This window comes from Cryptomeria japonica, chromosome 5 (genome assembly GCF_030272615.1).
Source record: "Cryptomeria japonica chromosome 5, Sugi_1.0, whole genome shotgun sequence".
NCBI lineage: Eukaryota > Viridiplantae > Streptophyta > Pinopsida > Cupressales > Cupressaceae > Cryptomeria > Cryptomeria japonica.
Genome location: NC_081409.1, coordinates 415,186,571 through 415,258,659, shown reverse-complemented (window position 1 = coordinate 415,258,659; position 72,089 = coordinate 415,186,571). Strand labels below are relative to the sequence as shown.

Genomic DNA, 72,089 nt, shown 5'->3' with positions numbered 1-72,089 from the left:
TTGAAAATAATGCATATCCCCTTAACAAACTAATTTGATCACCCCAAATTTCCCCAGAAATAACATTCGTATGCAAACAATTCGCCTTTTTATCGACATAGGAACCTAAAACATCGATACAAGGGATAGGAGCCCAAACCTACGATGAAGAAACCTCGGGTAGAATAGGATCAGAAGGTATCTTACTTACCTTTTCTAGACTAGCTTCCTTGAGGTTCACATTTACCTTATTTCCCACCTACTGTGAAGAAACAAAAACCCTAGCCGTAGTCTCCTTATTTGCGAAGCCAACAACCCTAGCAAACGTTCACTGATTGCCCAGATCCAATGACCATTTCCTCGAAAAGCCCTTGAATTTCTTCTCAAAATTCCCATGATTCATACCATTATTAAAATGCCCTTGAGTGAATCTCCTTCCATTGTTATTCTGCCTCCATGCCATACTGCATCTGTTCCCAAAGAAGCCTTGAAAGTATTTTGAAGCTGGCTGAAAAACCTTGTTATTTCCGCTCTAGTTTACCTATATCACCATGTCCTTCCATCTGTCTTTCATGTAGACCCACTGCGGAACATGAGGCGGGTCTTCCCAACCCACATCCACCCATGAACCCAAATGTCCTCTATCAGCCATGTCCGATCACTATATTATCCGATCACGGTATTATGTTGTCAAAAGACCAATGTATGGACTGATTTTTTCAAGAATTAAGTCTCAGATTTTCTGAGGACTAAGGACTGATATTGAGTCACACATTTACAACTGCAAACAATGAAATGAAATGCTAGGAACCTGATTTGATGTTACCCCAACTGTAGCAATGACAATGCAAGCAAACTTTTACTAACAATGAACCTCAAGATGATTGGCAGGTGTCATCCTTTGCTGCTGTCACAAACAAGTCTGAGTATGACAAAGTTATCTGCTACTAACAATTTGAAAACTTCCTCCCAAATGCCGATCTCCAAACCAAATGACAACATCTTCACCTAGGGTGAAATAGATCAATTAAAAAGCATTCAATGATGAAATCGTGGTATTACAAGGAGGGCAGACCAGTCAGCTTCGGCTCCTTCAGAATAATTAAAAATTGACACCAAACCTCCAACTAATGACCTTAACATTATCGCCTTAAGCCTCACTACCCTTTAGAACCATTTGCAAGTATAAATCAATGCATCAAATGATGTAGTCTGATGAAGTATGAAGACACAGACCTGCAGAAGTTCGGATCACCAAAGTTATTGAAATGGTCACTGAACCGCCCTCCAATATGTCCCAAAGGGATCGCCCATTACTCCTATTAATTTAGGAATTATCCAAAGTGGAAAATGAAGCATTAAGAGAGTGGTGTGAACAAAATCGTGGAAGCCTAGGATCTGCAACTCATGTGTCGACAACAACAATATAATTCAATTTGCCCTCCACTAATTTTTTGACTTCAAAAGAATTTTTTAATATAATTATTATATTAATGTTATTGGAATTTTCCCACATTAAAAGAATGTGTTTTTTATATTCTAGTTGAAAAAGCTTTTTTTATATAAAAGTCATATATTTTTTAATTAGAATGGTGTAAAGTTTAATCTTTAATTATTTTTATTATTAATTTAATTTCTATAATCAAATGTGAAATAAATACTATAGAAAATTTTAATTACATAATTTTAATTGATGCTATTATATTTTTCCACATTAAAAGAATGCATTTTTAATATTATATTTGAAAAAAGAATTTTTTGTATAAATATTACTATAATTTTCTTTCTTTAAAAGAAAATTTTAATAATTTTTTTTTTGGTATCTCAGTGGTGTCTCTGCGACTTAGCCTATGACCTTATTACTGAGTTAGACCTGGTAAGGCGAAACTAATCCTCTGGGCCGCACATTGACCAACATGGGCCCCACCATGTGCGTGGATTGGTAAACCCTCTTGGGTACGAGACGAGGCTCGAACCTCCATCCATCGCCAAGCTATCCACTAACTCGACTGACCGGTCTACACCCAGGGGGCTAAAAGTCCTATTAATTTTTATTACAATAGTGTAAAATTTAATATTCAATTATTTTTAATGTTAATTTAATTCTATAATCAAATGTAAAATAAGATTGTAGATCATTTTGGGGATGACCCCACAATGCAATGGTTAGCTGCAAGCCTCCTACATGGGAGGCCTTGCGTTAGAGTCTACATTTTAAGTTATAAAAAATGACATATAATGCATTTATGTCTAAATGATGGTAATATATTGAGACCCAAAAAAATTCTCACATATATGATATATAATAATACATTTTATACATAATTTAAAAAAAAAGATTCTTATGACAAAGAATTGTACAAGAAGATAAATAATAATAGGAAGTTAATTCAAGGGCCTTACATGCTATTGTTTATCAATGATTAAAAAACATTCAAGTAAAATAAATGGTTCTTGAAAGAGAATGACAACACTATTCATAGTCATTTCATTTCTATTGTAACTATCGACAGTAATTATTATTGCAAGCTAGCAACATGTCAAATTAAATTAGTCCTTTATTTATTGACATAGGTTTTTGCATTAGTATGTGACTGTAGAATGCCTCTAAGCATAATGAATATTGATTTCATAGAAAAAAGTTATTAATTTGGTACAAAGATATAGACTTATATAACAAATATTTTTCATTTAAATAAAAATTAAAATATTTTTTTTGCAACTCTAGAAACCATTATTTATTCAATATAATAATTGGTAACTTAATGTTAAATAAATAAATAATATTATAAATAACCAAAAAAAACATGATAATTAAAATTCATATAAGACAAAATTTAAAGATAAAACAACTCTTCCTATTCAAGCTCCACTGTAAACGTCACATGAAACATTCCTCCAATGAATTGCTTATTTATATGATTTTTTTTATGAATTAAAACCTATAACATAGTATAAAAAAGTTCTTTATCAAAGGTATGTGTTTTTTTTTGGATCAATGAAAATAGTATGATTTTTATTAATCTGATATAATAAGTACATAATAGAGAAGTTGTATATTTTAATATGGCCTACTTGCCAATCATCTACTACTCACCCTATCCCCATCTATAACATTTACAAAACATCCATTGCCCTGACATGTCCTATCCCCTTGTAATAAATGGGCTTTAAACAACCCAACTATGATCATCTTCAAAATTACAAAATGCCATGTTAATGGCCAAAATTTTCACTATCTATGTAATGCTTGCCAAAATAACTTAGAGAAAAATAACTAACTAACAAGCAAATAGAGATAATTTTTTTTTTTTTTGCATCATCTACTAATGCAACACATATAACTAAAATACTCAATATATTTAAACAACCATCTACTATGTATGCACTTAATCAATTTAAACATAAACATAATAGAATAATATGAAAGCAAAAATTAATACAACTCAACAATTATAATTCCCTAGGGTATCTCAACACCATTACTTAAATTAACCATAAGAACACAACATCATAATCAGTACCATAATTCATAACAATATAGCATTTCCTACAATTACTCCTCACACTTATATAAGAGATCATCCATGCATATACTTAATTACCATACAAATTCCATCTAACCCCTTTAGGTTCATTTTTAGAGAACCAATCCAAATGTTCCTTAAATCCCATTTACTCAATTACTAACATATCATCATTATCCTAAACATTACATATCATATAGCTAATTTCTTTGCCTTAAGAATAAACTTTCTACATTATTATGATTCCATTTACACAATCAATTACAAGAGACAAGTACAATAAGGGGAATGACTTATTTTCCATCTAAGCATATAAATACTCTTCCATCTTAGACTAATTATAAGACAATATAATCATTCATAAATCTAATACATATTTTCATAAATATACAACATCCAAGACACAACATAGAATCCACAAGGATTGCAATAACATGTACTACTACAAGATTCATGATCATGTTCCTATTACATCCTTTTCATTACATAGGACTACAATGTTATTTTTATCAATATGTATGATACTCAATCTAAAAATGTAACTATCTCATGATGCCACATGAATCATAATACATCAATCTTCTTCAATAATTAATCAAATAGTCGAAGAGATAAAGATTCCACTTCCATGCACAAGAGCATCCAATGAAAAAAATCCCAATGGAAGAAGGCATCAACCCACCTGACCATGTAGAACCAAAGGAACCACTCCCCATTCTAGGAGATGACACAAGGTCCCACACACACTGTAGACCTAGGATAACATCTACCAACCAAAGAGATCACAATAAGACAACAACCACAACTGAAAACAATCATGTGAACAAATAATCCAATCACATCACATGGCTAAATCAAAATCATAAAACTCCCAGAGGCATATCAACAACCATGGCATAAGGAACAAAGACACATGTAGGGAAGAGTGTCATCGCATTCTATCTTCACAAAGAAGGGTATAATATATAAACATCGAGATCTCTACCCAACACTACGGGATCTCCACCTATTCCCTTGATAGACATGTGGAACCCTCTTAACCTATGAGAGAATGAAGGGAGTTAGGTTTACCATCTCCATGGTCTTCCCAATATCATCTTGAATCTCCACTCAAGGGCTATGAGGTGGGGCACGAATATCTATTTAATTATCTTTTTTATGTGAGTCCTAATTACCCAACCCAACTAATTAATTATTATGGTTATCACTTGTTTAAATCAAGAAACTTTCAATGTGTTCTTGGTGGTCTAGATTTCAAGCATCCTTACAAGGAACCTCTTGATATCCTAATCTCTCATGACCCCAACCATCACATGGAAGCCCACTCCCCCTAACCATGCTCCAAGACCTTACACTAACTCATTTGAGGTCAAAATCTGACAAAATTTTCTGACAGGCGTGAATTAATTTATTGTTTCGTCAAGTGCCTTTCAATTTAATGTGAGATTTTCACTTTTTTTTCTAAACTGGTGCTTGATGTTCGTCAAAATTTTGATGAACAATATCTTTGCTATTTTGATGATATTCTGACTGATATCAATGATGACGATGATGATATGACCAATCCTTACAATGTCGAATCTGGATTAGATGATATCGACAATGAGTTGGATGAAGAAGAAGATCAATGATATATTTAATACCTTAGAATAATGTGTTAATGAGATCAACACATCTCCAAGCCACAAATGGAAAGGGCATACAAATGCAAAACAACAAAATGGGGATTTTTTTCTTCCTTAAATTATGGAGTTGCCTTTCTAGGTAGTTTCATTGGCCTAACCAAAAAATAAAATTTGTATATTTTCACCATAAATATTAATTCTAGAGTGGCTTTTCATCTACAATTCCATTGTGGTCTCACTTTTGATGATATTATAGATAAGGGGGTCACCATCTAGAAATTCCTCGTTGCCAACATTTTGGTTGAGAACTATAATAAAGACAAAGATAACATAATAACTAAACCAATAAAGGATCCAATGGAGGGAACAGCGGAGGGAACAACATTTGCAGGGGGGAATTTGAATTCAAGAAATGGAGGGAATAGCAATGCTAGTTCCTCTGGATTTGACTCCACTGCAGCTCGAGGACAAACATTTGATGATGAGGATGGAAGACAGGATGGGGACCCATGAACACAGGACCCTCCTCCCGATCTTGAAAAATTAAAAAATTTGCAAGATTCAAGCCCCGAGGCGGTGCAGATCGATTCAGGAAACACCAAGGAGGGGCGAATACCTAAACCATGGAATAGTCTCTTCGCTAGACAAGCATCTGGTAAACCGACTGGTAAATCATCTCTCCCCTTTGTGAAGGATATATCAGACAATAGAATAGGTAAACTTATGATTGAGATTCCTGATTTGGTTATTGACCATAGTATCTCTTTAATGACTCTTTCTCTACTGGGGAAATTTGTTGGACCCCGACCGAATATCGAGGATGTTAGATCCTTTGTTAAAAGAAAATGGAGAATGAAAGGACAAGTTGAAGTTTCTGCCCTGCCTTGAGGTTTTTTTGTTTTCTCTTTTTCATGTGGGGAAGATCTGGAAGTGGTTCTAAGTGGTGGCCCCCGGATGTTTGGTAAATCCTCTCTTTCTGTTAGAAAATGGACCCCTAATATGGAACTAAATGACTCCTTTTTTGAATCTACTCTGGTATGGGTTAGGTTGCCTGGGTTACCATTGGAATACTGGGTGGAGGATGTTTTCTCAGGAATTACTAATTCCTTTGGGGAGCTTATTGTGATAGACCCAATGACTGCAGCTCGCAAGAGATTGGTGTATGCACGCATTTGCGTCAACATATCACAAAATATGGATCTCCCAAGTACTATTGATATAAACTCCAAACTTGGGTTACGGGAACAAGCCATTGAGCTTGAATCTCTCCCTTTTGTGTGTTTTTCTTGCAAAAAAGAAAGTCACTGGGCTAAGGCTTGCCCCAGCAACCCTAAAAGACCTATGATTAAAGAAAAAAATATTAATAAACCGGTTTGGAAAGAAAAAAATAACAACAAAGACTACAACAAGTTAGAAGAAAAAAGTGGAAATCTGGTAAACAAACCAGAATATCAGGAAATTGACTCCACTAACCCTCCTAAAGACCCCTCCCTGAAGGGGAACAAGAAGAAGGAAACCAAGGGGTTTGAGATCAAAATAGGCAATACCTTTGAAGCCCTTAAGTCACAAGAGAAGGAGAATGAAATCAGTACAGAGACACTTGAAGATGGTGAGATTGAGGATATCACTGACTTTCATCATGAGGAGCTATATGAACCCATATCAAAGAAAGAAGAACCCTGTTTAGGGGAAGAGTTTCAAGAACAGGAAATAGATATGGGAAGGAGTAATAAGTTTGGATTGCCATAAGAAAACTTAAATTCTTTATTCCAGAACATAGAAGTGAATATGACCACTTCATCCCAGAAAAGAGAAAAGCTATGGAGCAACATACAAGATGAATCTAGGGTAGAACAACAAGAAGAAAACACAATAGGAAATGGAAAGAAAATTAAGACCAAGAAGGCAGGAGGTCCTAATGGAGTAAAAACCAGAACTAGATCTAAGGCAGATTTTGGGGCCTCAAGATCCCCACCGGGATGCAAAACTATGAAATGGCATAGGGACCAAAAGAGTAAACAAAACATAGCTGATGGAAGGCAGAGAACTATCAAGGAGTCCTGCCCCTAGGCTTCCAAATGAAAGTAATATCATGGAACATCAGAGGCCTAAATGGTCTCAATAAACAAGATATATTAAGGAACCTAATTCGAGATCAAAATCTGAATATTATCCTGGTTCAGGAAACTAAAATGAGTAAAGAGAAAGTGGAGAAACTAAACTTTTTTAAAAATGGAGGGGTCTGTGGCAGTAGCTCGAATGGAGCCTCTGGAGGGGTTGCAATATTCTGGAATAAAAGCACAACCTCTGGAGATATGATAGATGTGGATGGCAATATTTTATCCCTAAAAGCTAGAAATATCTTTGATGATAAGGAATTTGTTATCACTAATATCTATGCTCCTAATTCAAAATCTGCTAGAAGTAAATTCTAGAATAAAGTTCAGCATAAAAGGAAAAATTTCTCTATGTATAGCTAGGTTGTAATGGGAGATTTAAATACTCCTCTGCAAGACATAGAAAAATTTGGAGGTAGTCAATCTCAACCAGATAGCAGATTTGACCTGATGGAATTTATTAATGACAATGCTCTCATTGACTTGGATCTCAATGGGGCTTCCTACACTTGGTCCAATCGAAGAGATGGTGATGATCTTATTCAGGTAAGACTTGATAGAGCCCTTCTCTCTAATGATTGGATTCTTTCTCATAGTTGTTCCCTTTCTGTTATTAATAGAATTGGGTCAGATCATTATCCCATTTCCTTTGTTGCTGAGAACTCTAAGAATAATCAGAGATTCCCTTTTCATTTCAAAAAGATGTGGATCTCCCACCCTAATCTTGAAAATTCCATTGCTAAATGGTGGAATCTTGATGTTAATGGAAATGCCATGTATAAAGTTGCCAAAAAACTTAAATATGTCAAAACCAATATTAAGACTTGGAACAAGAAGGTCTTTGGTGATATTTTTGATTCAAAGAAAAAATTAAAGGAGGAACTGGACCAGATACAAAATTCCATCCAGAAAGAAGGTTACAAAAAGTATTCCAAAGCCATGGAAGATAAGGTCCTTGGCAACATCCACAACATTATTTCTAGGGAAGAAATATATTGGAGACAGAGATCCAGGGCTATATGGATGAAGGCAGGGGATAGAAACACTAAATTTTTCCAACATGACTTCCCTAAAACATAAGGCAACAAATAGAATCACAAAACTAACTATTGAGAACAACATTCTACTTAATAAGGATGACATTAGGGATGAAGCTGTTAGATTCTTCAAGTAGCTCCTATCTAGTAATGAGGACCTTGATTAGACCCATCAACTCAATTTGGTTAATAATATTCCTAAGATCATAAACCCTATTCAGAATAAGGCCCTTACTGCCATCCTGTTTGTTGAAGAAATCAAAAAAGTTGTCTTCTCTTTCCAAGGGGATAAAGCTCCGGGCCCTGATGGCTTCCCTATGTTCTTCTTTCAAGAATTTTGGAATATTATGGGGGAGGATACGGTAAATGCGGTTAAAGAATTCTTCAGATCTAGAAGAATCCTTAAGGAATTGAATTCCACTTTTATAGCCTTAATCCCCAAAGTTGTTGGGGCGAACTCTATGGGCAAATTTAGGCCAATTAGCTTATGCAATTCTTTCTACAAAATCATATCCAAAGTCTTGACTACTAGAATTTTGGCAGTGCTTCCCTTCATCATATCTGAAGAGCAAAAAGGATTTGTTCCTGGTAGGCAGATTCTGGACTCAATCATTCTTGTTCATGAGAACATTCATTCCCTTAGTGCTGCAAAGAAAGAAGGTTTCTTGATAAAGCTGGATTTGGCAAAGGCTTATGATAGAGTTGAGTGGGATGTTCTATTTAAGATCATGGGGGCTTTTGGTTTTGATGATAAGATTATCAAAATTATCAGAGAACTAATCACTACTCCTATGTTCTCTATTTTGGTTAATGGATCTCCAACAAAATTTTTTAAAACTTCTAGAGGGCTAAGACAAGGAGATCCCATATCTCCTATCCTTTTTACCATTTTGGCTGAAAGTATGAGCAAATTGATTCATAAGTTGAAACAAAGAAAAACTATCAAAGGTCTTCAACCTTCCTCTGCCAATGTTTTTTGCACCCATCAATAGTTTGTTGATGACACTATCCTCATGGGATATTCTCCAATCAAGGAGGTTGATGCCTTCAAAACTACTCTCAACTCCTATGCTTTGGCAACAGGTTAGCAAGTTAATTGGGACAAATCGGCTATGTACTTCCTCAATACTCCAATCATAAGACAACAGAAAATTGCCAATATTATTGGATGCAAAGTGGAATTGTTGCCTTCAACCTATCTGGGTCTTCCTTTAGGGCTGGCACCCCCAAATTCCTTCTGGAATATGATCATTGATAAAATTAATAAGAAACTTGCAGGATGGAAAGGCTCAATGTTATCTCAGGCTGGGAAAATGCAGCTCCTCCAAGCTACCCTTCAAAATCTTCCTGTTTATGCCCTCAGTCTGTTTGGTATTCTGGCTAAAATTGTTGAAGCAATGGAAAGAATTCAGAAGAGATTCTTATGGTCAAGAGTGGAAGAAAAGAAGAGAATACCTTTGATTGCTTGGGACAAGGTGTGTAGACCAAATAACAAAGGAGGGTTGGGGATTAAAATTATAAAAACTTGTAACAAAGCTCTTCTTGCCAAGCAGTTATGGAGAGCCTATGATACTAAGAAAGACTAGAACCAAATTTGGTTTGACAAATACATTAAGAATCAGACTATCCAGGGAATCCTCAATTCTGAAGATATCCCGGTTGGATCCTTCATCTGGAATAGTATTACCAAATCCATAAAAGTTGCAAAAGCTGGAGCTGGATGGGTCCTTGGAAAAGGTGATAGAATAAGGTTTTGGGAAGACCCCTGGATGAAGAATGAAGCCCTAAATGATCAAAACAATAGTTAAATTATTGAAGAATGTAAAAGGAGGTTTGGGCTGATGGTATGTGACTATTGGAAGGAGAATAAGTGGGTTAAACTTGAGGACATCCATTCTGGATTTTCCTCTCTCCAGAAAGAGTTGCTATCCTTTTCCCCTAATAAAAACCATGATGATGTCTTCCTCTCGAAAAGTGATCCTAAAGGTGAATTCACAGTTGCTTCTACCTAGAAAAACACTTTCTCTCAAACCAGCAATCCCATCTGGAGCAAAGTCTGGAATAGCATCCTGATCCCTAAAGTCAACATTTTCTTTTGGCTTGCTTCTCATAATAGCACCCTTACTCTTGATAATTTAATCCGAAGGGGCTTCAAATTCTCAAATAGATGTGAGCTCTATTAGAAGGAGGGGGAATCAGTTGATCACCTATTTTTTCATTGTTCCTTCACAAGGGAAATTTGGTGCAAAATGTGGGAAAAATGGAAAATTAACTGGGTCATGAACAAGAGCATTAAGGATATCATCTGGCAATGGAATTTTCCTACCAAATGTCAAATCATCAAGAACCTGTGGTCTTTGACCCTCCCCATGATATGTTGGGGTATTTGGAAAGAAAGGAATAATAGGATATTTAGGGAAGATAAGTGTAATACTTAGGTAGTCTTTGAAAAAATATGCAAGGCTATAAAGGAGAACATCAACATCCCTCACAAGAATAATCAACAATGGGCTATTATTGATATGAATGAAATGGAAAAAAACATCCTTACTGAATGGAACCTAATTCATAAGGTCTACAGATCGGACAACAAGAAGAAGAGAGATAACATTGTTTGGAGGTTTCCTGATTATGACTGGATAAAGGTTCATTTTGATGGGGCTGCTAAAGGGAACCCTGGAAAGGCTGGTGGAGGTGGAGTTATCAGAAATGCTCAAGGAATTTGTATTGTTGCTTTTGCTTCCCCTTTTGGAACCCAAAATAACCATGTGGCTAAAGCTATGGCCATGCTAAAGAGCCTCAAGTTAGCTCAGGAATTCAAATTTAAAAGAATCTGGCTCGAAGGGGACTCTTTAAATATAATACAAGCCCTTAAAGGTATTAGTTTTGTTTCCTGGAATATTGCCAATATTATTAAAAATGCTAAAGATATTCTAAATAACTATGATAGCATTATTATAACCCATACATTTAGAGAGGGCAACAAGGTAGCAGATATCCTTGCCAATGAAGGGGTCAAATTGGAGAAGGGCATCAAATACATAGGGGAAAATCACATCAAGCAGGAAATTAAGGAACAATTATACTTTGATCACCTTAATGGATCAAGCTAATATCATGATTGATTTCTGGGGAACGAGTACCAATGATAGATTTTGGAGGCGGATGAATTGCCAGATGATGAGTGTTTCTCGGCATCATAACCAAGATCATATGTGTGCGAAAGGTAATTGTAATAATAGCCAGGTTCGTATGAACATGAGTAGCAATCTCAAAATTGTGAAAGACTCTTTACAAGGGGAAACCAAAAATTCAGAGCTTTACCCGTGGGCTGAGAATTGTAGCAGAGGATATCATTACCCGGAAAGAAGAATGGGAGGCAACCTTAACAGGAATGAACCTTCAGGCTGTGAGCATTGGAAGAGTGAAAGAAAGGTGTGGAGAAGGCTCCACAGACACAGTTTCACTGATTATATGGAGAAGCTCCATGGTAGTAGAAACTCTGTGTCTGATGGTTTTGCTAAAAGCTGGAGCAATAACAGGGCTACCTTGTTTGGGGAAATCTGGCAAATCAATGAAAATTTGATCTCGGAGGTCACGGGACTCAAGATGGAGGGGACAAAATTCTACAGGGATAGAAAGTATGCCACTGAGGCCTTCAAAAATTTCCCGAAGATGGAGGATGAGAAGGGCAACCTGACGAAGAAGGACAACATATCATACTATACCCCCCAATAGGTAAAACCTTTCTAGTAAAAAGTTCTTAGGGCTTTAATGGAATATTTAACTATGGATGGCAGGTTTACGAAAATTTACAACTATCATTTCACCATCCTGAACCACTTCCACCATGGGGCTAAAATATCTTTGCCCTTCTATTTAGCCTCCTCTCTAAACGAGAGCCTGGTCGACCATGTTAAAAAGCCCAGCTCCTACCCTCTAGCGCACTAGGGACTCATTATGTTGATTTATGAATATATTAAGGATAAGACTAGGGCTACCAAGGATGATCCTTTAATCATCAATGCTCAAATATCTAAGAAATGCATAGACTCTGATTCGACTGGGGAGCCCAGCACCCCTACCCATAAAAAAAGGAAGGTTGAAACCATGCAGGATGAAAAGGATGTGCTTTTTGATGAAGAAGAGGGAAAGAATCAGGAAACTAATTCTGAAATGGAGCTTAACAAGGAGGAGAATTATGGGGAAGGAGAGGAAGGGGGAAATTCTGAGAATCGTCAACCCAATCCTGAAGGATCAAAAAGTGAGAAAGAGGCTATGAAGCCTAAGGAAGGTGAAAACCCTAATGTGGAGGATACTGAACAAAGCAAGGACTTTGCAGATACCATCCTGGACACCACCTACAATTGCACCCTTGAATTCTTCAATTTTCAGAAGTGGGTGGTTGAAAACATCACCAACATGTAGGGTAAACAAAGGGAGCTAGAGGTTAAGATCAACAAGCTGATCAAGATGTCTAACTCTGGGAAATAACATGAAGAGATGGAGAACAGTGAAGTGGAGGAGGAAATGGAAATGGAAGACTGGCTGGAGAGAGATTTAATAAAAGGTGACCTGAAACATTTGGAGGACGTCATTAAAATCATGAAGGAACAGGTGGAGGAGAATAAGGACAACGTCAATGCCCGGATGGCCTGAAATGAGAAAGCCTTTAAAAGCCTTATGAACCATAGCCTCCAGGTTCTTAAAGTCTCCTCCCAGAATATGAATGCGCTGGTGAGTCATCTGGAAAAGAAAAACCAGGAGAAGAACATGATTATTATTGAAGATGCTCCTACTTCCAGCCTAAGCCACCAGACCCCTAGGTGCAGAACTAGGCAGACTACGATAGAGAAGGACATGAAGATGAAAGAAAGTTAGATTGCTTAGGAAAATACCGACTTGAGGGAAGCGGCCAAGGCAATGATGCTCTTGGTGCAGAATGCAGAAGAAACCATGAAGAATTTCTAAATTTCTTTATATGCTGGGCTTGGGGTCAATTTCTTGCTGGCCTCTTGTTATCCTTTTCTCTGTTGCTGGTTTTTTTGCTGGTCTTTTGCAGACATTGTGTTTTGTTTCTTTCCTAAATATCTTTCATATGTAATGGGTTTCAAGTCCCTTAAAACCTGTTTTTATTTAATCAAAAACTAAACCAATAAAAAAACACATGGGCTAAAATAAAATGTTATCAAATGATGGGGTAACTAACTCCAAATTCATTTAGAGCCCGAACATGTACCTAAATAAAAATATACCAATGTTTCAAAATGTCCAACAACTAACACATGTTGTTATACCACAAGGATATTCAATAATCCAAAATCATCCAAAACATATGTACACTTCCTTTGGGGAGCTTAGCAAAGTAGTATTTCAAAAATCAGTTGAAGCTAACCTTATTAAATTCCCACATACCATAGTTTTCAATGACAATGCACCCAAACTTGCATTATTATTAGATTATTATTTTTAGGCCTTCATGAGGTGTTCAAATAAAGTGTTTTGTAGACGTTTTGTGCTTCAAGTTTACATAATAATTAAAAGGAAGGAAAATAATTGGTTCCAAATTGTATTTTAAATTTGAAATATAAAATTTTATTTTGAAAGTATAAAAATGAACTTTTACTCTATTTGGCTCATTTTTATTTGAATCTCGCGCACGTAGGAGCGAAGAGTTGGGGCTATGATATTAGAAGGAATAATCCTATTCTATAAGAAATCCAAGTAGAACCCTCATTGGCATAATGACTAAAAGGATCAATTGAAATACCAAGCCGCCCATAAAGCATCCAACCAGCGAAAAATTGAAAAATAGAGGGAGAGAGAGGACAAACAAGTGCAAGTGCTAGCAAATCCACTATATGTGTTGCATTCTATATTTTGGTCAGCTCCCATTAATCACTAAATCTACTATAAAATCCTTCCAATTTACTAAACAAGGTTGAAATGGTACTGTGTTTTTTTACATTGAGTGGGTAAGGCTTTTTGGGGCAGAAAATTTGTATCAGCTCTTGTTGAGTCCATAGGCATACATCTTCTTCATGAGATTGCCTAACTTGTATGGTCTCGGGCATACAACTCTCTCTTTCATAGTTTACCCAAAAATTTTATGGTTCTTACATTTTTTTAAAATTTATTTATTTTGATGTCAATTTTTGTCATCAGATTGTAAAACCACTCTTTGCATTCCTTCCAACTTCAGCATTTTGTTACAAGGGAAAACATCAAATGATGTACTACAGAGCATAATGCTCAGATAATATTAAAATAGTTTGTCACAACACTATGACATCATTCTTATGAAATACACCATGACTAAATATCATATGGGTGTTATACCATCCTTAAAATTCCTTCAACTTCTCTTAACATGGTCTCCATGGATTGTAACAAACCCCTCGCTCACAAGGTTTCTAGTTGTATTGCAAATATAATTGACATTGAATTCCTTGGATCCCTGTTTGTGCATTTCCTCTAGTAACTCTGTTATACGTGTTTATGGTCCCCTTGTCTGCATCTTTTCCATGATAAGAATCCTAACTAATGAAACAAGATTGGCTCATCTTATTCTTTCACTGGCTAAAACTCCCATAGTGATGAGATCCATGTCAATAGTCCTAGTTGAATGATCGGTGGCAGATTGTTGAAGTGCAACTTTAGTTAGGAGGAATGCTTCTACCACATCACACCTTTCAACCCACTCAGAGAATCGAATGCAGGCTAGTGCTTCACTAATTCTTATCAGCCTTTCAATTTGACGAGGTGTCGCTATGATAACCTTTTTGGTATTGCCAAGGAGGTTGCCCTTCCTACGCATTTCAACATAACCACAAATTAGATCCTCTGCAGCCTCATTAGATATTTTAGGATGTATATGTTATCTTGCATAGGTGATATATGAAGTGAGGGTTGGGAGGTCCAATGCATCCATTTTTTGATCCTCAGGCTCATCATAATGCAATGCAACAAGATGCCTTGCATGACATCGATCTGTTTGTTCATCAAATTTATCAAGCACTAGGTAGATCAGATCAAACCTAGAAAGCAATTTTGGAGGAGGTTGGATATTATAAAAAACTGAATGTCTAGGGTTGTAGCGTGAGCTGCTAGGATTGGCACAAGCTAAAACCAATGTCCTTGCATTAAGAGATGCTATGATCCCAACCTTTGCAATTGACATTGTTTGTTGTTCCATAACCTTATGTAACATGCTATGAGCATTATCTGACATCTTGTCAAACTCATCTATGCAACAAATACACCTATCACTCAATACTAGTGCTCCACTTTCTAGACCTGTTTCACCAGTTTTAGGGTCCTTTGATATATAAGTAGTCAAACCAACAACAAAACTTCCATGACCAATTGTATAAATTCCTCAAGGAGCTAACTTATGCACATACTGAAGTATTGTGCTTTGTTACGTTAAGTAGGTAAGGCTTTTTGGGGCAGAAAATTTGTATCATCTCTCATGGAGGCCATGGGCATACATATCCTTCATGAGATCACCTAACTTGTATGGGCTCAGGCATACAACTCTCTCTTTCATAGAGTTTACCCAAAAACTTTTATGGTTCTTACATTTTTTATTTTTTTTATGTCAATTTTTGTCATCAAATTGTACAACTATGCTTTGCATTCCTTCCAACTTTAGCATTTTGTTACAAGAGAAAGTACCCAATGATGTACTGCAGAGCATAAACAAGTATAGTCAAATTAGTTATTAAAGAAAGATTCACACAATGAGATAGTGTTGAAAATATATTTATGTAGGGTGCCTTATAGCAGTCCTCTCTATTCAACGCTATCTTGTAGGGTGCCTTAAGGTTCTGACTAAATAAGGTTATGATTTTACAAATTTGTAATTTCCCCTAGGGCAAATGACTAAATAAGGTTCTGATTTTAGATGTTGATCAAATTTTGGAAGCAAATACCTTTAACCTCTATTGATCTGCAACTGCAAAACATAATCGAAAGATATTAATAATTATATTAAGGGTTTCTCATATAAACAAGTATAGTCGAATTAGTTATTAAAGAAAGATTCATACAATGAGATAGTGGTGAAAATATATTTATGTAGGGTGCCTTATAGAATTTCTCCCTATTCAACGCTATCTTGTAGGGTGCCTTATAGCAATTCTCCCTATTCAACTCTTAAGTCCTCGTTGGAAAGATACTCAATAGATTTTGGTCAAAAGATAAATTCATCCAAATCCAAAGTTTACATCCTTAACTCTAATTGTCTTGTAAAAGCTAATATTACTAGGGTCCTACACTTCCAATGATAGAACTACCTCAAAATCACTTTGGAATTCCTTTCTTGATGGTTCAAAATAAACCTTCAAACCATCAGAAAGACATTCAAAGCTTACAAAGTAGGATCTCTATTTGGAAAGGAAAATGGTTATCAATGGCATCTAGAATACAAATGATAAAATCAGCTCTTGACACCATTCCCAATTGTTACATGGTTGTTTTCAAAGCTCCTAAATCAATAGTCTCAAATTTAGAGAGTTGTCAACAATTTCATTTGGAAAGTAAATCTAGATTAAAAAAAAATCCATCTAATCTCATTAACAAACATGAGTTTAGATAAGTCTAAAGGTGGATTGGGTATTCACAACATCTCAGTGATAAATTTAGCTCTAGGTACAAAATTGGTTTAGCACATGTACAATAAGCCTCATGCCAAATCATGTAAATTTATGCAAAGGAAATACATTTATTCTTCTAATCCAAGAAATAAGTTTACAGTTTCTAATCCTTAATTTTATTATTATTATTTTTTATTAAATTATTAAATTATATTTCAAAGTAGGGACATTAGAGTACGCCCTTCCCAAATTTGCTTGTCCTCAAGCAATGTTGATTTTAAGTTTCTCAAACAAAGGTGAGAAGCATGACACATCTATGACCTTCATATCCCCTTTGGTTCAGTCTTGTTATTCTCATATTCTAGATTAATTGAAAATATAGATCCAAACACATAGCATACACTTGAAAATACAAAGCATACACATGGATATATGAAGACACAAAGCATACACAGAGTATACACATGAATATATGCATTGTTATACCCTTCTTATTGGTTATAATGCATTTATTATTGTATTGCTTGGAAATAAAATATTGATCCATAATTAATCGATAATGTATGTATTGTACTACTTGGAATAAAAATATTGTTCTATAATTTATGTATTGTATTGCTTGGAAATAAAATATTACAAATATGCAAGTATATGTGGTATTGAAAAACCACCAGAGTTCTGCCACCCAAAAAAAAAACCCCAAAACCACCCTTAAAACCACCATCCCAGCAAAAACCAAACCCTACTGTAGACCTGCATACACCTACTACATGTAGAATCGGCCTACCAAAACTACTAGCAAAAATCCCCACGTACATACAAAATTGGGGAGAAAACAGACATATAATAAAAATATACAAACAAACAACACAAACTCCATTGGTAATGGCAGGATTAACCCATAAGCGTCCTATACATAGAATTTTGAGAGTCACTTCATTGCTTGGGAAGTTTAGGGTCTCGGCTACAACTCTCGATCCACCTCTTCTCATGCCACTTCATGAAGAACCCCTAAAACCTCATTACATTGCTTCAACCTTTTGAAAGTTTTGAATGCCTTCCACCTACGAAAAGCAAGAGCTTTGCATCTTGCCTTCAAATCATCATCAACCCATCGAATGAGTGGTAGCGACGCCATCGGACCAGCCACCCCTATCTCAGGAAGAATTACCACCATTGGGACCACACGAGCACACACACTATCCAAGTTTAACAGATACCTTGAGTCAATTACAACTCTCAAAGCATTTTTCACCTTGTCCACCTTAGCCTCAAATTGGAAACCCCAAGCCGCAATCAATGAATATGCCTCCATGTTCATCCTGTAGCGATGACTTACATGGACAATTTCCTCTTCCAACAACATCTTCACAACCTCGTACAAATGATCATCCTTAAACAAAAGAAAACATTTTAGCCTCCTGCCCATGAATCATCAAACAAATGGGACTAATTTCTTGTCAGTATGGAAGGAGAAATTGGCTTCCATGCTGCATAAGGCACCCAAGACAACTCTACATATAGTATGATACCAATAAAATGGTACCCCAACAACAGTCCACCCAATCCACTCAAGCTTTAAACACGTCACACTCAATTATGATAGCCATCCACCGTCGACATTTATCACAATCTCTACCATCATTCCTCTGAATGTTATAGTTCATCCACACAATTCGTCCACATAAGTCGGCATTAAAACAATCTAAATATTATCCATTCAGTGCATACGACAAGGCAATATCTCTTCTTATGAACATTCTCGATCACCAGAAGGCAATAATGCAAGACATTTTGTTCAAATGTATTCAAGACAATTCGCAACATTTAATTATTTTTGGGCTGATCCACATATGTGCACTGTCCCATTAAAGGTTCTGATGCCATTTCACAAACCCGCTTTATTCCTCCTTTCGAAATGGCAACCTTTTCACTAATTCCAAAGTGGTAGTTGATGCCCTTTGTGAAATAGCATCGAGTTCGCTATTTCACAATCCTCACTTTTTTCTTTCTCGAAATGGTGATGTTTTCACCAAATCACCATTTCTCAAATCGTTATTTTAGCTTTGCGAAACAACGACAGGTTTTCTATTTCACATCCTTCATATTTAGACTACGTGAAATAGTGAAACATTCACCATTTCACATGCTTTGTTTTTTGACACTTGCGAAATTGACATCTGACGATGTTGTTGTATGTGCGACAATATTTTCATCGAATTGGCATGCTCCACATCGCTGCAATTGTGATGAACCACTTAAATATCTGATGAAGTTTTTGTATGTGCGATGATTTTTTGGTTGTAATTACCAATGTTTTGTGCTGATTGTTCGTCGTGACTAACAAAATTTTCATCGATATTGCGACAAAAACCACTTGTATTTTTTCGCAACATCATTTGACAACACTTGGTCGAGAGTTTGACGAAAATGGGAACATTAGACAAGCAAAAAAAATTGTTGGGTATTTTGTCCATAATTCGATGATAGTTCATTGAAATTTCAACAAACATGCGTCAGAAATTGGTGCCAAATATAGTAGTGTTAGGGTATACACAACAATAATATCAACAAGGAGGCTCAATAAAACATCATAAAATATCTACATGCACAAATGCAATAAAACGCTTGTAATGCCCCTCTAGCCCGGCTACAGAACAATGTGTTAGAGTAATCGGGTTTTTACTTGATTAATTAAATGATATTTGTTTAATTAATTAAGTTCCCCTTTATCTCTTTTACACTTAAGCTAACATTAGGTGCATAATAATTAATTCTTTTATTAATTATTATGTGCAAGCCTAGGGTTTTCCCTTTTAGATTTTTTTGACCTATTAGAGGTTGAATATTCTTTTCTTTTGTATCATTATTCTATTACACATTTTTGTGAATACGGAGCTCTCATATTCTTGAGCATTTCCTGTGTTTATGTTTTTCTCTATTGCTTCCTTGCTTCTCCTTGTAATAGGTTTATTTAGCTTGCAGAGATCATTTGGGCTCCTGTGGTGTTGTATTTATCAACTCTCACATGGTATCAGAGCTTCAGATTTGCAGCTACCTATTCTTGTTTTGAGTTTTTTTTGTGCACCTAGGGATAGACCTTTTTTTGAGAACTTTGGGCCTAAACAGACCTCACCATCATACTTAGAAGGCCCAAAAACCCCTATGGTCATATAGATCTTGATCACTTTAGACACTTAAGCCTCTAGGGGTATTTTTTTGTTCTGTACCAGGTCATATGACACTGGCACGCAGTTCAAGAAATTTTTAAAAAAATTCAATTTTTTGCCTTTTTATGGCATGCAGGCCAAAATTTGTTTTTCAAAAAATATTTGGCAAAGTTTTTTAAAAAAAATAAAAATTGGGGGGTTTAGCCCATGGTACACAGGGCACCGTGGGCCCCCTGGCTTGCAGCAGGCCCTACTAGCCGTCATCCCTGATAGAGTGGGCCCCGCCAGCCACCGGCCTCCAAACCCCCGTCGGCCACTTCCTGACCCTGCCAGCCTCCGACTGCTACTGGCCTCCACCCCGGCCACCACCGTTGCACCACCCGCTCCGCCACCAAAGCGCCGCCCTGGGGCCACCTCCGCCTGACCCTGCCATCAGACAGCCTCTATCTTGCCTTTGTAGGGGGGGTTGGTTTTTTCTTCATATCTTGAGCATACGGAGTCAGTTTTTCAAAAATGAATAGGCGTTGGAAAGATCTTAGCATGCTCTATTTAGATATGTGATCTTGTTTCTCAAATATTTCATCAAGTACATGAGATTTCAGTTTGAAGTTGTTTTTGCTTATGCACTGCTTCATTCTCACCAGTATGTACTAGGGTTTGGGTTTATCTCTTGTGGGGGGGTGTTTTTTTCTTGCTTTCTATCATTTATATCAGAAATATAGAACACCAAAACTCTCAAAACAAACAAACTCTTCTGCATCTTCTGTCTATTCAAAAATATCACATAATAATAAAAAACACAAATAGGTATAGCTGCAAAGTTTCATGGCAGACTCTTCAGTTGAGTTGTTGACCTCACACAACTATCACACTTGGAAGCCTTGCATCATGAGGCTTCTTAGGGCAGGAGGGTTATGGTCTTGTTTGGATGAGGTTCAACCTCTGTTGTAGCATCCTTTTGAGCTTCTTCAACATAGAAACAAGATGGATGAGGCCATGGGTTTGCTCTCCTTACATGTTTCCGACAGTCTTATATTTCACCTTGATTCTTTTCTCACTCCTTGAGATATGTGGTTGAAGTTTGAGACTCTCTTTAGGAGAGTTAATGAGATCCAAGCATTACAAATTGAGGCAAAGTTAGTTTCCTTGTTACCTGATTCCTTTCCCACCATTGAGTATTTTTTGAACAAATTCAAGACTACCAGATTTGTGCTCTAGGGGTGTGGAAAGACCAAGACAGACCTAGAGTGCATTTACTTGATCCTTTTGAAGCTTCAGGGTCCTTTTCAGTTCTTTGCCTCTACTTTCTACTCCACCATGGATGGCTTGGGTGCTTGTTTTACCATGCCTACCTTTGATGTGTTTTGTGAGCGTTTGTCTGATGAGCAGTCTCACCTTTCTCAGCTAGACATGCTCTCAGGTTCTAAGAATAAAGCATTGGTTGCTTAGTCATCTAAGGAGAAGCAAAAGTAGAAATCAAAGCCAAAGAAGAATTCTGTAGGCAGTGAGCATTCCTCCAAGCCACCTCCTAAGTCTGATTCTAAACCACCATTTAATCCAAAACAAGAGAAATCCTCATAGTCTAGTGAGTCTTCCTCCAAGACGAAGAAGAAATCAGGAGATACTTGTAGTTTTTGTGGCAAGGAAGGACATCTAGTCTCTAGGTGTTGGAAATGATTAGAGGCTTTAGAGGAAGTCATGCAACAACATCACATCTCCTCACCTCAAGCGTCTTCTCCTTCCATAGGGAAAGGTCATTCTCTCACTGCTTGAGCTTCAACCTATGGGTCCACTTGGATTTTAGATTCTGGTGCTTCTCACCATATGACTCACACTCAACAGTTGGTTACTTCTCTTTCCTCTTGTGGTACTTCATAGATTGCAGTGGGTGACTTTGTTCAGCTTTCAGTCTTGGGTTCAGGTTTTGTCTCTTTGGATGGGGGTACTTTGCAGGATGTTCTGGTTGTTCTTGACATATCGACAAACCTCCTGTCCATTTATCAGATTTGTCATTCTAGCTCTGGTAAGATAGTTGAGTTATCACCACATGATGTGGTTATTTGGGACCTCCATGACTTTGATTTGGTTATGGCCACTGGGAGTGTTGATATTGCATCTCATCTTTACAGATTTGATGGATTTGAGCCCTCTATGGGTACATGTTCATCTCTTATAGCACATGTAGATTCAGTGAGTAAGCTTTGGCATGAGATCTTGGACCATGTCAATTAGAGATATCTTCAATAAATGAGTACACTAGCACTTGTTCTTGGGATCCCATAGATTTCCTGCACTGATGGTGTTTGTCATGGTTGTGTGCTTGGCAAGCATCACAGGGATCCCTTTCTGAAGGGAAGAGCCCCTCGTGCTTTGGCACCTTTCGAGTTGATTCACAGTGACCTCATGACATTCCCTACTTCTTCTTTTTCTGGGGCCAAGTAAGTACTCACATTTATTGATGACTTCTCCAGACACACATAGGTGCTTTCTTAAGTACAAGTCTGATGTCTTTGATTCATTTCAAATCTTGAAGACATTTGTAGAGAAGCAGTTTGGTTGTTCTATTCGAAGAATACATACAGATAATGGGGGGGAGTATGTGAATCAGGCTTTCAAATATTTTTGTATTGAGCATGGTTTACAACATCAGTTTACTATTCCCTACACCCCTCAGTAGAGTGGTGTTGCTGAGAGAAAGAACAAGACTTTACAAGAGATGGTGAATTGTATGATTCAGTCCAGGTCCATGGATTTGTCTTTTTGGGCTGAGGTAGTCAATTGTGCCAAATAGATTCAAAATTGGATGCCTCACAAGGCGGTTCGACATATGACTCCTAAGGTGGCTTGGTTTCATGACAAGCCTGATGTTTCCTTTTTCCAAGTATTTGGAAGTGAGCCATGGGCATTTATTCCTAATTCTCAGAGGAGAGAAATGGAGTAGAAGAGATGACCCCTCATTTTTGTTGGCTGCTATGAGTATGTTAAGGCGTATAGGTTGTTTGATCCTGATTCTAGAGAGGTCTTGTTTCGATGAGATGTTCAGTTTGATGAGTGCCTTCCCATAGTGGATACCCTGTCTCCAGTGTCTACCCCTCTTCCTACTCCTCCCAGTGCATCTCTTCAGGATCATTTTGAGGATGATTATGATGATACTGTTGATGATCCACCATCTCCACCTCCACCTGCTCCACCTCAGATGCCTAAGTGGGATCGCTTTACTATTGAGGTAGCAGGATCTATGGCTGGTGATCCTTTAGATGCTCCTCACACCTGTTCTCATATTGTGGGTTCTAGTCTTTTGAGTCATGCCATTTCAGATGATCCTCATAAGTTTTCAGAGGCAACAGGACACCCTGAGTGGGATTGTGCTATGGAGGAGGAGTATTCTTCTTTGATGAGGAATAATACTTGGGATCTATGTCCTCTTCCTAAGGGCGGAAAGATGGTTTGGTGCCGATGGTTGTGTCACACCAAGTATGTTGCTGATGGTTCAATTGATAAGTACAAAGCATGTCTTGTTGCGAAGGGTTTCTTGCAGGTTGAGGGTATTGATTACTCTGAGACATTTGCCCCTGTCACCAAGATGAACTCTATTCTCTTTGTACTATCCCTTGCAGCTTCTAGGGGATGGCCCATTTTTCATATGGATGTGAAGAGTGCTTTCTTACATGGAGACCTACAGGAGGAAATCTATATGGAGTAGCCTCAGGGATTTGTGTAGGATAGTTCTTTGGTTTGCAAACTTTGGCATTCATTTTATGGTTTCAAATAGGCCCCTCGGTCTTGGTATGAGAAGATGGACTCTTTCTTGCTCTCCACTGGTTTAACACGCTGTCATTCTGATCACACAGTGTACATTCAACATCTTAAGGGTGAGATCCTAATTCTTGTGCTATATGTTGATGATCTCCTCATCACAGGTAGCTCATCCTCTATGATTCAGCTATTCAACAAGCCTTGATGGACCAGTTTGAGATGACAGATTTCGGTCTTCTACACTATTTTCTTGGTCTTCAGGTGATTCAGTCTTCTGATGGGATCTCCATTTACTAGTAGAATTATGCTCTTGACATTCTTCAGCACTTTGGCATGCTTGATTGCAAGCCTTCCCCCACTCCTTTTCAGTTAGGGGTTGGTTTGATTACTACTTGCCCCACTCCTAAAGTAGATTCTACACTTTACAAGCAGTTGGTTGGCAGTTTGTTGTACCTGACACACACTCATCCTAACCTTTCCTTTGTGGTTGGCCTTGTCTCTCGATTCTCCCATGATCCTCATGAGAGTCATTGGCAAGCTGCTAAACATATTTTGCGGTACATTCGGGGCTCTATTTCTCATGGCATTCACTACACATCAGGGGAACCTCACATTGTTGGCTACACTAACTCAGATTGGGTTGGTGATGTCATTGATCAGAAGTCTACTTTTGTCTTTGTTTTCTATCTTGGCTCTGGTCCTATCACATGGTCTTCTAAGAAGCAGACTACTCAGGCATTATCATCTACAGAGGTTGAGTACCAAGTTGTTGTGCTCACAAGTTAGGAGATCTTATGGCTTCGATAGTTGATGACTGAGTTTGATTTTCCTCCTAATAGTCCCACTATTCTTTGGTGTGACAATCAGCGTGCTATTCACATTTCTCTCAACCCGGTGGAGCATCAGTGGACGAAACACATTGAGCTTCACATGCATTTCATTCGCCAATTGATTCAGGATGGTTCTCTTATTTTGGATTACATTCCCACTGCCGAGCAGGTTGCAGACATCTTCACGAAACCTTTTGCATCACCGCGCTATCTTTAGTTGCTCTCTATGCTTGGGGTGAAGGAAGTTATCCTTGGGGGGTCTTTATGAGGCCTTCCTTCATATTTCTTTCAGGATGTTCTTTTATCTCTTTTTGGAGAGGAGTTTTTTCCCACTGGGTTTTCTCCTTTTTCTCCATTTCATAGAAATTTCCTTGTATTTGGGTACCTGATCAAGCCTTGTTGTTGGGACCCATCTTTCCTGCTTTCAATAGATGTTCTAAGTTTTAGCTTCTTTCTAAGTCTAGCTTAAGGGGGGGTGTTAGAGTAATCGAGTCTTTACTTGATTAATTAAACGATATTTGTTTAATTAATTAAGTTCCCCTTTATCTCTTTTACACTTAAGCTAACAATAGGTGCATAATAATTAATTCTTTTATTAATTATTATGTGCAAGCCTAGGGTTTTCCCTTTTAGGTTTTTTTGACCTATTAGAGGTTGAATTCTTTTCTTTTGTATCATAATTCTATTACACATTTTTGTGAATACAGAGCTCTCATATTCTTGAGCATATCATGTGTTTATGTTTTTCTTTGTTGCTTCCTTGCTTCTCCTTGTAACAAGTTTATTCAGCTTGCAGAGATCGTTTGGGCTCCTGTGGTGTTGTATTTATCAACTCTCACACAATGAGGTATTGTGTATTATATCTTTCCAATAATGTTATCAATAGATATATTTGATATTAAATGTTAATCGACAAAGTTTTAAATTAGTTATTATTATTACTTACGAGTAATTAATAATTAATGTTTATGTTTGTAATTATAAAGATATTAAGGAGGATAGGCTAATGCATGATTATTTGGCTAATAAATTATGATTAAGTGGTAAATGAATTAATTAATAATAATGCTTTGTAATTGAAGTAAATAAGGCCTTATTATTAATTAATTGAGTTATATTTTAATATGTTGGTGGAATTTAATTATTAATTCGTTATAGGCTTGTTAGCGTTGAGATTTATTTAATTAATTATTATTACTTATGTGGAATAAATAATTGATTTATATATATAAGTATTAAGGTATTAATGTAGTAAAAATACTTTGTTAATTTATAAATTAATATTTTTTTTATTAATAATTTAATTAATATTAAAGATTGGTTTATATAAATATTAATAAAAGCTTCTTCTTGGTAGTTAAACGAGTTGTATATTCATGTTGAAATAAATTAAAATTGTTTATTAAATTTATTAGAATTTTTAATTAAAAAAAATTAATAAAGTTTCTAAATGGGACACTTTTTTATCTTTTGTGCATATGTGAGTTCTGGGGGAAATTTCCATTTCCCAAGAGGATTTTTTTGGAAAACCTTTTATATTTAGGAAAATTTCCAAAATGAGGGGTTGTTTCTTTGTTGTTTCCTTTTTCTGAATTTTGGGGAGACAGTTCTGGAAAAGAGAATTTTTGTAGATGTTTCTCGAAGGGGAATTGGGTAGAGGTTTTGGAGTTGCTTTTGGGGAAATCCATGTGTGTTGCCGGAGCTGGAACTAAAGGCTTGACTTGCAAATTTTCTTCCAAGAGTGCGATTATAGGTAGGGACTAAAATCCCTAGGGGTGAGGTACTATTTTGTTTTGAAATTTTTATGAGTGTTTTCAAAAATATTGTCTATTATTTAATTTGGGTAAATTTAGATTTATCATTAAGAATTTTACTTCTTTTGGTTATTTCCTGTGAAAAGTTATGGAAGAAATTATTTTGGAGTTTTTTAAAAATGGGATTCCTGTTATTTATATTGGATGTGGTTGAATTCAGATTCGTTATAAAAGAAATTAAGAGTAATTTAGCAATTTGGGTTTAAAAAAAAAAAGACATTCAAATTAAAGTTTCTGCATTTTATTCCATCCCTGTGAATGAGAGATTCAATTTGGTGTCCTCGGGTTGTTTGGAAATGTATTAGATTATTGTGTTAATTGTAATAACTATTTGTATCATTTTAAAATTTCCAGATTTAGTTATAGGATTAGATGTTGTTAATAAATTTATTTTACTACTTGTTTGTGCATTAAGCCTCTTTAAAAAAATTATGTTGTTATAAATTTTGATGGGGTTTTGGCTAAAATTTATAAAATAAAAATTTGATTGATTTAAATATTTTTAAGTTTCTTGTTTAAAAAAAATATATTTAAAATAAATTTTATTTTTTTGGAGGCATGGGGAGTCGTGGCTCTACCCACGACCTCATTGTGGAGTACCACAGTGTGTGGTGTCCACAACTATGGTAGCCACAACCCATGGGAAACCACAACTGTGGTAGCCACAACCCGTGGGAAACCCACAACCATGGTACCACAGACCATGGGGCCACGACTGTGGTATCCATAGTACCGTGGAAACCCACGACTGTGGGATCCACAGTTTGTGGAGGTCCATGACTGTGGGGTTTTATCCATAGTTCGTGGTGTAAACGTTGTAGGGTGTATTTAATTTTGGTTATGGTGTTTTTCTTTAGTTAAGATTTTACTTTGTTTATATATATATGTATGTATATTTATTAATATAGTTTTGAGTTCGAGTTATTGATGTGCTTGGATTAACATAGTGGTGTTTTGGTTAATGAGATTATTTGGATTTTAATAAAAAGAACTTAAAGTAATACATTGTTGAAAGTGTAATATAAATTAAGTAATCATTTCTTGATGTAGTAACTTGATGTGATTGGAAATTCAAGGATGATCAAAATCTTTGGATTTACAACATAGTTTGGGAAAAACTAGGGAAATAATGTTAAAAAAGAGTGTGCATATTTTATGCTTTAATATGTTTTAACAAATGAGTTTATGGCATTAAGAAATAAACTTGTTTAATGCTTTGATTTGACCTTTGCTTTCAATACGTGTCTTTATCATTTTGTAATGGTCCAGTAGTAGTGAGTTGATCGGTTGTTGACCAATTAACTCTAGGTAGTCTATACCATGTTAAGATTGGTAATGGTCAAAGTTTTAGTAGTTTGTTGGATACCCCATGTGATGTGTATATTGGTGATGCATAATTATTAATTTTAGATTATGGTGCTTCGTTGAATAATTAGAATTTATTTCTGAATTCCAATCGAGACCAACATGGAAATGTTTTCTATTTTTAGGTGAATCTTGTACTTGTTTTCTAATTTGGTTGAGGTAGTTAGTTAAGTACATAAACCTTTTAACTATAGCCATGTTACCTTTAGTTTAGCATTAAGTAATTTATTTTTCATAAGAGGTCATTAGTGGAAAGGAGCTATGAGGAAGAGTCCTAGTTCTATATGTTAGAGGTTACCCTTTTTAAGTAATAGCTAGCTCAATTATGCTCTTGTATGAATATGTCATATTGAAGTCAAGCTTCCTTTATGTGGAGCTTTTTGCTGTAGAGACTATATCAATGATGAGATCCCTCTCCACCTCTAGTACATGCTTTTGGTGTGATGGCAAAAATCTACATGGTATTAGAGCACAGGTCATCGGTTCGATTTCCTCAATCCCTAGACCCTTCATCCGTGTAAGCTTGGCTTATCGATGTGGTTTGCAGTGGGTATGAATCCTATGTGATACATGGTTGTATTTGTCTCTATTGTGTGGGGGGGTATTGGCATAGCGACTATATCGATGATGAGATCGCCCTCCACCACTAGTACATGTTTTTGGTGTGACGACAAAAAACTACAAAGCTAGGTATGAGAGTTCTAGTGATGCATTTTCTTGTTTTAATCTAGTTCTAACATAAGTTGTAGATTATGACTATCACCTTATATATTATTATTCCTTTGAGGTATCATATGGAGTTATTTTAGTCTTGGAGTTGGTGTTGGGAGCCTTGGTGTAGTTGTAAGAAAATTTGTGCTACAACCTTTATATCAGGTTATTTAGGACTTCGTCTCTATTTCACCTAAGTGGGTGGAAGCCAACGAGATAACTGTATGGGGCAGGAGACCCTAGAAAGGGGTGCGTGCATGCTTTTAAAAAAATTCAAACTACAAAGTCTCTACGCATTCACGTAGGCAAGACCATCTATGATGAGCCCCCGAGACTATAGGTCTAGCCCTTGGGTTAGGCTTTTCCAGATTTGTCTGATCTTGTCATTCTTCCTAGGTTGGATGTTTACCCTTGTAATTTCATTGGTGAATGTTTGATCCAGTTTAAGTCTTTGTATGGTTTAACCTGTTGAACTTTTATCTAACAATTGATAGATCTAATGTGCATTTCTAGCGGTGTAAGCTTGTGTGCAGAAACATGGGGCAGGTCGAGTCATGTTTTGTATTGAGAAGAGAAATCTCTAGTATGAAGTGATAGGTTTTTTATTTGAGTGATGCTTAAACCAAAATTATTTATGTTACAATGTGTATAATCATAATCTTTTAGTAATATTGTAATATGTGATTGTTTTAAATAAAACTCGTTGCTACTTTTAGTGATGTTTTCTTGAGTATAAGTGGGCTTTACATGTTCATGTAAAATGGTAGATGATATTAGGTGAGCATAAAGTTGTATCATGTGTATCTTGTGATTGATTCATTAATGGAAAAAAGGGAATTGGCTCTATGGTTATGCATTTAGTGTTGTATGGATGTCTATTATGGTTTAAGGAATGGATTAACAATGTGGTAATTAATATTGGTAATAGATTGTGATGCTAGGAATGAGAAAGTTATTGGGATTAGGAACATTTGTCACTGGTGCTTTAAAATGAATCTAAAGGGGTTAATTGGTAGTTTCATTGATGAAGATCGCATTTATCATATATATATTAAAAATGATCTTGCATATGTGCATGGAAAGAATAATTGATACTAGAAGTAGTGTGCATTGGATTATTTATAATTATGATGTTGTTTCTTATGGTTAGTAGTGAAAGAAATGATGTCGAGATACCCTAGGGAAGATAGGTGTTATGTTGTGTTCTATTTCCACTTGCGTATCATGTTTGGTGATATTGTTCATGATGGGAAATGGTAAATCATGTTAATGGATGTTAGATGCATACGAGTAGTTAGTTGATTATATTGTATTAGTAGATGTTTTAAAAAAAATTCTCTATTTGCATGTTAGTTGGTTAATTTCTCTAGGTTATTTTGGCAGGCATTACATTTGGTATCAAAGCCCAAGTTGCAACACTGGGATCTTTGGTCAAGTATTTTATCTTTATTCTTGTATGGTGTGTTGTCATAGTAAGTCATTAACTAAATATTTTACTTAATGCTATCTTCCTTTTCCCTAATTAAAGTGTCCAACTTTGTATGTATCAATTCCTTGTGTATAAATCTATAATGTTAGTAATTGGTGATTTAGTTTGAACTACATGAAGGATTCTAGCATATACTTGAATGTGTTTTCCTTAGGACTAGTTAGAAGAAGTGTGGTTGTGCATGGGAATTTGCATGTATCTTCTTTGGATTAAGCTTTACATCTAGGTCAAGGAATTAGATGATATATATGTTGTGTGGGTATTACTTTTCATTTCCTCCTTACCCTACCTTGGTAAGCAATAAAAGTATGAAGCTTTATGATGTATTTTGTACCAATTAACAATATTTTCTTATTATATGAATGCAATCTTGTGTGGATAAAATATGCTTGTATAGAACTCATCTTGTTGTATGTTCCTAAGTTTTCTAGTTATGTTTATTAAATCCAAGAAATCTCATGGATGATTATATTTGTGCTCCCTATCAAAATGTAAATATATAGCATAAGGTAGTGGTTGTATTGTTCGATAAAGATTGTGTACTTAGAGAATTTAATTATCCTTATATGGCCTTACTTGATTTGGTATATTCACATTATTCGATAGAATGATAGATCACTCTCTTTTCCTCTTCTCTCTGTCTAGATGTTTTATTAATGGATATGCAACTTGGGAATATAAGTAAACTGGTATAGGTGATGAGAATTGTTTGATTAGCATGAGTCTTGTGTTAGGAAACAAGTTATTGTATTGCATTCATTGGATGGAATGTCATTTTACTTGATGATATTTTAAAATGGTGTATGTGAAACTTGAATCATTCTTTCATGTTCTTATTAACTTGGGTAATGGCTAGCTTAAACCTTGAAAAGAACCTATATGCTTTTGATGAAATTTGAATGTCGTAGTTGATAAGTAATTATGAAAGGAAATGGTGTTACCATTTCCTCGTAAATGGAATTTGAAAAGAATTTGCTCACCTGAGAGATCTAGTACAGTGAATAAATGTATGACAAGTTATTATTTGATGGAGTTTCCTTGAATGTTGCTGAAATCTTTATAATGATGGTGGATTAGTGTTATGCACTCTAAAGGGAATTTTAAGGAAATTGGGGGTACTTGTATCTAGGAATAATTTCTATATAGTTATACATGTGGAATAGTAATGAAGATCTTTCTTTGAGTAGATGCCAGTGTTATTGAAAAGTACTCCCTGTAAATGTGAATAAACCAGTACCAATTCTTATGTTGTGTGTTATGAGAAACCAGTACTTTCTTTATGTGCCATGGGTTGATGAAGTAATCAGCCATGGAGGATATGTTTGTTTAAGGGTATGGGAATACCATACTATTTATGTTTTGTTGCATGTTTGTTACCCTACTGAGTGCCAACCCATAGGTTGTTGATAAGTCAGTATGTGAAGGGGTAGTAACGGGAGTCACCATTCCTCAAATAGTATGGAACGACGTACGAATAATGGCAGTGTGAAGCAACCTTAGATTCTCTAATTTGAGGAATATATATATATATATATAACAAAACTATATTTAAAAAGGTGTACTCATTGCTTCCCCTTTTGATGAACCAACTTATATGGTTCATATGTGCTAGCCTAATCCCCACAGTTCTTGAGCATGTTGATGGTATGTCTTGGAGGATCATTTACCTTGTCCTCATGAAAGGTATGTTATTTCCACATGAGTTTCCAATTGGGGGCCCGGGTCAAGAGTGAAAAGTACTGTTAGGATAACCCACTAGGACTATGTGATGACATGTGTCGCCACTTGGGGGTCGGGGTCTAGGGTGAGAGGGACTACCATGATAACCCAAGTGGGACCATGCGTTTCATGTATATGTGTACTTTAGGTCCAACATGAGGATGGAGATTTATTACCCATGTTGAGACAGAATCTGTACCTACACATGTTCCGACATGATGTAATAGGTATGATGCCACACCCCACTGATGTTCTGACACAACAGTAGGTGATAATGTCGTGCTATTGATGGTAGAAAGCCAAGCTCGAGAGAACGATGGCACATACATAGATACATGAAGGTGCATATGTATCTTATGTACTCCTACTTGATGCAAAGTGATAGGGAGACACTTGCATGTGTAGAGGGGAACCCATGGTTGCTTGACTATTATTGCATCGGTAGCATATGGGTGGGACCTACCCATGTATACCTCTAGCTTATGGTGAGTATCCTGAGAGGTACGTCGCTATGTGAGGTGTTACCTGCATGTGCATTTTTCCGCAAGGTACACTACCATGCAGGATACATCCATTGCGTGATTTCTTTGCTTGGAGTATTGCCATGTCATGTGGAGACATGATGTGGGATGTAGTAGACATCACCATGCAGCCTACCACTTTTGTTTAGGGTAGGGCCATGCCACATGATGATGTGATGCAGGGTAACACTGACGTGCACACCACCATGCCATGTGGATAGTATGACTATGTCGCACCACATGATGAGCTATTTCGATAGCTTGACGATTGTTACCCCCTTCCTCATTTGGTGGTTAGCTTCTAGTCACATAGTGATGTTATGTGCAATTTATGATATTTTTATTTATTTATATATGTGCACTAATAATTTATTTTATTTTTGACTGTGAAGGTTTAGCCACAATAAAATGATCTTTTTCATATTTGACTTAGTGTTGCAATTCCATGGATATTTCTTATCCTACTGTTGAGATTGATGATTTAATTTTCTTTATTCATCTGAATCTTTGTGGCTAAACTATTTTATCTTTATTATTTTTGAATGTTGGTCTAGTGTTGTGATGTGATTCCTCTCCAAGGACGTATGAGGCAATCTTGGTTGAGTGTATATAAGAAAGTAGACACAAGGAACCTTTGAGTATGGGGGTATGTGAAGCAGCTAGGATCCACTACCCTCCTATGTGTGGTGACTATCTCTTGGAGGCTAACCACCTTACACAAACAAGGGAGGGTCATGAGGGTCTTGTATGGAAGGTCACACCTCTAGGTGTGTACCCTAGCACCATCAAGCCCTTGAGTGAAATGTTGTGATATGGAGATGTTGGATATATATGATTATGTAATTTTATTTTGAGATCATGCATAGGGATATTGATTGTGCATATTATCTATGATTGAGCATCAAACATACTCATGTAACCTTATGATGTGTACTTCCCAGTGATGTGGATGAGTATGTATGTGTAAATTATTGAGTAGATTGTGTTTTTTCACTATGTTATTATGAGTGAAAATTAGAAAAGTTTTACTATGCCTGAAATGTATTAAATTACTCTGTTACATGTTTTTTCATGAATTATTGCATTTATAAAAGGATTTGGCAATGATGTTTCATTATTTGAAAAAAAAAGATATATATATGTACAATTTGATATTTATTAATAAGATTTTAGGACTAATGTGTGCTTGTTGTCATCTTAGCCTTTGTGTTTTTGAGGAGTAAGTCGAGTTTTAGGGGGGGAGGATGTAATGCCCCTCTAGGTCGGCTATAGAACAATGAGGTATTGTGTATTATATCTTTCCAATAATGTTATCAATAGATATATTTGATATTAAATGTTAATCGACAGAGTTTTAAATTAATTATTATTATTACTTACGAGTAATTAATAATTGATGTTTATGTGTGTAATTATAAATATATTAAGGAGGATAGGTTAATGCATGATCATTTGGTTAATAAAGTATTATTAAGTGGTAAACGAATTAATTAATAATAATACTTTGTAATTGAAGTAAATAAGACCTTATTATTAATTAATTGAGTTATATTTTAATATTTTGGTGGAATTTAATTATTAATTCTTTATAGGCTTGTTAGCGTTGAGATTTATTTAATTATTTATTATTACTTATGTGTAATAAATAATTGATTTATATATATAAGTATTAAGGTATTAATGTAGTAAAAATACTTTGTTAATTTATAAATTAATATTTTTTTAATTAATAATTTAATTAATATTAAAGCTTGGTTTATATAAATATTAATAAAAGCTTTAGCTTGATAGTTAAAGGAGTTGTATTTCACATTGAAATAAATTGAAATTGTTTATTAAATTTATTAAAAATTTTAATTAAAAAAATAATAATAAAGTTTCTAAATGGGATGCTTTTGGATCTTCTATGCGTGCATGAGTTCTGGGGGAAATTTTCATTTCCCAAGAGGACTTTTTTAAGAAAACCTTTTATATTTTGGAAAATTTTCAAAATGAGGGGTTGTTTCTTTGTTGTTTCCTTTTTCTTGATTTTGGGGAGACAGTTCTGGAAAAAAAGAATTTTTGTAGAGGTTTTGAAGTTGCTTTTGGGGAAATCCATGTGAGTTGCCAAAGCTGGAACTAGAGGCTTGGCTTGCAAATTTTCTTCCAGGAGTGTGATTATAGGTAGGGACCGAAATCCCTAGGGGTGAGGTACTATTTTGTTTTGAAAATTTTATGAGTGTTTTCAAAAATATTGTTTGTTATTTAATTTGGGTAAATTTAGATTTATGACTAAGAATTTTTCTTCTTCTGGTTATTTCCTCTTAAAAGTTATGGAAGAAATTATTTTGGGTTTTTTTAAAAATGGGATTCCTGTTATTTATATTGGATGTGGTTAATTCAAATTTGTTATAAAAGAAATTAAGAGTCATTTGGCAATTTGGGTTTTTCTAGAAAAAGACATTCAAATTAAAGTTTCTGCATTTTATTCCATCCCTATGAATGGGAGATTCAATTCAGTGTCCTCGGGTTGTTTGGAAATGTATTAGATTATTGTGTTATTTGTTATAATTCTTTGTATCATTTTAAAATTTCTAGATTTAGTTAGAGGATTAGAGGTTAATAAATTTATTTTACTACTTGGTTGTGCATTAAGCCTCTGTAAAAAAAAATTGTTGTTATAAATTTTGATGGGGTTTTGGCTAAAATTTATTTAAAAAAAAATTGATTGATTTAGATGTTTTTATGTTTATTGTTTAAAAAAAATTAATTTTTTTTTTATGTTTTTGGAGGCGTGGGGAGTCGTGGCTGTTAGTGTAGGTTTTTTTAGTTTCTTTATGTTAGGGGATATTTATTTTTCCTACACAAATATTTTATTAAACTTACTTAGGTTATCAGGAGTGGTTAATATGAGGACATGTGGCGAAATACTTCAGCTACATGTGCAACTCTCCACCTCACATGGGTAGTTGAGTTACACACCCTCTTTTGGCTTGTTGTTCCACCTCTCATAACCTCTATTTTGTCATTTCCTAAGTGGGTTATGGGGTAGTTGGGTTTCTCACCCTCTTTTGGCCCTGTATGCCACCTCTTATAACTCCTTTTTTTGTTTTTATGTAAGGAGGTTATGCCAAATGTTTTGGCATTTACCAAGTAGGTAAAAACCTCTCACGTTTTATGGGGTAGTAGGTAAAATCTCCCACTTTTTATGGAGGTGGGAGTTAATGCACCTCATGGTTGTATATGCTATTATTTCTCTATATAATAAGCATTATACTCTCACCTTCCCAAGTTCAGTGATTGCTCGGTGAGAGTCTTCTCCACAATTCTCTTTGTCTCTATTTTTCTCTCATGTCATAATTTATGTTCATTCAGTTATTTTGATCTTCGATCACCTGTTGCTTGGAGTTGCATGTGATCTATGACCGACATCAGATCTTGGCTCGATTCTCATTTCTCGTAGAATCTAACATGATATCAGAGTCATGTTGTCTGGTATAGCTCATTATTTTTCTGGTTTATTTGAGAGATTTGAGACTATTAGATAGCTAATATTTTCCTTAAAAACCAAGTATGCTCTTCTCCTGCATTCTCTTGTGACCTGGAGAATCAGAACAATTTAAAGGAAAATAACTTCTAGTTAAATCTGGTTTTTATATATGTGTTCCTTTGAGATATGGGTGAATGCAACATTTTGGTAATATTGGAGACTTCTTTAACATTTCCAGAGTGTACAGAAGGCTTGAGAAAGTCAAAAGTGACTTTTATTTCACCAAAATCAGAGTTTGGAGGACACAGTAAAAAAATTAAAGTGAAATTTTTTTACTGGAGCTATTTTCATTTCGGCTCTAGTGTTCTAACTTTCATTAATTTTCAGGAAAAACAATTTTTGGGTTTTGTTCCCAGAATCGAAAAACTTTTAGTTTTTTTATGGTGTTCCCAAAAATTTAATATTTTTTGCAGAATTCGAGTTTGAACAAGGCCTAAGTTGTTTTTCTAGCAGGCAAATTCAACAACCTTTCTTAAAAGGTGCATAACTTTTGCCTCGAGTATCGAATTTTTGCAAAAAAATACTTGACGAAAAGATGGAAATGAGCAATTTCTATTCTTGTATTTATCATTGAATATTCTTCCTTTTTACATCAGATATTGTAGGTTGTATCAACTACTTCTTTTTCTCTTCAACAGGTCATATCTTTCACCTCACAACTTTATTTTTAAAAAAATGAATAGTTGTTGAAAAGGTATTGAGATGCATTGAGTAGCTATAAGGCTTATTTTTTCAGATTTTGTATCAAAATTATTTGTATTGAAAATTTTTATTTTTAGCCATTGGAGCCTTAAAAGCATTGTAATATGATAAAAATCCTAGTAATGCACTAATTATAAAGTACCAACCTTGTAATATTTTTTATTTATTTTTGTTTGGGGGGGGGGGTTTGATTTTTGAGACTAGTTGAAAGGGGGTGTCTCTTTATGTCTTTTGTGTAATCATGAATTAAGATAAAGTTCTTGTTGGGACCTATAAAATTCTAAGGGTTTAGGGTTTTTGCTTTTCCGTGTAGACATTTGAAAAATTAAGCCTCTGTAGCGCATTGTTGTAATTCATATTGAACTTGAACCCTTGAATCAAAATGGTTCAAGGTTCAAGGTTCAAGGTTCAATCATTTCTCTTGCTTGTGTCATGGCTTTGTACTATTTTATTAGGCAAGTGAGAATGCATTATGTCTGTTTTGAACCATTTGCTAATCGGTTCAAGGTTCATGGTTCATTGTGTCCCTTTCTTTTGCTAAAGGTCTTTGCTTGTTATTTTTCCACTTAAGCGGAAGGGTCTGTGTGTCGTCAAGAGGAGGCCCCTTTTAAGTCTAGGCCTGGGCGAGTTCAAATAAATTTGATCAATTTTTGCCTAAGTCTTAGGTCTTTTCCCATGTCTTTGTCGGGCTTCCTAAAGATCGAGCAGGTTCCTGTTGATCTCACGGTTGTCGCTATACTGCAGTCCGAAAGTGCTCGATGGTTAACAGTCGCGACATGACAACTAAGTGGTGGGACCCACTGGAAAAGGGCTAAGGTGAACTTTTATCCCACATTGGCCACAAGGTGGAGCTTTTTAGTATTTATATGCAAGGCCGCATATATCCTAAGTGTCAAAGCTTCTGCCTTTTGGCAAGTGGCCAATCAAGCAAGTGGTGGGCCGCCCGCATGCGCATGCATCTTAGAGCGGCCTTATTTTGCAGTAAAAGGGTGAGTTAAATAGTGAGCAGGTTGAATGCAGATCCATGACAATCACTATACCACATGATGAAAGTGCTCGGCTATTAATGGCCGTGACTTGGCGACTGATGAGCTGGCAAGATAGGTGGCGCTGAGGTAAGCACTGAGCAAGTCATGAGGTTCTGCATGGTGACATGCAGTTGATGAGGTGGAAGGTCTAGTGGTGATGCGATAGAATAGATGGCAGATGGATGTAGCCACTCAGAGGGATTAAGGGTCGAGCAGATCAAGAAAGATCAATGGTGATCGAGATGGATCCAAGAATTGTCGCTATGTTGCGACATAAAAGTGCTCGCCAGATATCACCTACGACTTGGCGACAAACCACTAGCGGTGAACCATGGCCGACAGCTAATGCAAGTGATTAAGGCAGGCGGTTCATTCTGATGGTTAGTGGAGGCCGTGATAAGGTGTCAGAGTGGAGAGCCCAAAATGAATACCCTCACGACAGGTGGTACCCAGTTGTGAACTCCAGAGCCAATCAAATGATGCCATGTAGCAGGCAAGTGGCATATCATCAAGGTGTATATCAAGTAGATGATGGCTTCGATAGATCTCAAAATAGACTCATCGAAGGCATCAGTGTCATCGACAAGTGAAGGTGCCGATGAAACTTGGTTTTTGATAAGACAAGAAAATAGTTCACTAAGTGCTCGGATCCATCGATCAAGGGCACATCGAAGGGATTTCAACTGATTTCATCAAAATGTGATGGCATCGATTAAAATGGAGTTTCGACGAGACACAAAAATGGATAGCCAAAGAGGAAGTTTGGCCGAAAGGCTAAAGCTGAACAAACCAAAAGAGATGGTGGTTCTGGTGGTGATGACTGGGCAGTCCAGGTGGATCAGGTGGTGAATCAGGGGTTGACAAGTGGCAGGCCTGACTGGACAGGTGGATTCTAGGAAGATCTCAAAGTGAATCCAAAGATGCTATGCGGTGACACCGTGGCATAAGTGAGAGCCATTCAGAGGAGGTAAGGTCCGAGTAGGTTAAGTAGGATCAACAGTCGGGAGAGATGATCTAATGGTTGTTTCCATATCGAAGGATGGAGGTGCTTGCCAAATATCCCATGTGACTTGGTGACAAAGCACTTGCGCTAAAAGGAAAGTGGCCCAAGCGTTAAGGATCGAGAAGCTTGAGGGAAGATCTACGGCCATCACTATACCACCATGTGAAAGTGCCTGATGGTTATCACATGCAACATAGCAATTGACCAGGTGGCAAGTCCAAGGTGGTGGGTAGATGGATCCAAAGGCAAATTAGAATGTGCCACGTGTTAGGCCCACCAGAAGAGAAAGTGATAGAGGGAGCTGCTCAGGCGAGGTAAAGGACGGGCAAGTAAGGACAGATCGATGGTGATCTGAGGAAGATCAATGGCTTTCACCAAGTTGCAACATGAAGTTTCTCTGTGGCTAAAGGCCATGACTTGGCGACCAAGCAGTGTGGCCCAGTAGAGAAGAACAAGCAAGCCGAGGAAGAAACAAAGAGCCTCATTCTGGTGGTAAGCTTAGGTGGTGCTGAGGTGGCAGGGGAAGGGCCCTAGAATGAACCAGATGATGCCACATGGCAAAGATGCATGGTAGATATCTGCATGGCAAATTTCAAATATTTAAATATGATTTCTAACTGTGGTGGACAGTCAAAAAATTAAACGACCGACCTGCAGAAAGATTGATGGCTGAGGGATTTAATTTTTGCCTAATATATAAGTGTTATATATCATTGGAAATATCTCGATTCAAGGAATATGATTCTGCAGTCAAGTGTAACCCACAACAAGTATTTTTAGGGTAGTTACCTTTGGATCTCAGATTCAATTTTTCAGTCAGAGAGATTGGATGTTCTGTAGGACATGTTGTGTGGGTAGTTATTGCTGAAGGATAGGGTGGTTGATGTTGTCAAAGGATGAGATCTAATTTTGTCCTCCCTTTCCTTCTTATTCAAGGCTCTTCTCATTTTGTAGAGGTTTCAGATTATTGTGAGCAGGGCTCCATAATCTTGGTTTCCATTCCTCTAAGTCTTTTTTCTAGAAGTTTTGTATAGCAGTGTCCTCTTTTCAAGTAATAGAGTATCTTCTTGTTGTAGATGTTTTCTATTGCAGGTCACATATATGTAGGGAATATATACAGTTTATTGGATTGTCTCTAGGCTTTCTCTAGTTTTCAATAAATCCAGTCTTCAAGGGAGTTTGGGTTTGTCCTCTCAAAGTGGGAGTGCAATGGGTGTTCTTAGGTACTCTTCAAGGAAGAGTTTAAATTCTATGAATAATCATTTTGGACTCAGGATAATGTGTGGATATGTATGATCCTCTATTTGAGTTTACAATGTGTATTAATGTCAAGCATTAATACAGGGATATCTTTCTCAATAAATTGGATTTGCAATAGAGGTTTTCATTTGTAGATTTATGTATGACTCCATGCCCTTGGATAAGGCATTGATCTTGCAGATTTTGGGAATCCTTAGAGATTTTAAAATCAAATATCCATTTACTTTTCATGTTTGTAGTTTTAGTTTGTTCCACCTATCTCATGCTCCAATCTAGTTGAGATGTCAATGTAGATCTAGCCCATCTGCAGTAACCTCCTTGTTGTTGAGCCTTTTGAGATTCATCTGCTTTTATTGATGTCATATGTATGTAACTGGTTGCATTTTATGCATCAAAAGGGTGTCCCCCCTAGGACTAGTAGAACCTAAAGTGTAGGAGGATCATTAGGATCCTATGTTATGTTGTCCAAGCCCTGAAGCTTTTCATTGATTGAGATTGGCCATTTCATAGATAGATTGCAGGTGAACTTGGGTGTCTTTTTTGAGACCAACAGTTCCATTAATGGGTGGGTTGGTCATGTCTCTTGATAATTATTTTCATCCTTCTATTGTCAAGATAACTTCAGAGAACTATTTGTCTTGGAAACAAGGGACACAGAATCACTACATTGAGCAAGATCTACTACCCTATCTCCATGGACTCGTTCCTGAGCCAAGTGACTATGAACAAAAGAATGCTTGTTTTAACAACAATGACATGGTCTATGGACTAATATGTCTTACTATTTTTGTGGATACTCTACATCACATAGAAGATACTGAGTGCCCTTTCACTTCTTGGACCATCATCCAACAGTTGTATGGATCCATTGGATCTTCATCTAAAAGTGATGTTTCCTTGGATAACCATGCTCTTGTGGATGATTTTGAGAATTCTATTGCCCCATCTTGTATGAACATATTCTCCTATGATGGTCAATTTGTTGATAACCCATCTACACTTATTGCTTCTCAGGCTTGAGTGTTGCTTCTTCAAAATATTCTTGTGATTCTTTGTAGCATGACATTCACAATCTTTTAGATAATGCTTGGTGGGATGACTTCTTGATAGGAATTTCAGACTTATTTATAGAGTCTCGTATTGGAGATCTGGGAGATACTATTTATTGCATACATCTTCTCTTTAATGAGGATGATTCTTCTTTAGTTTTTGTGGAGGAACCTTTGGATCCTCTTGTTCACTCTCCACATGATCATTAATCATAGTTTGACATTAGCGTGGATACTTTTGTACAAAATCTAGAGGACACATATTTAACTTTAGAGGAGGTATATTTGTCTTTGGATTGTGTTCTACATCAGTCTCTAGAAGATTCTAGATTATCATTCTCATCAGTGTGGCGTAGAACACCTGGTTTGATCATGACAACTTTCAACATCAACATGGAGACCACTAGGAAGAGTTCAAAGACATCATATGTTTTGCATCTTATTCCTACATATTCCTTGCAAGAATGGGAAGATATCATGCATACACATTTGGTTTTGTTTCCTCCTAAAGGGGGTGGTGCAGGGCTCACCTAGGACTTAGGCTTATATTATTTTCTCAATTTTGGCTTGTGCTGACCTTAGGCAAGTTAGGTACTTAATAAGGACTCCAGGAGGGTCCAAGAGTGAGTGTGATAAGTCAAGTGTAGGCCTAGTTGAGTTAGTTTTTGCCTAGGATTGCATTTTGTGCATAAGTAGTGGTTTGAGTAGGAAATTGACCTTCTTGATGGTCAAAAGTGGTAAAAATTGGTATGAGAATGAGTGAGGTTTATATAGTCTTAGGAAAGCTTAAAAATGCATGAGTAAAGACTTAGAATATGTTTCATAGGTTGGAAAAGCAAAAAGTGCAAAATTGTAAAAATTGTCATGACAACTTGTCCTAAAATGCTTAGCGATGGAGTTAGGGATAGCACAATGCCCTAGAATTCCTCCACGTGAGGGGAAGAATATAAGAACCTCCTCTTGCATAGTTATCAAGGTTGGAGTTTTGTTTTTGTATGATCAACAATATGAAACTAGTCATTTTCGGACTGTTTGTCACTATTTTGGCTTATTTTGCTCATAATGTGAATACAAATGGATTGAATCCATTGATCTAGTAATGGATTGAGTTTCTTTGGTGTGTTTAAGATTAATTTTATTCATTTCAAGCTTTTTAGTTAGTGTGTGTTGGTGATTTCATTGCTTTGTTTTCAATCAGCCAGTTTTGGCTTGTAAAAAAGCAATTTTATGTAAAATGGTTGCCCCATAAAATCCCTTCGTGCTACCATCATGGCCTATTGGGAAATGGAAGGAAACCACTTGTAAAATGTACACATTTAGGTATAATTTTTGGAAGTGATGTTTGACATGGCTTCCACCTTGTTCTAGGCGAGTCCAGGAGCAACCCTGCTAGAGAAGACAAGGCAAAATTTCAATGCAAAGTTCAGAGGTGTACTCAAACCTATTGCAAAATCAATTGGAGAGGTTCATAATGTCCATAAAGAATTTCCATTTCAAGGAGAATCCTTGACAAGACCTGTAGATGTCCATTTTACAAACTTGACCAGTCACTGCCGGTTAGGAGGCCTTGAAACCCTTCAAAACCCTCATTTTTGGGTTAGGACATTGTACGGTGAGTTGGGAAACCAAAACCACTTAAATCACTTGGGGATAGGTGAGTGTTTGAATAAAAAACAACCTTTTTGTAGGGTCTTTTGGACCATTTTCTTCCAAGCCCTAGAAAACCAGATTTTGGAGGCCTAATAGGGGCTCATTCCTTGTAGCCCTTTTCTAGGCAAAATGGTGAAATCGGTAAGAAAGATAATGGATGCAAACCACAAATGGACCCAAATGATAATAATTTCATGTTAGAAGCCACCTCCATGCCTCTACAACAACTCACAACAATAGGAGGTAAAATTGACAAGTTGAAGCCAAGATAGCAAGAATGAGCATGTGGGAAACTCTTTGAAGTGGTAGGGTTCCTAGTTAAACACTTGATGAAAACACCTTGAGACTGACAAGAAGAAATCCCTAGAAGAGATTGAGAAGGACTTGGAGGTCTTAGAGAATAGCTAGACCTGGAGAGGTTGGTGGAATTGAGCAACACCAACAAGGTGAAGTGTGAGCAAGCTAGGTGAACCCCATCAAATTGGTATCAAAGACTATAAGATTTGGGCTAGGTGAGTAGATGTCCTTAGTGGAAGCTATAGGAGACAATAGAATGGTGACCAATGCAGAGTTGGCAAAGAAAGTGGATGATCAGGAGCAAGAAAATAAACTCTTGAAGGAGAAGTTGATTGAATTGGAAAGTAAGCTTGGTGAGATTGAAACCAAGGCAGATGAAGTGTTGGTAAAGGTTGAAGGAGCAGAAGGGAAGGGTAAAGAAGCGTCAAAGATAGACAAAGTACATGAACCTAATCCATTCTTAGAACAAGAACCTTTCCTAAAGGCATTGAAGGCCTTAAGTGGTAAATCACTAGAAGGATTGCCATTGTTTACTAGTAAGATGGAAGCAAAAGTGGTCTTAGAATGGATAGAAGGCATGGAGAACCATTTTGAATGCGAAGGCATAACTGAAGCCCAAAGAGTCAAAGTGGCCAAATCTAGGATGAGAGGAGCTGCTCTCACATGGTGGAAATTTGTGCAAGATGAGAGGAAGAAAATGGGCAAAGCACCCATCTCTTCTTGGAAAGGGATGTTAGTCAAAATCAAAGAAGTCTATCTCCCTAATGACTATGAAGTGTAAATTCATAGGAAAAGACAAAACTTAAGACAAAAAGACCATAGAGGAGTTCCATAAACTTAGCCTTAGATCTCATGTGGTGGAAGAAGAGAGTCTCAAAGTTCCTAGGTACCTAAATGGTCTACGGTGGAACATCCAAGAAGAAATTAGTCTAATGAGCCCAAAGATAGTTCATCAAACCTATCAACTTGCCCTTAAAGTGGAAGAAAAACTGAAAAGAAAACACGATTCAAGTAGTAATAGGGGCAGAGGTAGAGGAAAAGACAATAGAGGCCATAGGGGAGGCTTTGGAGGAAGAAGCTCAGAGCAAAGAACACAAGGTGAGTCTAAACTCACTGAGCAGCAAGATAGTGGCACTAGTAAAGGAGGATTCAATAAAGGAAGGGGGTCAAATAGTGGTTTTAGAGGAAGATCTAGTGGACAAGGTAGAGGTTCCTCATATTTTGCAACAATGAAGTGTTACCATTGCAACCAACTTGGTCATCTAGTATATAGGTGTCTAGAGAAGGGATCATCATCACAAGGTAGTGAAAGGAGAGTAAATTATCTTCAAGAAGAGGCTTCAAGCAGAAAGACTTCAGAAGTTTCCTTAGAATCAGAGGTAGGTGACAACTTGATGATAAGGAGAACTTTGTTAAAAGAACCGGTCAAAGAAGAGCCTAGCCAAAGGAGGTCATTATTTAGGATCAAATGCAAGATAATGGACAAAGTTTCCAAAGTGATCATTGATTTAGGGTCAATGTGTCAGAAGAGGTAGTGAGTAAGCTTAAATTTCAAAGGATACCTCACAACAGCCCTTATAGTGTCACTTGGTTGAACAAAGGCCAACATGTCCTAGTCAATGAGAAAGCCTGGGTGGATTTTACCATTGGGAGGTATAAGGACAAAGTGTTATGTGATGTTCTACCCATGGATGCATGTCATCTTCTATTAGGAAGACCATGACAATTTGATAGACAAGCTATTCATGATGCAACCAATAATGCATACTCATTCAAGAAATATGGAGTCACTTTCAAGATCCAATCTATCCTTGAGGAAGGTGAAAAGAGGGCAGTAGGTCCTAATGTTCTTTTGGTGAGTGAAAAACAATTCTTGAAGACACTTGAAGAAGGTGAAGGTATAGGGTTTAAATTAATAATGAAGCCTAAAGAGGAAGACAAGGAAGAGCAAACAGATTTGCCAATAGAGGTTCAAGAATTATTGAAGAAGTTCAAAGGCATAGTGAGTGATGGACAACCAGCTACCTTACCTCCTAAAAGAACCGTAAACCATCAAATAGAATTCATTCCTAGAGCATCCTTACCTAACAAGGTAGCTTACAAAATGACTCCCCAACAAAATGTTGAGATTGCCAAGCAAATCCAAGAGCTTTTAGACCAAGGCCTAATTAGGAAAAGCATTAGCCCTTGTGTTGTCCCTACCATGTTAGCCCCAAAGAAAGGTGGTACTTGGAGATTGTGTACTGACTCTAGAGCTATAAATAGGATCACCATCATATATGTTTCCAATTCCTAGAATAGAAGACCTAATGGATTGTTTAGGGGAGGCAAATTAATTTACCAATATTGACCTTAAAAGTGGATACCACCAAATTAGGATTAAGGAGGGTGATGAGTGGAAAACTGCATTTAAGACTACAGAGGGTCTTTATGAATGGCCTGTAATGCCATTTGGCTTATCCAATGCTCCAAGCACCTTCATGAGACTCATGAATGAGGTGATGAAGGACTTAATAGGTAAATTTGTGGTGGTATATCTAGATGATATTCTAATTTTCAGTAAGGATAGGGAAAATCATATTAATCATTTGCAAAATGTGCTACAAAGATTGCATGATGAAAAGCTAACCATGAACTTGGACAAGTGTGAATTTGTTAAGCAGGATTTGGTTTACCTTGGGTTTGTGTTGTCTCAAGGAAACCTCAAGATGGATCCCAACAAGGTTGAAGCCATAGTAAGTTGGCCTACTCCTAAGTCAACAACAGAGGTGAGAAGCTTCCATGGACTAGCTCAGTACTATAGGAAGTTGATTAGGAAATTTAGTGCTATATGTGCACCAATGTTAGACACCATTAGAGGTGGAATGAAGGAAAAGTTTCAATGGAATGAACAAGAAAATAGAGGATTTGAAACCTTGAAGGAGAAGATAGCTACTCAATCGGTGTTAGTGTTGCCTAGTTTTGAGAAACTCTTCACAGTGGAATGTGATGCAAGCAATGTTGCAGTAGGTGTTGTCCTAAGCCAAGAAGAAAGACCAGTAGATTTCCATAGTGAGAAGCTAAGTGATGCAAAGAGGAATTACTCCTCTTATAACTTGGAATTATATGCTTTAGTGCAGGCTTTGAGGAAGTGGAGACACTATCTCCTTCCTAAGAAATTTGTAGTCTATATGGACAATCAAGCATTGATCTTTCTAAACTCACAAGACAAACTCAGTCACAAACACATGAAATGGGTGGAGTACATGCAAGCCTACACATTCACAATCAAACACAAAAAAAAGGATAGTTGAACTGGGTTGCTGATGCATTGAGCAGAAGACTCCTGACAGTCCAAGAAATTCAGTTGAGGAGCATAGGTGTTGACAGTTTTAGAGGCCTATACCTGGAGGATGAAGACTTCTCAAATGCCTACAAGGTGTGCAAGGAATACCAAAATCATTTCCATAGTGAGTATTCATAATTTACTTTGCTATATGGACTATTGTTTAGAGGTGGACAACTTTGTGTGCCTAGAGGGTCAATGAGAGAAAATATCATACAAGAGAAGCATATTGGCAGCCTTAGTGGTCATTTTGGAGTCAATAGGACTCAAGAGTTGGTTCAGAGGTATTATTAATGGCCTAGGATGATTCAAGATGTGAAAAAGTGTGTGGAGACTTGTACAGTTTGCCAAAAGGCCAAGGGTATTTCTTCAAATGTCGGTTTGTACCAGTTCCTCTACCCATACCAAATAGACCTTGGGAGTGCATTAGTATGGAATTTGTAGTAGGTTTACCAAGGAAAAAGTAGGGATTTGACAATATTTATGTTATTGTGGACAGATTTAGTAAGATGGCCCACTTTGTGCCTTGCAAGACTACTCATGATGAATGCCAAATAGCTCATTTGTTCTTCAAGGAAGTAGTAAGGATACATGGTTTACCCATGAGCATTGTTTCCGATAGAGACTCAAAGTTCATGAGTCACTTTTGGAAGACACTTTCGCACAAGCTTGGCACCAACCTATCTTTTGGATCAGCCTACCATCCACAAATAGATGGGCAGACCGAAGTGGTGAATAGAAGCTTAGGGAACTTATTGAGGTGCCTTACCAAAGAGTATGGTCAGACATGGGATCAAGTGCTTTCACAAGTTGAATATGCTTACAATGACACAATAAATAGGACCACCAGTAAGAGCCCTTTTGAAGTGGTCTATGGTGTTCACCCAAGGGGTATTTTGGAGCTAAGAGACTTAGGTAATGTAGTAGCAAGAAGTGGATATGCAGAAGACTTTGCTCAGTCAATGAAGGAGGTACATGAATCAGTGAAGCAAGCATTGATGGAGAACACAAGAAAAATCAAGCAAAATGTTGATGAGAGAAGGAAGAACCTACAATTCCAAGTAGGAGATCTTGTCATGGTGCACCTAAACAAATCAAGTCTATAGCAAGGGGTACTTAACAAGTTGCAAATGAGAAGGTTGGGTCCGTGTAGCAATCTAGCCAAGTATGGAGAAAATGCATACAAAGTGGACCTACCTAGTGACATAGGATTGTCACCGGTTTTCAACAAAGTAGACTTAGTTGTCTACAAAGGACCAATTCAAGGTTCATATTGTAGTCACTCAGAGGTATTAGATGATGCAAATAACCTTCAACTACCAGCAAAACCAAATCCAAAGGCTAAGAAGGTGTTGAGTTCAAGGATCGCTAAGAAGACAAGGCATCAAAACTATTGGGAGCACCTAATAAAATAGAAGGGTATGGATGATGATGAAGCTACATAGGTGCTTGAGATAGATTTTAAGAAGTTAGGCATTGATCAGAATCTAATCCCCAAGGAGGTGACTTAGTTTTCTTTTGTTTGGGAGAATGGTGCAGGAGCACCTAGGACTTAGGCTTATAGTCTTTTCTCAATTTTGGCTTGTACTGACCTTAGCCAAGTTAGGTACTTAATAAGGACTCTAGGATGGTCCAAGAGTGAGTGTGATGAGTCAAGTCTAGGCCTAGTTGAGTTAGTTTCTTCCTAGGTTTGCATTTTGTACATAAGTAGTGGTTTGAGTAGGAAATTGACCTTCTTGATGGTCAAAAGTGGTAAAAATTGGTATGAGCATGAGTGAGGTTTATATTAGTCTTATCCAAGCTTAAAAAGTCATGAGTAAATACTTATAATAGGTTTCATAGGTTGGAAAAGCAAAAAGTGCAAAATTGTAAAAATTGTCATGACAACTTTTGAAAGTTGTCATGACAACTTTTGTGCCAAAATGATTAGCGATTGAGTTAGGGATAGCACAACACCATATAATGCCTCCACATGTGGGTAATACTATAAGAACCTCCTCTTGCATGGTTACCAAGGTTGGAGTTTTGTTTTTGTATGATCAACAATTTGAAACTACACATTTTCGGACTGTTTGTCACTATTTTGGCTTATTTTGCTCATAATGTGAATACAAATGGATTTAATCCCTTGATCCAATAATGGATTGATTTTATTTGGTGTGTTTTATATTAATTTTTTTCATTTAAATCTTTGTATTTAGTGTGCGTTGGTGATTTCATTGCTTTGTTTTCAATCAGCCAATTTTGGCTTGTAAATAGCAATTTTATGTAAAATGGTTGCCCCATAAAATCCCTCTGTGCTACCATCATGGCCTATTGGGAAATGAAAGGAAAACACTTTTAAAGTGTACATATGTAGGGAGAAGTTCTGGAGGTGATGTTTGACATGGCTGCCACCTTTTTCTAGGCGAGTTCAGGAGCAACCCGACTAGAGAAGACAGGGCAAAATGTAAATGCAAAGTGCAAAGGTGTACTCAAACCTATAGAAAAATAAATTGGAGAGGTTCATAAGGTCCATAAAGACTTTCCATTTCAAGGATAATCCTTGAAAATACCTATAGATGTCCATTTTACAAACTTGACCAGTCACTGCCGGTTAGGAGGCCTAGAAACTCTTCAAAACCCTCATTTTTGGGTTAGGGCACTGTACGGTGAGTTGGGAAACCAAAACCACTTAAATAAATTGGGGATAGGTGAGTGTTTGAAGAAAAACCAACCTTTTTATAGGGTCTTTTGGACTGTTTTCTTCCAAGCCCTAGAAAACCGGATTTTGGAGGCCTAATAGGGGCTCATTCCTTGTAGCCCTTTTCTAGGAAAAATGGTGAAATCGGTAAGAAAGCTAATGGATGCAAACCAAAAATGGACCCAAATGGTAATAATTTCATGTTAGAATCCACCTCCACACCTCTTCAACAACTCACAATAGCAGGAGGTAAAATTGACAAGTTGAAGCCAAGACATCAAGAATGAGCATGTGGGAAACTCTTTGAATTGGTACGGTTCCTAGGTAAACACTTGATGAAAACACCTTGAGATTAACAAGAAAAAATCCCTAGAAGAGATTAAGAAGGACTTGGAGGTCTTAGAGAATATCTAGACCTAGAGAGGCTGGTGGAATTGAGCAACACCAACTAGGTGAAGTGTGAGCAAGCTAGGTGAACCCCATCAGGGGGGAACATTTTTCGACGATTGTGGAACATAATCTACTTCCAGTTTCAATCATCCACCATCGACAAGCATTTACTTCAGGAGGGTCTTCTTAGTCCTTCATTATTTCTCTCTCTATTTAGGGGGGGGGATACTCCTCTTATGGGGGGGGGTTTTATTTTCCTTATGTTAGGGGATATTTATTTTTCCTACACACATATTTTATTAAGCTTGCTTAGGTTATTAGGAGTGGTTAATATGAGGACACGTGGAAAAATACTTCAGGTACATGTGTAACTCCCCACCACACATAGGTAGTTGAGTTACACACCCTCTTTTGGCTTGTTGTGCCACCTCTCATAACCACTATTTTGTCATTTCCTAAGTGGGTTATGGGGTAGTTGGGTTTCTCACCCTCATTTGGCCTTATATACCACCTCTTATAACTCATTTTTTGTTTTCATGTAAGGAAGCTATGCCACATGTTTTGGCATTTACCAAGTAGATAAAAACCTCTCACCTTTTATGGGGTAGTAGGTAAAACCTCCCAATTTTTATGGAGGTGGGAGTTAATGCACCTCTTGGTTGTATATGCTAATAATTTTTTTATATAATAAGTAATATAATCTCACCTTCAAAAGTTCAGTGATTGCTTGATGAGAGTCTTCTCCAAAATTCTTTGTCTTTATTTTTCTCTCACGTCAGATTTTTTCTCATTCAACTATTTTAATCTTTGATCATCTGTTGCTTGGATTTGCATGTGATCTACTTCCGACATTAGATCATGGATCGATTCTTGCTTCTTGCATAATCTAATAGTGGCTTTACCCATGACCTCGCTATGGAGTACCACAGTGTGTGGTGCCCACGGGTGTGGTAGCCACAATCCATGAGAAACCACGACTGTGATAGCCACAACCCGAGGAAACCCACGATTGTGGTACCATAGACCATGGGGGCCACGAATGTGGTATCCATAGTACCGTGGAAACCCACGACTGTGGGATCCACAGTTCATGGAGATCCACGACTGTGGGGTTTTATCCACAGTCTGTGGTGTAAACGTTGTAGGGTGTATTTAATTTTGGTTATGGTTTTTTTTTTTAATTAAGATTTTAGTTTGTTTATATATATGTATGTATATTTATTAATATAGTTTTGAGTTCAAGTTATTGATGTGCTTAGATTAACATAGTGATGTTCTGGTTAATGAGTTTATTTGGATTTAAATAAAAAGGACTTGAAGAAATACATTGTTGAAAGTTTAATATAAATTAAGTAATCATTTCTTTATGCAGTAGCTTTATGTAATTGGCAATTCAAGGATGATCGAAATCTTTTGATTTACAATCTAGTTTGGGAAAAACTAGGGAAATAATGTTAAAAAAGAGTGTACGTATTTTATGCTTTAATATGTTTTAACAAATGAGTTTATGACACTAAGAAATAAACTTGTTTTATGCTTTAATTTGACCTTTGTTGTCAATACGCATTTTTATCTTTTTCTAACGGTCAAGTAGTAGTGAGTTGACCGGTTGTTCACCAATTAACTCTAGGTAGTCTATACCGTGTTAAGATTGGTAATGGTCAAAGTTTTAGTAGTGTGTTGGATACCCCATGTGATGTGTATATTGGTGATGCATATTCTTAATTTTAGATTATGGTGCTTGGTTTAATAATTAGAATTTATTTCTGACTTCCAATTGAGACCAGTATGGAAATGTGTTCTGTTTTTAGGTGAATCTTGTACTTGTTTTCTAATTGGGTTGAGGTAGTTAGTTAAGTGCATAAACCTTTTAACTATATCCATGTTACCTTTAGTTTAGCATTAATTAGTTTCTTGTTCATAAAAGGTCAGTAGAGGAAAGGAGCTATGAGGAAGAGTTCTAATTCTATATGTTAGAGGTTACACTTTTTAAGTAATAGCTAACTCAATTATGCTCTTGTATGAATATGTCTTTTTGAATTCAAGCTTCCGTTATGTGTATCTTGATGGCATAATGACTATATCAAAGATGAGATCCCCCTCCACCACTAGTACATTCTTTTGGTGTGATGGAAAAAATCTACATGGTATCAGAGCGCAAGTCATCGGTTCGAGTCCCTCAAGCCCTAGACCCTTCATCCGCATAAGCTTGGCTTATTGATGTGGTACATAGTGGGTACGAATCCTACATGGTGCTTGGTTGCATCCAACTATGTCGTGTGGGGGGGGGGGGGGTGTTGGTGTAGTGACTATATTTATGATGAGATCCCTCTCCACCACTAGTACGTGCTTTTGGTTTGATGGCAAAAATCTACAGAGCTAGGTATGAGAGTTATAGTGATGCATTTTCTTGTTTTTATCTAGTTCTAACATAAGTTGTAGATTATATCTAGCACCATATATATTATTATTTCTCTAAGGTATCATATTGAGTTATTTTAGTGTTGGAGTTGGTGTTGGGAGCCTTGGTGTAGTTGTAAGAAATTTTGTGCTACAACCTTTGTATCAAATTATTTAGGACTTTGTCTCTGTTTCATCTAAGTGGGTGGTAGCCAATGAGAGAATTGCCTAGTGTAGGAGACTCTATAAAGGGTTGTGTATGCACTTTTTTATTTTTATTTTAGTCAAACTATGAAGTCTTTGTGCATTCACGTAGGCAAGGCCATCTGCGATGAGCCCCCGAGACTATAGATCTAGCCCTTAGGTCAAGATTTTTTGATTTGTCTGATCTTGTCATTCTTCCTAGGTTGTATGTTTATCCTTGTAATTTCATTGGTGGATGTTTGATCTAGTTTAAGCCTTTGTATGGTTTAACCTATTGAACTTTTATCTAACAATTGATAGATCTAATGTGTGTTTCTAGCGGTGTAAGCTTTTGTGCAGGAATATGGGGTAGGTCAAGTCAAGTTCTGTAGCGAGAAGAGAAATCTTCGGTATGAAGTGATGGGTTTGTTATTTGACTGATGCGTAAACCAGAACTATTTATGTTACAATGTGTATAATCATAATCTTTTAGTAATATTATAATATGTGATTGTTTTAAATAAAATTCATTGCTACTTTTAGTGATGTTCACTTGAGTATAAGTGGGCTTTACATGTTCATGTAAAATGATAGATGATATTAGGTGAGCATAAAGTTGTATAATGTGTATCTTGTCATTGATTCATTAATAGGGAAAAAGGAATTGGCTCTATGGTTATGCATTTAGTGTTGTATGGATGTCTATTATGGTTTAAGAAATGGATTAAAAATGTGGTAATTAGTATTGGTAGTAGATCATGTTGTTAGGAATGAGAAAGTGATTGGGATTAGGAACATTTGTCATTGGTGCTTTAAAATGAACCTTATCGGGTTAATTGGTAGTTACATTGATGAAGATTGCATTTATCATAGATAGATTAGAAATGATATTTCATATGTGCATGGAAAGAATAATTGATACTAGAAGTAGTATGCATTGGATTAGTTGTAATTATGATGTTGTTTCTTATGGTTAGCAGTGAAAGAAATGACGTTGAGATACCCTACAGAAGATAGATGTTGTGTTCTATTTCCACTTGTGTATCATGTTTGGTTATTTTTTTCATGATGGGTAATGGTAAATCATGTTAATAGATGTTAGATGCATATGAGTAGTTAGTTGATTATGTTGCATTACTAGATGTTTAAAAAAAACAATCTTTGTTTGCATGTTAGCTGGTTAATTTCTCTAGGTTATTTTGGCAGGCATTACAATGATAGCCAAAATGCCATTATGCCAACATATAAACCAAGAGCCTCATCAATAATAAAACATAAATAAATAAGAGTAAGGTATAAATACCTCTTACTCGACCATGAACAATAAAAATCCTCAACAATGAGGCATGGTCATCTCACTGGAGCCATAACCACTATAAACCTCTATAGCAAGGAATAACCATCTCAGCTGGAGCTATTCCAACATATACACATCCATAAACAAAAAGGTATAAACCATATTGTCGAAGCCAAAACTGAAACAAATAACCAAATTCTATTATAAAAATATCTGATAATCATGAAAATATCAAAATACAGCCTCTAGTATAAAATTAGACTCGGGAAAAATGGATCAGAAAGTCAAAATAATCACAGACATGAAATCAGGGTAGTTAAGCACATTTCGCAAGCAATATAGCACATACAACACATACTAAACACATATAATATATAAAAAAGTGCATTCAACACATACTACAACACCTTAGATTAATAGTTTAGTGCTTATATCAATCTATATAGTGCTTGCATAAAAAAGAAATGTGCTTTCACTCAGTGAAACAATGCCTTCATTCAATGGAATAGCACATACCCCTAAATTAATGACACATATGATAAACAAATTAGCGCTTTCATAGTTATAGTGCATTCGATATCAAATTTAGTGCTTATGACAAATGGACTCAGAATACGACTTAGAAAGTTATAGATGGATTCAAAAAAGTAATAAGTCTAACAATGATTTCTAAAACAAGACAAATAGAGGTTCTAGGACAAATATTAATCAAGGGACTACTCCCACAACAAATATTCTCAACAAACAAAGACTTCCTAGAGTGTCACAGAAGCTCTCATGGCAATACACAGAGAGCTGTTTATCATGATAGAAATAGGTAGAAACTACCAACACTCATGAAAAACACCCAGGCCATAATAAATTAATACCAAACACAAGTACACAAACAAAATCTCAAAACAATTACCAAAATCTTGAGGGATAGCCATTATCGATACACATAAGACTCAAGACAGCCACAAAAATATTTACAAGTCACTCACTGCATTACTTAGCCATAATTTTCATGAAATATATGATAACTCCAACTTTACATTATAACTTTATGAACATTCTTTTCATAGTTATTTCCAGCACCCCTTCTGCAAACAATCTTTTTATAGTCACAAGGAAAACAATCTTTTCGAAAATGAAAATGCAAAGAAGAGGAAAATTCAACCAACCTGAAACAATAGGAGTTATGGCACAATGAATTCGAAGAAGCACAATCCAACCACAATTCAACAAGCCAAGCAAAATCCCCAATTTCCAGACTCATCAACAATCACCAAATTCATCCAAGAAGCCAACCCAGGAAAAAACTCAGAAAGCTGATTAAATAGAATTTTATTCAAAAACCATAGGATATGTCATCCAATGAAAAATAATCTAAAATACAATATTTCATACCTACCATGCACAAAATTGAGGCAATAAAATATAAAATATTATTATATACTTACCCTAAATCTTTCAACCTATAGTAAAATAGTTGTAGGTTATATTTTATTTTATTTACCCAAATGGTAACAAAGGAATATAATAATCTAAATAACCAATAGTTTTTTTGTTTTTTTGGTTCGGTAAGAGGCCGAGGCCAAGAATTTTATTAATTATTTTGAAGTTTACATTACTCCACTCATGCAGGCACCGGTAGGAAAGAGTGGAGACGAGAAAACCTCTGGCCTTGCCCAGGACCATAGTCCAGCTAGTCCTGACTTAATATACAATAATTCCATATTTTAATACATCAACACCTCGAGCCAAGGTGATCAGGAGGGAGGTTTCTATTTTACCCCTCCCTTACAAGCCCTAATTTACAAGTTTCAAAAATCATTTGTCCCTTAACTTCCCCCTGCATGGCTCTGAAGTTGTTATTTGGTAGTATATAGTATCCCTTAATTGCTCGAGGTATACCTATTTAGCCTGCATGGTTAGTTACTCAAACACTAGGCATATTTGTTAGTATTGATCAGTCCAATATCATAAATGAAAATTTATCTGTAAAGCTAGAGAGATACCTTAATAAACTATCCTGTGAAACCTATCCTTACAGAACATAAATAAGAGATATAAAACTTAAAACTAAGTTGGGCTTCCAAATTCGTTTATCTTAGGCCCAATCATGATCAACCCAAAACCCAACCAGATAAGGAGTCTCCAACATACCAACTCTTGTTAATGCTCCTGGATGCAATCCTTGAGAAGGATGAGATCTAAGCTACAATAACAAGAGTAGGTAAATGGGATTCAGTCAATCCCCCCTCCCTTTCCTTATAAATGTATTGCAGAGAGGAGACAGAGTATGATTATGCCTGGTTGGATATAAATTTTTGTCCAGACCCTGAATTTTGCATGTTAGCCATCTTTAAACCATAGTCTTAAGAAGGGGAAGGTTTAAATAGGGAGCTAATCCGAGGTAGCTAAGACCTAGGCAAGCGAGAAGTGAGGGGAGGGAAGGCATGAGGACGGATACTGGGGCAATGAAGAGGACCTGGTCTTAGGTTGGCATAGAAAGGAGCTTGATGCCATCAGCTCCCAAGTTGGCTAGCTCATCCGCCCTTTTATTGCCTTCCCTATAGATATGATTAACTATAAGCCTATCAAAACCTTTGCATAATTGTAAAGCCTTTGACAGCAAGGTATTAAGTTTCCAATTAGGCATGCTCCCTTTCCTTAGAGCATTGACAATTATAGCCGAATCTCCCTCAATATCTAAGAATTTAACTTCAAGTTTCCTACATAAGAGCAAGCCTTCCACTAGGGCCATCAGTTCTACCCAGTTGTTTGTGTTGATGCCAATTGGAGAGGCAAGGGATGCTATTTCTTTGCCTTCCCAGTTATGAACAATGCATCCAATCCCGTCTTGCCCTGGGTTGCCTCGGGCAGCCCCATCAAAGTTTAGCTTCATCCACCCTTCACCAGGGGGCTGCCATCTACATGTTGCCCTTGATTGGAGGCTGGCCATAGGGCCTACTCCTACAAAGGGAGGAAAGGACAAGCCCTTCCATCATTTTTTCATCTTTTAATCCCAATAAGATATAGAGACATTTTTAAGTGAGCCTGAGGTGAGTCTATTGTTCACAAGCTCAGTGACAGCCGACTCTATCTTATTGATGATTCTTAGGACATCTTGTTTTTCATTCTTAAAGAGACACCTATTTCTCTCTTTCCAAAGTTCCCACATTATGGATGATGGAAGAGCTCTCCATAAACCTTCAAAGAGACAACCACACCTAAGGAGAGGCCAGGCCATGAGCATCCCTAAGATGGTGTTGGGAAAGGTTGCAGACCATTCAAGTTTATTGGTGAACCAAATCCAACATTGATGAACAAAGGGATAGTTAAGGAGTATATGATTGGTGTCCTCCTCATCTGCTTCACAAAGAGGACATCTAATAGGACCCTCATATCCCATATGCCTAAATTTCTCCACAGTGAGGAGTTTGTTTTGGATCTCCAGCCAAGAGAAAATACCTACCTTAGGCAGATAGTTTCTATCCCAGCAAAGATTCAATGGAAGCTCTGACTTAGGTCTTAAAAATGCTTTGGATATGTGAGAATACCCATCCCTGGAATTGTATTCCCCTCTTAAGGAGCCCTCCCATATGAGCTTGTCCTCGTCATGACTTAAGATAAAGTTCCTATAATTGAGAATTGACATAGGTTTATGCTTGTCCCTCTCCGGGATGGCTTCATCATCCCTTTCAATGCACTGCCAACCAACCCCTTTTGAAGGGGAGATATAACTATTTAGCAAGGGTCATCTATGTGATTCAAGAAGGGCTCAGGTAACCCCAAAGTCATGGATGTTTTCAATGGCTGTATACCCACCCCAAGAATCTGACTAGAAGAGGGCTTTGTCCCCAGACCCCAGGTTCCAGGTTAGCCTGTCAAAGATAATCTTCCTGCAATCAAGCATAAAATTCCAAAGGCAGGAACCTTTGGGAGGGTTGGACTCCCTGAAGATTTGGATTGGATCATCTCCATTAAGGTATTTGAGGTTTAGTAATCTCTCCCATTTGAGGTGAGGAGATCTGAACAATCTCCAGACCAGCTTGGCCCCCAAGGCCCTACCTTGATCCTGTAGGTTTTTTATGCCAACACCACCATCCTCTTTGGGTGTACATATCTTATCCCAGGAAATGACTGAGATTTTGTGGTTGCTATTAGCACCTTGCCAAAAGAAAGTTTTGAGATGCTTGTTGATCTCAGCAAGTTTGGAAGAAGACAACCATTGGAGGGAGAGCTGGAAAATGGGCATAGCTGATAAGACCGATCTAACCAAAGTAGCCCTACTGACCGAAAAGAGCCATTTCCCCTTCCAAGTACTAATCCTAGACTTGATCTTGTCCACCAAGTTGTCCCATAAATTTGAGGATCTCCTGCCTCTATCAAGGGGAATGCCTAGATATTTGCAAGGAAGGGATCCTTGACTAATTTCCAAGACATTGCAGATTTCCTTTCCTAAAAAGGGGTCTATGTTGAACAAAAAAATTGCAGATTTAGCTAGATTAACCTCTTGACCCAAGGCCAACATGTACGAATTAAGGATGTCTTTGAAGGCATGAACCTCCCCGTGTAGCCTTGCCCAAAAAGCATTGTGTCATCAACAAATTGCTGGTGGGTGAAGGGGGGGAGGCCACTGGTGATGGGAATACCTTGGATCCTCCCCTTCTCTTTGGCTACAGAAATGGATCTTCCTAGGGCTTCAGCCATGATGATGAAAAGGAAGGGGGACATAGGATCACCTTGCCTGAGCCCTCGTGAGCTGCTAAAGAAACCTTTTTGGGGAGCCATTAACTAGAACCAAGAATCTAGGGGTGGATATGCATTCGAAGATAATGTTGATCCAAGTTTTGGAAAAGCCAAAGGCCTCCAAGAATTTTCATAGGAAGCGCCAATAAACTTTGTCATAAGCTTTACTTATGTCCAATTTGATTAGCATGCTTGGATATTTGTTGAGCTAAACTGAATGAATGGCCTCCTAGGAAATAATAACCCCATCATAGATTGATCTGTCCATTATGAAGCCGGTTTGTTCTTCACTAATAATTAAGGGGAGGAGATTTTGGAGTCTAGCTGCTAAGGTTTTAGTTAAGAGTTTATACAAAGTGTTGCAGAGAGAAATTGGTTTGGAGTCATTAAAGCTATCTGGGTCTTCATTTTTTGGAATGAGGGCAAGGAAGGTATTGTTGACTTCCTTCAGAATCTTACCCGAATTCCTTACCCCCTCTAAGGCATCCGTGATTTCTGTTCCCATAAAACCCCAACATTTTTGGAAAAAGATGGTGGGGAAGCCATCCGGGCCCGGAGCCTTATCCGAATTCATCTTGAAGAGGGTAGATTTAACCTCCTCCACTAATAATTTCTTTAATAGGGCTTGGTTGTGGTCATCGGTAATGAGTTTTGGGAGATTCTTAATAATATCGAGTTGGCCCCTAAGGTTGGAGCCTTCAAGATTGTTTAAGATATTCTCATAGAACTTAACTGCCTCAGAAGCAACCTTATCCAGTTCAGATAGGATGGATCCTTGGCCGGTCATGATCTTAGAGATTTGGTTGACCCCTCTCCTTTGCTTGGTACTGTTGTGGAAGAACTTGGTGTTTCGGTCCCCATCACTCAGCCAAGTCTCCCTAGATTTTTGTTTCCAAAAGATCTCTTCGTAAGATAATATATTTTCATACTCAGAGAGTAGGTCCTTTTCCTTAAGGAAGAGATGTTCATCCATCCCCTTCTCAAGTACCTCAATGTTAACCTTCTTGAGATCATTCTCTATTAGGGTTTTTTTGTCAAAGATGTTACCAAAACTGGTCCTATTCCACTCTAAGAGCTTCCTTTTTATAAGCTGTAACTTACTAGCAACAATAAACATCTTTGAGCCTGAGAAAATAGAGCTATTCCACCACTTCTCAAGTAAGTTTAGAAAGTTGTCATCTCTAAACCACATATTCTCAAATTTGAAGGGGCATTTTTTAGGGGCATGGTTAGATAATAAGTTTAATTGGAGTGGGAAATGGTTCGATCTTGATAAAGGGAGAGGCTCTACCTTTAGGGAGTAATTTAGCTCTAAGAGCCCACCGTAGATAAAGAACTTGTCAAGTTTCTCTGCAATATTACAAAAACCAGATCTTCTATTGTTCCAGGTGAAGGCATCCACTACAGTCTGGATTTCCAGTGGGGAATTCCTATTGATCCAAAAATTGAAATCTATAGCTGAAGGAGGAAGCTTGCTGCTTCCTCCTCTCTTGTCTGATACCTTGGTGATGGCATTAAAATCTCTGCTAATGATACTTAGGTCATTTGGGAAACTTCTTAGAAAGGACTCAAGTTCCTTCCATACCTTCACCTTATCCTTATTCTGGATGGGGCCATACACGTTAATCAGTTTGAATCTAAGGTTATGTTTATAACTTACTACATCTCCTCCTATCCAATTTTTCTTAATCTCTAAGGTGTGAACAAAAGGGTTCTAGAATCCCAAATGATGGCTAAACCCCCTGAGGCACCTGTGGTTAGGGTGTGTTTTAGTTGTCTAGCCCCTAATTTTTTCTCAAAAAGGGAAATCTCAGATGCGTTCATTTTTGTTTCTTGAATTAACATTAAGTTAGGTTTAGAATCAGAGATACAACGCTTTAAGATGCGTTGTCTGTTAGGGGCATTCAGACCCCTAACATTCCATGTTATGATTTTCATGGCTTTGTGGGGAGGAACTTCCCCTCCCCTACATTAAAAAGAGTAGATATTCTGGACTGACCTCTAGCTTCTCCATCCTTTAATCTCAGTTCAGTGAGGGATCTCTTGCCCCTTCTTTTACTAAATCTAGCACAGTCTGGAGAGTCTTTTCTTTTATCAGAGCAGAGAATGCCTAGGGTGTTAGGTTGTTGATTTTCCAAGTTCTCTGAAGCTATAAAGAGTTCATCTATTTCTAAGTTAACTTGAGTAATATTTACAAGATTATTAACAAGGAGATCCCTTTGTCTTTCCAATTCCTCATCATCACAGATTTCATCAACCAATTGATCCATAAGGTTGTTTACTACTTCTTCCCCTATAAAATTGGCAATGATGTTAACTTCCTTAGACATGTGATCACTCTCAGATACTACAGTTGCAACAGGGTCAACCCTTAGCAAAGAAGGGCGAGCTCCTTCCCCCAGAGGAGCCTTCAAACTTGAGACTGGGGAGAATGGTTGATTCTGTCGAGAAGCCCTTGTTGGGTCCTGAGGAGGATTATCTTTCTCTATTGATAGCATTGGGATGGAGATTCCAAAGAGGGGAGGGTCTTGAGGAGCTCTCTCTCTCTAGTGGGGTAAGAGAGCCAGATGGTAACATATTTGTCATACCAAGCTTTTCTTTTTGGGGGAGCCCTTCACTAATTTCCCCCTCTTCCAAGTCTCGGTCCCTGAGAGAAGGGTCACCTATAGGGGGTTTGACCGAAGACAGTGGTTGGGGAGGAGAACATAAGGTCTTAATGGGGGATCTCTGATGACACAGATCCGTGGTAGGGTAATTAGTGCTAATATTATTAAAACCCGCAATGGAGAAACCCCCTCCTTCCACAAATCTAATTGGAATTGATTTAGGGAAAGCATTTTTAAAGGGCGTCTCCCTTGGCTTATTAACTTCGAAAGGACCATTATAGAAGGGTAATTCAAGGGTTAGACATAGATTATCGCATTTTAGTATTACGGGTTCTATAGTTTTAATGTTAATATCCATGTTAACAATCAGAAGATGGTTAAAGAAGCTTAGGGCTGATTTTTTAACTTCTACAAATTTACCTATTTTGTTCCCTAAAATTCTTAAAAAATCATTGTTTCGTAATTCTACAGGGAATTTTTTGAGTGAAATAGCTCTATTGACCATGCATGAATTTAATTGAGAAGGATGAAAGAGGGTTTGCCATCCCCAGCAGTCAAACCGTAAGCCCATGAACTTTGATAAGCCCTCGTTTAGCAGGGAATTTCTTAAATTTTGATTACCGCATTCAATAGCTAAGAAATGATCAGGAAGGATGTCAATTTTTACCTGGTTATTGAGAGAAGACATCACCCAATTAGCGATTTGTTCAGTCGGGATCCCCCAACCTTTCCATCATGCAAAAAAAATTATGTCGTTGCAGTGCATTTGATACTTATCCAGTGTTTGGGTATCAATATCAATGATCATCCTGCTGGGACTAGCTTTTGGTGGTTTGCCCAAGGACTTTCGAGGAGAGAGAATGAAAGCCGGGGGCCTGTTTGACTGGTTAGGTTTTACAGAACCTTCCTTCCAGCCAAGGTTGGGATTTTGCATGAGACAATTTGATTGCCCTACTGCCTTATTATTTATGCGCCTTACCAACTGCCAGTTTCGATCCCAGCCTTTGAGCGAAGGAAGGGGAGCCCTAGCCGAATCAACTAGAGAATACTTTGTTTTTGCAAAGAAAGCTTCTTGCTCGATGGTTTGAGATTTTACCCAGCTAAGTTCATCTGACCCAATGTGACTAGCCAGAACAGCGAACCGATTTCCATAGCCTTGGTGAATACCACGCAGTGGATAAGGATGCTTGCAAAGAAATGGTAATGTCTTGAATCTTCTTTTCGCATGCAGAGCCATTTTGCAACATTCCTACAAATATTAAATTTAAATAACCAATAGTTAATAAACTATGGGCACGATAAAATATAAAAGCCCAATAGATAAAATAAACCAAAGGCAATATAAGTAAATACCATAGTTAAATATAAAACAACAAATAACAACATTAGAAATACTAATTAAATAATAAATAATAAATATCCAAATAAACATTAAAATTAATAAATAAATATAAAAAACACCAAATTAATATGAACCAATAAATTAAGGCTTAATAAACATTAATAACTATTAATAAATTACCCAATGATAATTAAATTTCAAAACTATAAATTAATTTAATTTAACATTAATAAACTATATGAATCGATATTAATTAATTAAATAATCAAATACTCACGACACCACAAGGCAACCCAACATAGGGTCGAACATCATAACACAAGACTCTAACCACCGACTTAAGCTAAGACACTGACTGACAAGGATATCAACTTAAGCCTAGAGTGTGTAGAAGGAACTCATGCCATCTCCGATCAACTTGCCATTGGGATAAAGACACGTTTAAACCTGTGAGACTAGGTGGAGTTGATTTCTAGTACCCACAATCCTGCATCCACCGATATCCATAAAAAATATATACATTATCATATATCATAAATAATCAGGCAAGTGAGAGAGAATCACAACACCATATCATGCTCGCAATGAGTGATATGACATCATCTCTATCATGAATATAGTAGTAAGATAGTCACGACAATAGTAGCATCAACTCATCCAATATAATCATGAAACGGGGTTGGCATTATCAAGATGCCATCATAATATCATAAGCAATATAATCCATCCATGAATACTATGTGCATATAAATCATCAAATATAAATCCATCCATCATAATAGTCTAGGATATGTCATCATCCACATAGATCATCATATCAAATATCCATATAAAATGTCTAGCATCATCAATAAGCATCTGAGATATAAATAAAGTTATAAGCACCAGTCAAAACATCATCAAAGAGTCTATATAAGTCTATCAATCCATAAAACAAAATATGAATTAGGGAGGGACACTACAATCTAAGCAATGCCATGTTTTCTAAGATTAGTAAACTTATTTCAAAAAACAAAAAGGGTACATCCAAGAAGGGCATTTAACCTAGAGAATAAACTTTTTTTCCTTTTTTCTCTACCCTCTACATTTGCACATGACCATTGAACCATAAATCACCTCTATATTATTGGCCACCCTTACTTCTCACTCTCTACTCTCTTCTTGAAAAATTATTTGCCATAAATGAAAATGGAAATTCCATTTAAGGCCATTTATCTCGGGAATGAATTTACCACTTTAATGCCCCTTGCTTTAGCTATCCCAACCATCTTCAAATAGTTCTTTGAAATGATGACAACCTTCACGGTAGTGACATACTTTCAATATTTTCACTCCATCCCAAATCATTGTACCTTTCCCCAAAAATGATGCAGGGACTTCGTGGGGTCATAAATTTTGACTTGGTTGTCAGATCGATCAACTTTTTAGGGCTGTTTTTTTTTTAGATTTTCGAAAGTTGGTTTTTTAGTTATTTTTGAGCTAATAATCTTTATGAGGTTATAAAGTTGGTAATTTTTGCTGAAATAATTTTTATTCAATTTTTAGAATATTTTGTGATGTTTGGGATAGATTTAAAAATTTTCATAAATGGCAAATTTAGGATTTTGTAAAAATCTGCCAAAAAAGGAAATTTTTAGTTTGCTATTAAAATAGGATTTTTTTCATTGTAATGGTAGAATGGTTGGAGTTTGTAGAAGAAAAATATTGAAGGAAAATTGATCCATACTTGTTTCATTTTGTATGCTTTCATTAATGGTATTGCTTGTGTTTTAATTGGTTACATCAACAATTTGCATTAATGTGTTCATTAAATGACACCACACACTTAGACAAGGTGTCTGCCACTTCATTTTGTGAATGATACACATGTGAAAATTTGAAGGCTTGGAATAGATTTAGTAGCTTACGTGTAGATTTAATAAAGTTGTTTATATTCTATGCAAGCACCCTTCCTTGCATTAGAGCATTCACTTTTAACATCAAATCTCACTCTAAGTGTATTCTATCTGCTTCAAAAAAAATTGCCAATAAGACTACTTCAAATGCCACGTGTCGCTACAAGATTATTTGTTCCTTTAGTTTTTTTGCTCCTTTCATGCAATAATATAACCCATGGAGCCTCTTACCACAAAAACTACACCAAAATGCCCCAAATTCCCCTTTGATGCCCCATCAAAATTTACGTTAACCCACCCTTCCTCCAAACATTTCCACTTCACTATATTACTTTCTGATGTGATTTGATGAACCTAATTAGGTCCATTAGTAGGCCTTATAAAGGTACATGTTATGCATGATGCACAAAAATAAATCTGCAAAATCATGAGAACATGAATAGTGCAGTTATCTCATTGAAACACACAACCATTAAAAGGTAAGATAGTACAAAAGCATGATACAATTTGATTTCCAAGAGTCTTCTTCCAACAAACCTAATTCGTGATTTGAAGACACTACAAATTAGGTAAAAGAGTTACTAGAATAAGTGGAATTCCTAAACCTACAGTGGTTGCAACACATCTTAAATTTAGTGGTACCAACAAATACACAACCTTAGCAATACTAATCATGAAATATAATTCACAAATAGAAAAAAGAACCTTGCTAATGAGCATAGATCTTCTTGTCATGGGGACCTATCTAGAGTATAGGCCCAACATGGTCCTCCCCTACCAAAGAATCACTCCCATGAACATTGAGAAATAGGTGGTTAGTATTAAGGCATAGTAATCATATTTCTCTTAAAGTCAGACATCACCAAGTTGAACAATAACACTATAAACATGATGGCAAGGTTTTCTAGCACTATCCAAACTTTATTATTTCTGATTACCATATAGTTTTCTCCATCCAATGTAAGGAAAGCTTCACTACTACCATCAACCATCTGAAAAATATGTCACGCATCATACATATGCTCTAGTTATTTTTGAAACAATGCAAAATAGAAAAAGAGAAAAAATCAACCATTTCATCATGTAATGGTATAATGTGCAACCCTCTATGGCAATGATTGACCTCAACTATTGGTTCAAGGTATTCACTAGAGACCATCTACAAAAAACAAAAGGCCTGTCTTAAAAAACACACACTTAGAATTGAATTATTGTGTGTTGTTAGATGTGGACCTCGCTTAAAAGTTTCATTTTGATTTTGGGTAAGTGCACAAAGATGGTGGTCAAAAAGGGGGGTATAAGTGGACACTTTTTTCTGAAATCAGGTGAACCTAAACTTGGAGGGAAAATTTGAAAGTCATCCACTCAAGATATAAAGATAATAAAACAACAAATATTGTATTACTCTGAATCTAGTTTCCAAACTACTAAACTTTTTCAAAATTGGATAAGATTAAGGGGGTCAAATCCTTCACGCACGAAAAATAGACCCTGATTTTTTCTGAAAAACATAACATAGTGTCTGAAGTGTGCATCAAAAATTCATAGTTAGATTTAGTATTTTGACAAATCCTTTGGCAGAAAGATATTCAAGAGTGAGCACTAGAAGATGTATATTTTTTTGTAATTTTTTGTTGAGTATTTTTTTTTTATGATTTTTCCAATCGAGCACATCCTAAAAATTAGGTACCTATTCATGTGTGAAGCATAAGTTACACTAAACAAATCAAAAATATAATTTATTTTTTTAAAATTGTAAATAATCAAGTGCACTGCAATAATATATAATTTTTTAAAAATTTGGATAAGTATATCAAAAGCTATTAAAAAAATGGTGCACCTATGTCTGTGAGAACTATGGAGACACTGGTAAAAGAAATTCAATAATAATATGTTATTGTTGTTCAAATTTTAAAAAAAATTATATGGTTAGAAAGCTCATAAGATGGGTGAAAATATGGTGGCAATTTTAGAAATATCCACTTGATGAAGTGTAAACCTGATGATGACAAAGTTGATAAAATAAAACATGTCAAAAATGAGGGAAATGGAGGGAAATCAAACTTCCAAACCGTAGCTTTGTCATCCAGGCCTATTTCCAAGCCTAAATAGTCAAAAGCACATATAGGGTACTTATGGTATAAAAAGTGCGTATGGGGTGCTTATGGTGTAAGACGCGTGTATGCGCTATGTTTACTATAAACAGCGCGTGCATGCTATGTTTACTATAAATAGCGCATACACACTACGTTTGTTTAAATTTTGGGTGTGTGTATAGTATGATATTGTATATATATATAAATATACATATAATATATATTTTTTATATATAATATATAATATTTATATATATATAATATATTAAGAGTATATATACACACATATAAGTGTATTGTGTCCCCCTCTCAAGCACGTACAAGGTGCCTCTCTCTCTCTCTCTCTCTCTCTCTCTCTCTCTCCTTCTCCCTTCCTCCATACCCCATCCCTCTCTCTCTTCTTCTCTCCCTCCCTCCCTCCATACCCCACCACAACTGTGTCTGTACTTCTATAGAAGTAAGTGAATTTATTTCTTCTTTACAACTTCCTCTTTGATTTTTATCATGTATGCTATCCTAAGAAAATTGATTGATGGATTTGTGTGTGTATGTTGAATAGGAGGAAGAAGGGTCTTAAATTGAACCATGGGTGCATTACCATGACAAACAAGGAAACCTACAACAATATTCTTCTCGAATGTGTTTTTAATGAGCAGAGCAGATGTGGAAAATAGTGTCAACAAAGAAAAATGATGAGTCAGACTCCCTACAATATGTTTTTTAGAAAGAAACAACCGGTAGGAAGAGAAAGAGGGAGAGTAACCTAGATGATATCACAGAGAATGATAGTGGTGGGTATTCGAGAATTCCCATGCTGTTACACAACACCTATCACCTAAAGAAATTAAAGTTTGTTGTAATCATGGCAGCAGTAGTATATGATGATCATCACTTGTCAAAATTATTGGAAGGGTACATACCCATGAAAGAAATAAAGTGTGTAATTCCTATAGTCACAATCAAGATCAATCATATAACCTTGCAAATTTAATAGAATCATATGTTTTAGAAAGGCAGTACTCTTAGGGTTAGGTCAAGCTCTTACACTTGATTTTTAGCGAAGCTTCATTGTTTCTTCACTTGGAGTCTCTATTATGCTGACAATGGTCTAACTTAGCTATATGAAAACTAAACTACTGATGTTCTATTGTATGATGTTCTATTCATAACTTTAAATAATATATCATTTTATTAGCCCACCATATGACCCCTTAGGTGTCATTAGAGGTCATATGGTGTCCCATGACCCCTTAGGACACCATACGACCCATAACAACACCTTATGGTGTCCTAAGGGGTCATAGGATGCCATATGACCCCTCAGGACACCATATGGCCCATAACAACACCATATGGTGTTCTATGACCCCTTAGGACACTTTTTGGTGTCGGTATAGGTCCTATGGTGTGCTAAGGGATCATATAATGTCATATGACCCCTTAGGACACCCTATGACCCCTTAGATGTTGTTAGGGGTCATATTGTGTTTTAAGGGTCATATGGTGTCCTATGACCCCTTACAACACCATATGTTGTCATTATGTGTCTTATGGTTTCCTATGACCCCTAGGACACCTTATGACCCCTTAGGACACCATATGGTGTTGTTAGGGGTCATATGGTGTCCTAAGGAGTCATATGGTCTCCAACAACCCCTTAGGACACCATTTGACCCCTTAGGAGTCCATATAGTGTTGTTATGGGGCATATGGTGTCCTAAAAGATTATATAGTGTTTTATGACCCTCTAGGACATCATTTGGTGTCATTATGGGTTGTATGGTGTGCTAAGGGGTCATATGGTGTCCTATGACCCCTTAGGACTCCATATGACCTCTTATGTGTTGTTATGGGTCATATGGTGTCCTAAGCAGTCATATGGTGTTCTATGACCCCTTAGGACACTATTTGGTGTTGTTATAGGTCCTATGGTGTGCTAAAGGACCATATAGTGTCATACTACCCCTTAGGACACCCTATGATCCCTTAGATGTTGTTAGGGGTCATATTGTGTTCTAAGGGTCATCTGGTGTCCTATGACCCCTTATGACACCATATGTTGTCATTATGTCTTATGATGTCCTATGACCCCTAGGACATCTTATGACCCCTTAGGACACCATATGGTGTCATTAGGGGTCATTTGGTGTCCTTAGGGGTTATATGGTCTCCAATGACCCTTTAGGACACCATTTGACCCCTCAGGACTCCATATGACCTCTTATCTGTCGTTATGGGTCATATGGTGTCCTAAGGAGTCATATGGTGTCCTAAGGAGTCATATGGTGTCCTATGACCCCTTAGGAAACATGCATAGATCCCTAGGATACCATATGACCCCTAAGAATACAATATGAACCTAGAGAGGGAGAGAGGGGGAGGAGAGGGATGGAATGGGAGAGAGATACACCTAAGAGAGGAGGAGAGTGAGATAGATAGATAGAGACTGGAAGGGAGAGACAAGAGATAAATGAGAGAAAGAGAGATGGAGAGAGAGAGAGAGAGGGAAATAGAGGGAGAGATAGAGATAGAGATAGAGAGAAACACAGAGAAGGGGACTCAAAGAGAGAGAGAGAGAGAGAGAGAGAGAGAGAGAGAGAGAGAATGTGAGAGAGATAGGGTGTGGGGGAGATATAGAGAGATAGAGAGAGTCTGAGTGAGAGGGAGGAAGGGATGGAATGAGAGTACAAGAGACTAGAGAGAGAGAGGTGTGAAGAGAGGGAGAGAGGAATAGAGACTTGATTCTCTCCCATTCTCTCTTCCTCATACCCCTTCTTCTCTCTCTCTCTCTCCCTTCCTCCATAACCCTCCCTCCCCCCTCTCTCTCTCCCTCTCTCCCTCTCCCTCCCTCCCCTCTCTCTCTCTCTCTCTCTCTCTCTCTCTCTCTCTCTCTCTCTCTCTCTCTCTCTCTCTCTCTCTCTCTCTCCCTTCCGCCCCCCTCCTCTCTCCCTCCCCCCTCTCTCTCTCCCTCTCCCTCTCTCTCCCTCCTTCCCTCTCTCTCTCTCTCTCTCTCTCTCTCTCTCTCTCTCTCTCTCTCTCTCTCTCTCTCTCTCTCTCTCTCTCTCTCTCTCTCTCTCTCTCTCTCCCTTCTCCTTCACATTTTTTCTACTACAAATAGCACGTATGGGGTACTGAACCTATTAGTTCTCTGCCCTGCCATAACATTTTTAAGACATAGGAGCATGTGCACGGTAATTATTACTTGTAAGTGCATACGGGGTATTGAGCCTATTAGTTTGTTGCCCTGCCATAACATGTTAAGGCTTAGGAGTGCGTATGCGGTACTTATTAGTACATAGTGGAAAAAAAATATCGTTGGACTTGCCAACATTTTATGGACTAACAATGCGCGGTTATTAATATAGCACGTACGAGGTACTTAGACATATTTTTATTTGCCTAAGAGCCTCAATGGCCTCAAAAGAAGTTTTTGAGGTCATTGAAGGCCCCACTGCAACTATGTTTACACTTCTATCACTATTTTATACATAGAAGTAAGTGAATTTTTTGTTTTTGCATGATTTCAAATGATTGAATTTTTGTTCTTATTAGTTTTGTCAATATTTTTGTGATTGTTTGATAGTTTTGATTCAAAAAAATAATGATAAGATGCATATTTATGGTTATTTTTTTGTTTATGAACTTTTGTTTACATATATATGTAATATGATTCTATTTAGGACAACCGATATCAACCATGGGAAAGAACAAGTGAGGAATGATGGAACAACAAGAGGCTGAAAAGGAAAGACAAAGGCAACGTATGAAGAAATTACATGACATAAGAACAATGGGAGAAGAAGGTATGTCATCCTCAACATCTCAATTTGATTTACCAAACAAACATAATGCACCTAATGCAATTGAAGAAGAGACATTTTATTTACCGTATGAACCTAATGCAATTAAAGAAGATACCACATTGAATAATAAATTAAATGATGAACATACACCTTCTCTTTTTGAGGAATTGAATTTACATAATGCACCGATGTTAACACCTCCTAGAATCATTCGTAGGAAACCAAAGTATCTAATTGACATTGATGAGAATATATTGAAACCAATGCTCGATAAAATGAATGAATGAAATTATAGGAGAATGGTTAAAAGAATATGGAAAAAATATTTAGAAAACTTAAATCAAACCGCGAGATGTCAATCAATTGTTCAAATGATTAAAAATTTGAATTTTAGAGAGACAATGAAAATTCTAGGCATAAGATCATCTGAAAGTAACGGTGAAAGAACTATTGTGAGAAATATATTTGATGCATATCAAGCTATTGGTTCAAAATCAAGTACTAAAGATTCTAATGCTACTCGACGTGTCATTACATCAAGCATAATGAGCAAGAAAATAAAAAAAGATTGTTTGATAAGGAAAACAAGTAACTCATTAAACATTAGTAGATCAACATTAAGTAAAGCATTAAAGAGGCAGAAAAAAAATAGAGGAACCTAACAATAATTCTCTTTGGGCATTCTTTGGTAGACTACCACACAAAGACAAGGTTGTTGTTGATGCACTAAGAACATTAAATGAAAATTTTTGGCATGACAACACAAGAGTTTCACCCAACCAAAGAGATGTTGTTAGAAAGTGAATCAGGTCTACAAATCATGAGCAACGCACCAAACACTATTTGGATATGACTCAAACTAAATTTTATGAAAGATTCCTTCAAAAGTTTCCTCAAATAAGAATTTCTCAAAGATTTTTTGAAATGGAAATACCTTTTTATATTAAGATCAATCATGTACGCACCACGTGTTGTTGTAGGGTGCATATTGAATTTTCCATGCACTATGATATTTTTCATCATATTTGTTCTACTTTGCACACTAATGATGTTTTGTAGGAATGCAATATACAAGCACCTCCTAAGTTGGTAAGAGAATATATTTCAAGTGTGCTATGTAATAGACATGATGGTTGCATTTATTATAAGATGCCTTGTTTGGAAGGTTTTTGTGCTATAAGTGGTGATTTGCAACATTTACCAAGATGCGTACATTTGGAGAGCACACATGAAATTGGTAGGAAACTAGTTTCTTTTGGAAAATACAAGACAATCACATATGGAGTTAAAGATGGAAAAGATTTGAAGAGATGTGAGCTAGTGAAAAATGATATATGTGTAGCTGAATTTATGAAAATGTTTCAAGAGAAACTAGTTTATGAGTACATAATGCATACACATAGAGCTTGATGGTTAGATGAGTAGTTCAAGTTATGTAAGGACACATTTCCTCTTGGCACCATTGTCTCTATCATTGATTTTGCTGAAAATTATACACTAGAACCTCAAAATGAAGTGCAATCTATGTATTATCATTCTACACAAGTTTCTATTTTTGTACACATAGCATTAATGCATGCAGATGATAGCACAAAGGAGGATAAAAAGGTTGTAAGAGAGTATCACTTCTACATAAGTGATGATAGTACTCATTCATCAGAGTTTGTACAAGGATGCTTTAAAGTTTTCTATGATAGTTTAAGGGAAAGAAACATACGATACAACCGACACTTAATATGGTTAGATAATTGCACTGCACAATTCAAGAATGCAAGGATGTTTTATTGGTTGACAAAGATGCATATGACAAGCGGTGTACAACATTTTTGGAATTTCACTGAGGCTAGACATGGTAAGGGAGAGCACAATGTTGCAAGAGCATATGTAAAAAGAGCCTTGGCTAGAGAAGAATTGAAGTACGAAGGTGGTGCTGAGTTGCTAGATGCAAAAATAATTGTGCGATGGTGTAAGTCTATGATGGGTCTAGGTAATCTAGGTACGTCAATGGTTCATAGATATTTTTGTTTGATCATTGAATCTAACATTGAAAACTATCTAGATTGTTGTACAGTTGCAGGATCGAGTGACAAGCATTCATTTATGAGTTCAAATTCAAGTTCACTAGTAATTTATACAAGACAGATTGTATGTTTTTTCTCTTCATGCATGTATTGTTTGTGGGAAGAATGTGAATCACAAGAGTGGGTTGACAAATGGTCTTGTAGACCGTTGGTTCCCATTGATACATATCAAATTCCCAAAGCACTACAATTGAGCCAGATGGAGACATCATTGGATTTTGACCATGTATCTGACCCAATGGATTCAGGTGATTTTTTGAGTTAATTTTTTTGCAAGTATTCTTTTTGGTTCCTTTTGTTGTACATCATACTTTATTTTTGGTGTTAATCAATACTTTATAAAATGCAGGTGATGTGTATGCAGTTGTTATAGAAGAGAACAATGAAGAAAGAATGAATTACTATTTGTGTCATTGTGTTGAGCCAAAAAGAAAATTGACAACCACAATCATTGACGAAGAGGGTATTGAGTACCC

The 72,089-nt window shown here is 36.7% G+C and overlaps 1 pseudogene; it reads right to left on the bottom strand.

The window, feature by feature from the left end:
* Positions 1 to 14,640: 14,640 nt before the first annotated feature.
* LOC131032423 (DNA replication licensing factor MCM4-like) lies at positions 14,641 to 56,000 on the bottom strand (annotated as a pseudogene).
* Positions 56,001 to 72,089: the final 16,089 nt, after the last annotated feature.